Raw genomic sequence first — 72,089 nt, forward strand, 5'->3', positions numbered from 1 at the left:
CTTAAGATTCTCACTCTCTCTCCCTCTGCCCCTTCTCCCACTCCCACTCTCTCTATATATACACATATATGTATATATGTATATACATATATACATACACATATATATATGATATATACACATATATAGATATATACACATATATATCTCATATGTATAGCTCAAGCTAACTCAACATAATTTTAAGTATATCAGCATTTATGTCCTTCATTTGCCTGTGCTTAATTCAAGTTTAGCTCCCATCAGTGTTTTAAAATAATTACCCTATACTCTCCCATCCCTATATGTACGTTTACTAGCATCATCCTCTTAATCTCATCTGCAGTTGTGATGTCTCAAAACCCACTTCAGATGCCACCTCACTAAAAAATAATAAATAATTTCTTGTTATTTCCAGCGACAACACATCAGTCCCTCGCCCAAGTTGGTTCAGCGTTCTGTTTTCACAACTCTTAATGCATCCACACATGATGTGTTGCACTAGAGTTATATGTATATTTTTATTTCAACTATTGGCTGACAGACAATAAGGCAGAATCTCTGTGTTTTTTCACCCGATTTTCTTTCACATCACTTGGCAAACTTTGGGCTGTGCCTTCATAATAGGCATTCAGTAAATATGAATGAGTTAATGGAGGCAGTTATACTTCAAAGTACTTTGATTTCATATGGTCAATATCTCTGCAAATACCATTTGGATATTTGTGAATTCTTGAGCTGATAGATACTTAAAATGCAATTACTGTCAATTTGGCTCTAAGCCTCATTGCTACAAGATCAAGACTCACAAGCAACATATGCCTACCAATGATTAGCTGTCAAACTCAAGCAAAAATTACAGCAGAGAGCGAGCAAGACAAACCATTTGGAAAATGTAATTTTGGCTTTGTAGCTTTTTCTGTTTACTATGTCTTGTTGGGCCATTGTCAACTGGTGCCAAGTATGAGACAGTTCTTGCAGGAATCTACCAAGCAGAAAATCTATATATTTTAATATGTTTCTCCTAGCCCGGGGGTGTCAGTCATTTAGCTACAACAACATTGATTCACAAACCCATGGTAGTTATTTCTCTAGCTGCGTCTCAGTGCTCGATTGTGTCGCATTCCCTTTGGAAACTGGGTCGAGCTTGAAGATCAACATCACAGGCAGTTTTCAGATGCTTTGAAATGTACTAAGGATGCATGATGTTATTAATTTCTGAAGCAGGAGCCCCTCACACTTCTGAAAATAAAATCGTTAGAAACATTCTCGCCATCAACTGAACTCATGAAGAGTGGAGTATGTTTCCTGTATAGGTATGTTAGGTTTATGGTTATAGAAACATTTTTGGTCACAAAGGTGCACTAGAATCCCATCATGGGTTACGCAGATGAACTGTTCAATATACAAATTTTTTACTGTCAGTAACAGATGACCTGGACTGTCTTCAGGATATGACACTGACAAAAAAAAAAAAAAAAAAATAGAAAAAATGTTACTGATACAAAAAAGTGATCTCAACAAAACCCACAGCCTCTAACGTATACCAAATGGATGAAAGTATCTCAAATGCCCCCCTTTGGAATACTCTAGAAAAATCTCTGAAAAATGCCAACCAAAATTTAGCTGATATATTTAAGACAACATTTCAAACAAAATAAAATTACATATATATAATATATACAAGTAAAATTTTATATATATAAAAGTCATATAGATTTGCTCAAAACCACAATAAATTATATCATTTTAAGTATCCTTCTGGTAAAATTATGTTTGTTCTAAAAGCAATTAATGTAATTCAGTATATTTATAACAAAGAGAAAAAATGTGTGCGGTATGACTCTAGTGTCCTCATTTTTGTGCTTTTATGTCCATATTAATGATATTCATTTTTTAAATTTTTTAGTGTTTATTTATGTTTGAGAGAGAAAAAAAGAGAGGGGGGAGGGGCAGAGAGAAAGGGAGACACAGAATCCGAAGCAGGTGCCAGGCTCTGAGCTGTCAGCACAGAGTCCCACACGGGGCTCGTGCCCACAAATCGGGAGATCATGACCTGAGCCGAAGTCGGAGACTTGACTGGCTGAGCTACCCAGGTGCCCCAGTGATAGTCATTTTTCAATATATATTACATTTCCATTTTGGTATGTTCTCTACGCATTGTCCAACTCTCATTCATATGCAAAGGCAGAACTTGCTTAGAGTTACAGACTTTTCACATGTTAGGAATTTGAAGGATCATCCCATCCAGTCTGCTCATTGAGTGATGTGGAGATAAACCCTCAGAACTAGAGTGACCCACTCAGGATCAAACTGCACTAGTGAGTAAGGGAGCTGACCCCTCACCAAGAAGATGGCAGAAGGAGGAAGAGTGTCTCAGCAACAAAAATCAGGATGCAAATACTCTCACTAAAGACTAAAGCCCACACACTTTCCAATAGAATTTTAAACGTTTGGGTCCTTTTGTTTCTGAGCCTGAAGAAGCCTGGAAGAAGCAAGTTAGAAATTTGGAGCACCAGAGCTGTAGAAGGCAGGGAGGGCGGAGAGCAGTAACAAATGAGGTATGTGCACAGGAGACCACATAGTACAAAACATAGACAAAGACGTTGACGTACAAAACATGGACAAAGATGATGAGCCCATTACTCTGGCCTCATACAATGGCAACGCAAATCATCCCAGTCACCTTCACAGCTCCGGGCACGTGCGGCTCAGTGCAATGAGGACGGACTTTGGTGTCAGAGGTGGAGAAAAAGAGACACCGTGTTTGCGCTTAGAGAGAATGTCAGGTGTGGATGACAGGCATCAGCAGGGTCCCATCCATAATAGGTGATAGAAGGTACACGTCCTGATAGATTGCCTTCCGTTATCCAGAAAATGCGTTTAGATGGATTGTTCTTCATTCCCTGACAATGCTAGTCAAATAATGCAATCATCTATCACATGCACGCTTTTTGGAGGTTAAGGAACCAAGTACAAGAAGATGAGCAACAAGACAAAAGCAAAGCCTGATATTGCCACACCATTGAATGAGGAAGCGCTGTGTGTATATGTATGAGTGCACGTGTGTGCATGTGCTTGAGACAGAGGAGGCGGAAGGCATTTGAATTTTAATCGATGTATTTCACCCATTGGATGCCGGTACTAGTTTAATCTGATAGGGAAAGAAGACTAACTCAAGGTTGCAAACAGGACAAGAAGGGTTCAGCTGGACAGACACACGCAATATATACCCCACGACTGTATTAATTCACCTGCACCTACTTTCCTTATTTACCTTTGATCTTCCTCTAGAACCTCACTGGATCCTGCCTTTCCAAAAAGTAATCCCTGCATCTCTTTATAGCTTACATCAAGTCCACGTGTTGATACGGAATATCAATGACAGAACACTATCTCTGTTCCCCATATCCCTCAAAAAAAAAAAAAAAATCAGAAAACCATATTGCAAGGGAAGGAAGGAGGAGGAAAGAAAGGGAAATGAACAAATTCAGATATGTTTTGAGATGAGTTGGAAATCTTCAACAAAGAACAGTGCAGAATGTGGGATGGGGGTGAGGAGGGCTGAGGTGGGGGGGAGGGGAAAACAGGGAGGAGCCAAAGATAATCAGGATGTTTTGGGGACTAACAGAAGCTCATTCTAAAAATCAAGATTCAGCCAATTTACCTCAGAAACACAAACATTTCCACCTGTTTCTAAAACAGTCTTTGTATTTTATCTTATTTATTTTTATGCTTACAATGATATCCCATAAAAGTTAAGGTAATTTCTTTTAAAATTTATAAAGAGAAAATTTATACCTGTTAAAAACTTTCAAAAACTTGGCACAGTGTAAGACATAGCTAATCAACAATCCTAGAGCATACTGAAATACCTGAGCCATAAAGATAAATCATTAGGAAGACCAGAGTTCCACATGTAAATGGTATCATTGCTAATTTCATAAGCCAGTGTTTTAACTGTGTTAAACTTTACTTTTAGTGGGTAATTTAATTGTGCAAAGATTTTGCTTGTCCTTTCCTTGTTTAAAAAAATTAAATTAAAAAAGTTCAAAACTATTTAATAGTAGAGATATTCATTTATCTCTACTGACTCCATGGTGATTGTAATAATATCCGCCTTCCCCAAAATTCATCGATGGATTTGGGTGTGTCCCCAGTCTGTCTGGGGCCAGAGGAAATATATTTTTTTAATGTAACTAGATTATATGTGTTCTGTACTTTGCCAGTAGCGTCTCAGAACAAAGTCCAGAAATGGTGCCCTTGAAATTCCGAGTCTGACAGTTTGCAGACTCTAGAGACAGGCAGAGTCTTGAGGGTAACTAGTATGAATTTGCTCGACAACCTTCAGCTTCAAGTTTTTTTTTTTTTTTTTTTTTTACTTCCTTTAACAGGTTGTCTCTGTCTTAAGCTCCAGTTTTTCAAGACAGATGGGATGTTCAGTCTCAGTCATCATGTGGGTCTTTCCACCATGCTTCAGTTAGATCTTAAGGGGGGCACAGAGTGTGGGTGGTCCCAGGAGAAAGAGGGGGTGTTCCTTGGTGTTGTTTGGCTTTGGCCCCTTGGGATAAGGTCAGGTGCACAAGCTTCCCTTTCCACCAGGCTGCCTTCCAATGCGCTGGGGGATGCCTCTCACAGAGTGTCCCCCACTGGCACGGGTGCTCACAGCTGACCCCACAACGTTATCAGATTGTGGTGTGGGATGACCCATCTTTGAGGACTTACCACCCCCAGAGCCAGGCCCCCTACATGAGGGGCAACTGGACCCCTGTTGAGGGTCCCAGGCTCTTAACGCTCCTGCACTTAGAGTTAAATGCTCTGTGGTCAAAGTCCCAAAATTCTTAGTATTGTTATCTTTCGTGTTTTGTGCTTCGTAAGCGAAAGCTGATAGGAAAGTGAGCATGGGCAGGGGGTACTGTTCCCACAGAGCCTGCTTTCTGCAAGGACTCCTCACCCTCTTCTGGGTGTCGGTTCCCCGACACGGTGGCACCATCCTGTACCCGTGTAATGTGCCCTCCTCTCTGACCAATGACAGCTGCCACCATCCCCCTGGGCTGGGACAGGGCCTGGAGCCAGGAGGGAGGGTGATGTGCCCGCAGCCCCTCTGGATGAGGTGCGTGGAGGTGGCTGTCCCAGCCCCCGTGGTGGAGGGACCATCTGGGACACCCAGATCCAATGTGCACCCTGTCCCAGCACAAAACAGGGCACTCTTTTGGTGGCCACCAGTCTGCTGTAGGCTGGGACAACCGTCCTGAAGGATGGGTTCACTTACCTTCACGTACCCTTCTCTTCCCAGTCTCAGCTTCATTCTCACCCTCCCTCCGTTATCCTTCCTATGCTCTTATTTCACAAACATCATGATTTTTCTCTGCTTACACATTTAATATATTTAATATATTTAATACACCATACATCTCCACGTAATTGCCTAATGAATGAATTTAATGGAGAAAATCCAGCACGGAGTGCCTACTATGTGTCAGCGGGAGCAGGCAGTGGGGCACAGTGGTTACTAAATGTGGCCCCTACATGCAAGGGTTCACAGCCCCAGGGAGACAGCTAAGCAGTCAATAGATCACAGCAACCTGACGGGCACTTTAACAAGGCCCATGAGTGTGTTTTCTTTTATTGTTTAGAGAGAAAGAGTACATGTGAGTCAGGGAAAGGGGCAGAGAGAGACAGACAGAGAGAGACAGAGAATCTTAAGCAGGCTCTTTGCTCAGCACAGAGGCCAATGTGGGGCTCGATCCCACGACCCTGGAATCATGACCCGAGCCAAAATCAAGAGTCGGCCACTCAACCAACGGAGCCACCCAGGCGTTCCTATTCCACGAAATTTTTTACCTCCAGAACCCACACAGTATAGAGTTTGCAGAAGACTGTCCAGTCATGGAGAACCACGCGTAACGTGTAGAAACATGAAAACACGGGTCTCTTCAGAAGCAATTTTCCTTCAGCCTCAAACCATGTCATCTCTTCCGATAGTATTTAATAATGGTGCCTATTATTCCTCAATCCTTATGTACTTCAGTCTTCCCTCCCGTTGTCTATGGTTCATTGGTGTTCTTGTGTAAGATATTTATGTACTGATTGTGATTACCTGACTTTCATTGTCTCTGTCATTTACAGATAGCGGATAAAATTTTGGCAAGACGTGTTAAGTAAACTTTCAATGGCAGTGATGGCAAAGGCCCCTTTTGGAAATTTCTATTGTGTCTCTGTCCATAGTCCTTTCCCTGCTCCTGAGGTCAGGGCTATTTTCACTGTCATCACCACTGATTCCTTCTGCCTGTTCTCAGACTTCCCGTGAATGGAATCAATCAGTATTCATTTGTCTTTGCATGTTTATTCTTTTGCTCATTCTATTTTCAATTCTATTTATTTATTTGTTCAATTCTATTTAGCTGTTCCACAGAACTATAGTTTGTTCTTTTTTATTGACTTGTAGTGTTTAATTTACAAACACACCACAACTTACTCCTCTATTCTCCTGACAGAGGACTCTTCTGTGGTATTTCTATGTGGGGGGGCTATAAAGAAAAACTGTTACCAGCATTCTTAAACTTGTCTTTTGGGGACAATAAACTCATTTCTCTTAGGTATATAGGAGGATGAAATCTTGCCACAAGCAAGATCACGGGCTCTCAAAATGTTGGTCTCAGGAAACCTTTACATTCTTGTAAATTACCAAGCCCCCTCAAAATATCTTGTTTATGTGGCTTATACTTACCAATATTTAATGTATCAAAACTTAAATAGATTCCAATTTCTTTTCGTGTGTGTGTATACACTCAGAGATGGGGTTGTGGAATCATATACTTTCTAATTTTCTGAGGAACCTCCATAGTGCTTTCCATAGTGGTTCGACCATTTTGCACCACACAAGGGTTGCAATATCTCCACATTCTCACCAACACTTAGTATTTTCTGTGGTTTTTTGTTGTTGTCATTTTTTGATTTTTTGTTTTGTTTTGATAGTAGCCATCCTAAGAGAAGTGAGGTGATACCGTGGTTTTGATTTACATTTCCCTGTTGATGAGTGAGGCTGAGAACCTTTTCATATACTCGTTGGCCATTCGTATATCTTCTTTGGAGAAACATCTATTCAAGACATTTGCCTGTGTTTTAATCAGGCTATTTGTATTTTGGGCATTGAGTTGTATGTGCTCCTGATATATTTTGGATATTAACCTCTTAACAGAGATTATAAATATGCTCGCCCATTCCGTGGGTTCCCTTTTCATTGTGTTGTTTCTTTCACCATGCAGAAGCTTACTAGTTTGATGTACTCCCCCTTGAATGCCATTTTTGTTGCCTGTCCTTTTGATATTGTACACCTAAAAATGTGTTACGAGGGTAGATCTCACTGTTAAGTGCTCTTTACCACAATAAAAATCTTTTTCTTCTATTAACGTGTGAAGGATTTACTGTAGCTATTTTTAAACAAATATACATCGTCAAACAATATACACAGAAGAGGGTCAAATATTCGCTATTTTAAAATAACAAACCCATTAATGCCATATAGAATCATTATACGTTACAGTTACATTTTACACATTACATATTACATGTTACCTAGTTCCATCATAGTACCATGATATGGGTGGGGTAAGACAAGAATACTGATGTAAATATTTACACAGTTCTTTAGATGTTATTGTGCAGAAGTTAAAAAGGAAAAAGGAATACAAATGAACCAGTGGGAAAAATGGAAAGGCATGCTTTATCCTCAGAGTTTTCTAATAGGGTTGGATTCAAGTTTTGTCATAATTAAACAGTCGCAGCGTAAGCTGGTTGGAAAATATAAGCGCTTCTAAGAAATTCATTAAACCTATCTCCTATTATTTATTGGATTTCATTGCGTTTGAAATAAAGAACATGGTAAATGTATAGCAGAAGCTGAGGCGTTTTGCTATTTTCAATCAGCCTTCTTTTTTCCTTTGTGCTATAGACAAGGGTCAGAGGTGACAGTTTTAGAGAGTAGTAATTTTTTTTTTCTTTTTGATCTTCTCTTCTGCTGTGTTTGATGGCTGATTGACCTTGGTCCTAGGGGCTAAGCTCCTGTTGTGTATCTATGAGACTAAAAAAAATGAGATACACACTAACAGTAATAAGCAATATAAATCATAGTCTGCCTATGAGCAAATTACAGATTAATTAGTATCATAACACTTGTGTTTATTTTAGCAATGTAATTTCATCGAGTGGTTGGCTTGGTCCGGTTTCCTTAACCTCATTTTTTATAGTGTTCTTGTCTTCATCTTCAAAGCTCAGAGCCCTGCATGCTGAAAACCACAGAGGACATAGAGACAAGGAGCCGTTTCATATAAATTCTACATCTATCTAAATATTATTTTGTTTCATTTCTGGACTATATTGTTATTTCTTCCGTTGTATTTCCCAAACATGAGTATTAACACAAAACGGAACGAGAGTTATATTTACTAAGATGCATTAGAATAAATAGCACCTTCTCAAATTCTATGCCTTTTTAAATCCTAACTTCATTTTCATGAAAATAACATGCAAATTGCACGTTGAAAGTACATGAATAAAAGGTTTGGCATTTAAGCATTGTGCAATTGTACAAAATGCACTTTCACCATAGAACCTGTGATAAAGACAGTCTGCAACACTAAAACTTCTTAGTGAGGACAATTTAATCCATAAGAGAGGAGAGAAGAAAATTAAAATCATGGCAACTTGAAGCTAAAAGGAACCTTCAAGATTTGGCAAAATGTAACTTACCTTTTTTTTTTTTATTTTTTTTTTTTAAATTTTTTTTTTTCAACGTTTATTTATTTTTGGGACAGAGAGAGACAGAGCATGAATGGGGGAGGGGCAGAGAGAGAGGGAGACACAGAATCGGAAGCAGGCTCCAGGCTCTGAGCCATCCGCCCAGAGCCTGACGCGGGGCTCGAACTCAGACCGCGAGATCGTGACCTGGCTGAAGTCGGACGCTTAACCGACTGCGCCACCCAGGCGCCCCAAAATGTAACTTACCTTTAAAGGAAATGTTTTAGGGGCGCCTGGGTGGCTCAGTCCAGTAAGCATCTGACTTCAGCTCAGGTCATGATCTCATGATCAGTGGGTTCAAGCCCTGCACTAGGCTCTGTGCTGTCAGCTTAGAGCCTGAAGCCTGCTTTGGGTCCTGTGTCTCCCTCTTTCTCTGCTCCTCCCCACTCACGCTCTGTCTCTCTTTCTCTCTCTCTCTCAAAAATAAAATAAACATTAAAGGAAATGTTTTAAATGTGTAAATATATAGGAATGCATAACCACTACTGTGAAGTTCCCGTGTCTCCGGATGAATTTAGGGCAAGCCTCAGAACATTTCTTGTGTTAAAAAAACAAAAACAGAAACACACAACAAGAACCAAAAAAAAAAACCCCCAAAACCCAGTTTTTTGTTGACATTTATCAGTCTCTTTTTATGATAAAATAATGAAGTCATGGAGTCCAGGGCAATCAAAACTTTAAAGCAATTTCCAGTTTCTTCCTTTTGCACGCTCCGGGCTGCACCCAACAGGTCACCTGGAATCTGAGTTAGCGTGTCTTCTCTTCCTCGAGTGCTAAGCACGACCCTACCAGACTGGTGACTGTGGCTGCTGTCTCTGTAAAGTCACGGCCGGGTGAACTGGAGTGAGCTGGCGGCACATTCTTCAGAGCCAGGGGCTGCTGACGTCTGATTTTCTCTAGCGGGGGGTTTCACCAGTGTTTCAGGGAAACCCCATTCTCGTGGCCCTGGGCACCCTCGGCATCTCATGACCCCCAATCTACAGAGGAGACATGGGGGTGCTCCTTGTATCTCATCTGCCTTAGGTGGAGGGAGAAACATCCGTTGTCCCGCTCTACTTGGGTGGGAGCACCGTATTCGGCACAATGATGCTTCCCCCAAAACACGCTCCTAATCCCCACAGACCGTGAGTCTGTGAGCTGACATTGCAAAAGGGACTTTGCAGATGTGATTACTCTAAGTTCTTGACATGGCGAGAGTATCCTGGATTTTCCTATAATCATAAGGCTCCTTATGTGGGAAAGAGGGAGGTTGGAGGGTCAGAGGAGGGGATGTGATATCAGAGGCAGAGTCTGAGAAAGTAAGAGAGAGAGAGAGAGTGCGCGATTTGAGAAGGTTACATAGCGGGTTTTGAAGATGAAGAAAGGGGCAAGACCCAAGGAACACAGACCGCCTCTAACAGATGAAAAGGCAAGGAGACAAGTCCTCCCCTACAGCTTCCAAAAGCAACACATACCTAATAACTAATTTTAATCTTCCAATTTCTAGAACTGAAAGAGAATATATTTCTGCTATTTTCAGCCACTCGCGGTACAGTTGACTCTTGAACGATGCAGTGGTTAGAGGTGCGGACACCCCACACGGCTGAAAATCCACATTTAACTCTTGACCCCTGCCAAATTTAACCACTAATCACCTACTGTTGACCAGAACCCTTACCAATAATATGGTCAATGGTCACACGTTTTGTATGCTATATATATTATATGCTGTATTCGTATAATAAAGTAAGCTACAGAAAAGCAAATGTTATTAAGAAAATCTTAAGAGGGGCACCCGAGTGGTTTAGTCGGTTAAATGTCTGACTTTGGTTCAGGTCATGATCTCACAGTTCGTGAGTTCAAGCCCCACATTGGGCTGTGTGCTGACAGCTCAGAGCCTGGAGCCTGCTTCAGATTCTGTATCTCCCTCTCTCTCTGCCCCTCCCCTGCTTGTGCTCTGTCTCTCCCTCTCTCAAAAATAGATAAATATTAAAAAAAATTAAAAACAAGAAAATCTTAAGAGAAGATACATTTACAGGGCTGTACTGTAAAATATCCACGTATAAGTCAACCCATGCAGTTCAAACCTGTGTGGGTCAAGGGTCAAATGTAATTTGTTACACCAAACAAACAAATCAGTTCCCTAGTATATCGATAGGACATAATTGAGGTGCATAATCCTTCACTCTAAGCCAATGAATAGGATGCTTACAAGGTCTGTTCAGATGGCTCCATATTGGTCTAGTAGAATTTGAACAACACAGATACTGGTAATTGTGTGACATAATAATGGTCTAAAAGCAGATAGGCTGTGGCAGGGGAAGCAAAGTTAAGAATATGACTTTGGGCATGAGCTGACCATCCAAGAATATACAGATATTTTCTCTTTTTTAATGTTTATTTATTTTTGAGAGAGGCAGAGCACGAGGGTGGTGGGTCAGAGAGAGAGAGAAAGAGAGAGAGAGAGAACCCCAAATAGGCTCCTGTCAGCGCAGAGCCCAACAAGGGGTGTGAACCCACGAATTGTGAGATCATGACCTGAGCCAAAACCAACAGTCGGACACTCAACCAACTGAGCCACCCAGGTGCCCCCTACAGATATTTTCCGTAAGCCAGATGTGGAAACCTTTAGAAGGACATTAGCCACAAGATCTTTTGAAAAGTACCTACATAAAAGGGCTTCCTACCAAGAAAGAGATCTTTGGTGCAGAGGCTAGTGGTAAAGTTTGTCATTTACAGAAGGAGAAGTTGGGGGGATGTTAAGGTGCTGGTTGGATAAGGTGTCTCCTTTGCTGAAAAATTTCATTTGAGTCTCCAGAGAGCGTTCGTGAAGATGATCACAAGGGATGGTCCAGTTATCTTCTGTTAGTGACATACTGACTTCAGCTTGTTACATACACTCAACGTTACACTTAAAAAACAACAAAAAAGCACAGGTACTGAATGATGGGCACCATTCTTTTACTTCAAAGCGTGGGGATAGAATTTCAATGGTCCAGATAGGCTGGCATAATCGTGTGTTTTCCTGGACAACACTAATTTAATAAGATTATTTAGAGAAAGGTAGAGGCTAAGCGATGATAAGGCTGCCCCCTGTTGCCCAGCAGAGTCATGGATTTGGAAACCCAAGAGGCCAGTTAGACAAGACAGAGGCTGGGACAGTCACATGATGGTTTGCCAGTCCCTGAGCTGGAGGTATGCACGCCTGCCCGGTCCCCGCACAGGAAAGCACAGGTGTGGCCCTACTCAAATTTCTGCACTGCCCATTCAATGGCAATGGCCCAATTCTAATATTTCTTTGCCTTTTGTGCCAAAAGATGTAGAGATTTTTCCTCCTTTTTCTACAGTAATAAAAAGTCCCTTGATTACTTTTAATGACTGGGGAGACTAGATTTTCCTTTTGTGTTCCACAGCCCAATGCACACGCAAGGTTATTTTGCTGGGGATTTGACTGGGATTTTTATTTTGTCAAACAAGTGGCTTTTGCTTCTCAAAATTTCACATCAACCCCTTCAGTCTGAGAACATAAAAACAGATTTAAAACAAGATGCAGGATTTAAAACAACTGCAAGGATTCAGTGGCAACCACTCAGTAGCCCAGTGACCGCCCCCCCCCACCTCTTAAGCTCCCCTCTGAGTTGACAGGGAATGAACCAAGAGGTTGTACAATAGGAGACAGAAATTGAGATCAGTGGTTCTTGCTTCCAGTGCAGATTGTTTTCTAACGCGGTAAATGACTCTCAGCCCTTCATCTCTTGGACCTTACTTCTTCGCTCTGCCAAATATGAGGGTTGTACTCGATGACCTCCTTTCTAATCTAATTACATACATCTAATACTTTATGATTATCTGTGACCTGTGACTAATTTAGCAAGCCCATTTGACATAAGCGCTCCCAAAGGAAACTGTGAGTTTGACATACACACATTTTCCCGAGGACGGCTACCTCCATAAGAATGAAGGTAAATGGTGAACCATAAAAAAGAAGTTATTTCAGGTATCAAAATACAAACCAATGTACTTTTAAATCAGCATGACTGGTTTGGGTAACTCAGTAAACTAACCTTGGAAGAAAGGTAAGAGGATGAGATGGGGACCAGCGTTACAGAAGAGTAACTCACGTCCAGGCTTCGTAACAGATAAGCCCCCCCAACCCCCACCCCCACCGCGATCCAGGTTGTGTGTGAAGCATACAGCGGCTGTTTGTAAAGGGAAGACAACCGGATGTGCATTACCATTCATTTATTTTTGTCACAGTCACCTGCTTCGGAAGTCAGAGGGGTTTTATAACCCAACAAGAAGACAGTGTGAGAGCCAGAGTATAGGTGACTACTGTTTCCCCTAGGCTTCCGTCAAGTTGGCGTGAAGAGTGGTTTCCATTCTGGCCACCAGCAATTAAAAGGTGGGATGCTGACAATTATAAGATGCTCAGGTAATGGTAGCTATAGTGGTAGAGAAAATTGAAGGAGTTACCGTTATTCTGAATTTTTAGCCTGGAGATCCATATTAAAGAAGACATAGGAGCTGCCTTTGATTCGCGACTATCTGCTTTGTGTCGGATGGATTGCCTGAGTTCTGTTTCATGGTAAAGGAAGAGATTCAAACAGATCAGCTGACCTGGGGAGATAGAGAATCCGAGTAACCAAAGATGTCCAACTGGATCTTGAAGCCTATTTGTAGCAGATGCTACAGGAAGGCTTGAAATACTGGGTGTGGTATTTAGACAAGACAACATCCAGCCTTGTTTCCGTTTCACTGAGTCGGGAAAAACAATCACCTATCATCTAGGATGAAGTTCAGCTGCATACAAGAGAAAACCCACAACACATGTGGCGAAGTGTATCAATTTTCTGCTTGTCCATATAAATGCATGGAAACGGCGCTAAGTCATTTGAGAGCCACCGGCTTCCAGCTCGCCCCCACCCATCCCTATGACTCGTTCTCAGTTAAGGAGGGCTTCTTGGTTGTCAGGAGCCCCTGGCTCCCTGACTATACATATTTAGGCAGTCCAACAGAGAAGCAACAAGGAAGGAGCTACATGGGTGGGTCAGCTGTCTCTTAAAGACAATGTTTTTTTAAGTTTTTGTTAGATATTTACAGGGAGAGCTCCTTGTCTCTAAGGTACCACACTGCCATCTAACTACAAGGGGGAAAAGGAAATGTGGAGCTTAGTCTGGGCAGCCAGGCACCAGACTAAAATGGTGAGGAGGGGGCAGAAGGGGAAATTAATATTAACACAGGCAACAGTGGTTTCTGGGGCGCCATCCAAATGAGAGCAGATATGCCACATAAACCTCTCAGTATGCGCTTAAGGCAAACTTTCTCCACAAGGGAAACCAGTGAAGACAGCAATCCAGGGCTCAAATGGGCAACAAGGCCTGGAAACACCATAGGAACTCAGGAAAAACAGACATCGTGAGCCAACAATTCAGTTGAGACCATCCCTATTAGACTTCGATAGAGGACAGCACCAGAGGGTTTAAATGAAAGGTAACAAAAAATGTCAATCAGACAGAAAAAGGCAGTTTTACATAAGCAAAACAATAAACACTCCACAAAGCCAACGGACCACTTTAAAAACATATATATTAACACATACTCAAGAAGCAATTAGATACTGTCATGGAAAAGTCAGGGTGCCAAAATGGATGGGCCTTGTTGACCCAAATAGTTTGATTATATTTTTCTACCTGTGCATTAGGCATAGAACTGTTCATTACTGGTTGTTTTTTTTTTTTTTTTTTTTTTTTTTACAAAAGAAACTTCAAAATGAATAATTTACCAATTACAGGGAGAGAAATATAACTTCATTGATGACTGGGTTGAGCAAAACTATTAAACACTTCCTGACGAACAGCCACCCCCACCTGGATGCTGTCAGTAATAACCCACTTGTGATTGTGGTGTCTGTAGAGTGCACGGAGCTTCCTTTTCCAGTCAGAGGAGAGAGAGAGACGCTGGAAAATGTGTAATGGGGGGATCACCAGCCAACGGGGAGAGCCGTGATTGAGGGAAAAGTGTAACATTCAAGTTACCTGTAATTGGTCAACACTCAACACTCCCAATTCGTTCAAAATTGTGTGCTGAGTCTGGGCTTGATTTTTTAACACTGTGACCACTTCGATGTCAATTGTAAGGATCCACATTTAATAAGCTTGGACTCAAACCAACGGTTTCTCACTGCAAGTCCATTTTTCCGTGAGGACATTCTAACAAGATATACTGCAGTAACACCTTGCATAACACATTCAAGAAATACAGTAGGTGGGATAAAAAAAAAAAAAGGTACAGGGTGTCAGGTACAGACATGCTTTAGGGAATAGGTTGAGCTGGAAACTTTCAGAGAAGTTGCTGGCTCTGTTTCTGGCATATGGAAGGCTCCCTTTGGGAGCACAGAACACCACAGCTGCAGAAATCCCCCATGAGTTACATTTCACAACACACTCGGACATCAAAGCATTGTTACAGCTTTATAAATAAAAAGACTCAGAAATTGGGGATAAATGACTTGTTCCCACATATGAGGAAGCAGAGTCATAGAACAAACAATAACCAGGCAACACTCAGGCTTCCATCAGCCCAGAGAGTGGGGCCCTGTTAGAAGTGTCTCGGCTGGAGGCTGGTTCTCACATAACTAAAACGATATCTGAAAGCTCAAAGGGGACACTCTCTTGCTGGATGGTCATTGTCACGATCAAGAAGAAAATAAATTGGCTCTGGCTGAATTAAACAGAAAAGACAAATTCTGTAAGGGGATTAAGGACGTGTCAAGAAGGCTGGAGAACAGAGCTTGGGCCAGGCCAATGGAGGCAAACACAGCGGTACCTGCCTCCGGAAGGATCTCTACGAGTGACAGCGGGCAGACCAGGCATGGAAATCTGGTTCCTGAGCTCAGGGCAAGTCCCCAGCCCTGTCACAAAGTTGCTTTGCTCATGAGCCCACTCAGCAATGCTGGGTGTCTGGCAGAGCTAGAGGACTGTACCGGGCTCAGGTGTCCTGTCTTTTCTAAGAACATTCTTTTGGGGGCACCCTTTTCATGATTTCTCACACGGGACAAAATATTCTCTCCTTCTGGTAGGGTGACCAGATGTCCGAACGTGCCTGGCATTGAAAGGGTTCCCAAGTTCTAAGGAAAAGTTCTAAGAAAATTGAACAGGAAAGTTCAGGACAGGAAAGAAACAGGAAAGAAAAGAAAAGAAAGAAAAGAAACAGGAAAGAAAGAACAGGAAAGAAAAGAACAGGAAAGTTCTAAGAAAATTGCGGCAGCTTTTCAGCCTACTTTCTGGGCTCATTCCGATTGGCCATTCACATACTTCTGCTCCAGATCTGTTAACAGTTTTGTGATCTTGCCTCTTCCAAAGGCTGCCAAGGCTTCGAGTGCAGGGTCTATCTGTTGATGTAGGTAGGCTCCTCAGGGTCTTTCTTGAGGCTGTTCAATGATAAACAGAGCTCAGAGTTCCGCCAGGGAGAGCCTTTCCCTTCTACTTGAGGCTTCAAGGTTACATTTGAGCAGAATGATCACAAATGGCCCCCCACTTTGGGGACATGGCAGCAGAACATGCCACATTATTGGAAACCAGAATTATTTTTGATTTCCTCTGCATTGCATGGGGTTAAGCAACTCGGGACTCCAAATGAAGCCATCAAGGTGGGTTATAGGAGGCCAGCGAAGATGGAAAGAGGTGGGATGGGGGTGCATGAGACCTGACCCTGACATTCAACAAAACCCCTTCTGTGTGCTGTGCCCCGGCACCACGTGCATGCAATGCTCAGTTTACAGAGAACAGCAGGTCCCTACAGGGTTTTGGGACTTGGCCACTGGCTCTAATCTAGGTATTTTAGGAGCAACCAGAAGCTCCTCAGTGTTTATTGCTCCAAATTGTTTCTCTGATGTTAGACTAACTCAGTATTGTTGGTAAAATGGTGTCTGGGTAAGACTGACATAAGTTGGCAAGGGAGGGCTGACTGCAGAGAGTACAACTATCCTTTCCCTGAACTCACCCCCCAAGAGGAACAAGGAAACAAGCAAGCAAACAAACAGACCTACAGAGGCAGAGATTTCTGCTCTGTCCCGTTCTCCTTGCTAACCTGGTGCACAGGCGCACGCACACACATTAACGTGGACCCTTGTGCAGCATAGCACAGCTCGCCCATGGCATCTTTTCTCACCGGAGGAGTGAAGATTACATCTTAGGCATGGTTCATATACTGTGAAATTTTAAATCACAGACCTTTCTCTGCTCTTTCAGCCAACCTGGGAATCAAGGGACACCTCCCAGGGGAGTCCTTGTGCACATCAGGGGTCAACCTGGACTCCTGGAGGCCATTGAGCCACCTGTGGAGAACTGTTTTTTTCTTTTTACAAAATTAACAGGTGCTTCTTTTCAACTAAAAGTCAACAGTTAAATCAGATACGTGAGCAAAGTCACCTTCTCTCAAAGGAGACATATAGAAAGAAAGAAAAAGAACAAAGAAAGGTGCATCCAAATCGGCCATGATCAATTCCTTATCCCAGTATCTCCATAGATTTTATTTCTTTCAAAACTATGGTAAGGGAAATAGCAGTCTTCCCTGAAAATCATTATAAGAAAATATGAAAATATGACAATAGTATGTTGTTAGCATTTTTGTAGCAAAATATTTATTGGCATTTTAACTCAATGAAAAACTCAAGATTTATTGTCCACTTGAGAAAAGTTTTGACCCTAATAACCCTCGATCACAATGTCCCCTTTGGGTACAGTTAGATATTTATCTCCCCAAAAGCAATTTTTCTGGAGAGTGTGTCAAACAGGTTTTCTGGTCTCTAATTTCTGGATTAATTCTGTATTTTCTATTTTAAATGATATTTCTGATTCCTGAAATTTATTCATCTAAAAGCTGCTTGGATTTGCTTTCATCTGACTTGTAAAAGGTTTTCATTCTAATCACTGTTAATATGCTCAATTAATTAAATTCATTTGCGCCTTTCAAAATGAGAGACTTCATTTCTAAATATTCAGAAATAACTAATTTTCATAATAACTCATGGAAAGTTTTAAGAAATTCTCTGATAATAAATGAGTACAATTTGTGTCAAGTTGGAACACATCACAGCATCTTTAACCTAAGACAGAATTCAATCAAGGAAAATGATTTTGTGACAAATCAAAGCCTCTACACTTAGATAAGAGGGCTCTATCAATGATCTTTACTGCGTTTTTATTGTGAGCATTGCATCATATATAGAGGACAGATACTGAAGTTTAATGTTTGGACTTTTCTGATTCTACAGAAAAAGGATATATTCAAAAATATACCATTCTAGAAAGATAAGACCCAAAGTAAAACTCAATTTTTAACATTTTGGCTAAAATATAGCTTCCAGATCAGTTCAAATATCAGTTTGTTGCATTCTCCTTAAAGTCTGTCAACCCCACCATATGCTCAGATGTTCATCAATCACCCTCTAGCCTGCAACACAGGATACTGACTCTGTTATACCCTCCAGATCTCATCAGAGAAAAGTAGATGTGTACTGCTGCCTAAAACCAAGGTCAAGTCCATCTGAGAAAAGTGATATTTATGCCATCCACCCATTCCTCCAGATAACCGGAGTCCAACACCAGTAACATCAGTGAGAAAATGTTCTCTCCTGAGGGTATGATGGGGCAGTCGCTAGGCACGTGTAAGGAGCCCTTGAAACACAATGGTGTTGGAGAAGAACTATGCATTTAATTTCAGTGAATTATTAAGTAACTTACATTTAAATATCCACATGTGGCTGGAGGGCTAATCTCTGCACAGTCTAGGCTTTGACCTCATGGGCTCTGGGGACATGTTCTCAGACTACCTTGTGTTCGTCAGCTGAAACCTTTCTCATGCTCTTTTTCTCACACAGGCATATGCCCACATACATTTTACATCGTGCTATTTTCACAGAGCTGGGTGACGCTTAGAAAACCATTCATGCGGAACTAGCTGTTACATTTATTATTGGATATTGCTGAAATATCAGTTCCCTGTAACAAGAGTCATCAACATTTTTTTGTTGTTCTTATAACCTGGAAAATAATTTTGGAAAATGACCTCTCCATTCAGACTTTTTAGTCTGAATCTAAAATGCTTATAATAAGTTGAAGTAATTACAAACGATATCATCTCTGATGTTGCAAATATCAACCGTGAAAAATAAAACTGTCACATCATTTTTTAAAAATATCCAGTGACATCCAAATACCATAGCTCTATGAAACTCACCACTTTCCTTTTAAAAATAGGAATAAGCTCTTCCTTCCGAGAAAGAAACTATAGATTGCTACTCTGTCTTCAGTGAACTTGAAGCTCTCTTCCATTTACCCTACAGAATTTTGTCCTAATGTGGCATATTTCTACTCTTCAAAGCCTTCACTGATCACCCTAGTATATGCTTCTGAAAACTGCTTTTATATTTCAGGAGTTCATAAGTGTTTTTTTTAATGTTTATTTTTGAGAGAGAGAGAGAGAGAGAGCGCACAAGTAGGGGAGGGGCAGAGAGAGGGGGAGACACAGAATCCAAAGGAGGCTCCAGGTTCCAAGCTATCAGCTCAGAGCCTGAAGCAGGGTTTGAACTCACGAACCACAACATCATGACCTGAGCCGAAGTTGGGCGTTTAATCGACTAAGCCACCCAGATACCCCAGGAGTTATAAGGCTTTAAAATTCAACAGCAACAACAGTTCTGGTTTAAATTATATCTGCTCTGTCAGCCCCATTGGGCTGTACAAAGAGGACCTATGACATAGGAGTTTCACTTGAGCTTGACACGCCTTGCTTGGAGTCCTTTACAATGCATCTGCGCATCGCCAAGGGTTGTTGCATGCCAGGCTGAAGACACTACTCGGGGTCCTCTGTGAAAGGTTTCCAGGTGGGAAAGCTGTCTCAGACCCTGGTGGCAGGTGGAACCTCGTTTTCTCTGAGGAGCCCAGAGCGAGACTTTCCTACAGCAGATCCCTCTCCGGGTTTGGTTGCTAGGAGCTTGGAGCCCAATGAAGGCCGTCGTTAATCCTTTCCTTCTGCGTTTCCCTCTCACCTTCTTGCTTTCATTCTCTGACTCATCTGAAGTTTTTCCCAATTTTTATACCTAGTTATCATCAACTTCTTATTAACTGGGAAAATAGAAGGAAAATACTACAAGTCGCCCCGTCCTGCTGAGTTAGGAAAATTCTTGCTTTTTTTGTGCTGGACCAATCATGGTGAAGGCGTAGGAGAGGAGGTTGGGTTCAGCCTTTTCCTAACCTTCCCTGGGATGTCATACTAGTCCCTTAGTCCACCTGCAGGAGACATTGCCGAATGCCTGATGTTTGATCCACAAATGGTGACCCTGGTTCTTCCTGTGTCACATGGATGATTAATGTGCAAATAGAATACACTTAGATGATGTGGCATGGGCCATATTTCTTTTATTTCTTTTTTAAATTTTTGTAAACATGTATTCATTTTTGAGAGGCAGAGAGAGACAGAGCACCGGCGGGGGAGGGGCAGAGAGAGAGGGAGACACAGAATCCGAAGCAGCTCAAGGTTCTGAGCTGGCAGCGCAGAGCCTGATGTGGGGCTCGTACATAACCTCAAGTGACTGAGCCCCCCAGATGCCCCTATTCCTTTTTTTAAATATAGGTATTAATGACAATCACCTCAAAACACTTTTAAATCATTACGGATGCAAACATAAATAAACTCACCACCTCTATGTTTAGGGTTCTTATCTTAGCTGTAGCCCCAATACTTCTATACGGTAATTACAGTAAAATATTTATTACCTGTGGGCATAACAGTGAGCTGAACGACCTGACAGGCTGAAACCATCAAAACCCTCACGCTGTTGCTGTGCTATTCACTGTTAACAAAGCACTTGAAAGCAAAGAAAAAAAGAAACCAATGAAACAGGAAAATATAAGAATCTCTATCACGTTCCAATGCAAAAGTGATTTCTGATGTGGAGTCAACACTGTGATAATGAACCGAATGATACAGGTAAACTTCCCCTAAGAGGACGCGGTTAGGAGACAACTCATTACCACCAAGTGCAAGCAGCCTGTTCTGTCCATTCAGAGAAGGAGACGTGAGCTTACTGCGCGGCCAAGCCCACTTAACTGCCTCCCATTTTTTATTGATTTTTCTACTTTCAGCATTTTATACCACTTAGCTAGTACATGGCTAATTATATTCCAACGATTCAGGAACACATCATGATTTATTTTCAAAGAATGCTGATGCATGGAGTGTGTCTTCAATATAATGTCTTTAGAGTTGATAAGGGAGCATATTTATTCAAAGGTCTGGAGGTTTATAGTCACTCAGCTTCTAATTATCCATGAATGGATCTTGGGCAATACACATCTTTAATCTTTCACCACTGAGGCGAGAGCACAAAATAGTTCAAACTAGGCGGCTTTGAACTACATGTTGGTATGACTTGGAAGCTAAAAGGAAAAAAAAAAGGCACTCTCTACTAATATCAATAAAATGCAATATCTTTGCCTACACTGCCCTATCAAGGCCATCAACTTCGTGTGTCTGTGTTCACGACTTCCGTTTTCAGATGTGAACGTGCTAGAGGGCTTTCTAGCAATCCTGCCACCAGCCTATTTATAAGAATCTGGAAAAACATGGAAAGCAACATTTGCCATTAGTCATTCATCACTGACATTCTGAGCATGCTTCCTCTTCCAGACACTGACCTCAAAGATGAACATATGGAACCCAATCCATTTGATCCACCAGGCACGTGCATATGCATATATATATATATATATATATATATATACACACACAATACATATATTATATACAATACATATATTATATATACAATACATATATTCTTATATATATATTCTCCTTTTATACATACAATACATAATATCCGTATATATATATTCTCCTATTGTATATATAAGACATATATCCTTATATATATATTCTTCTATTATATATACAATACATATAATCTTATATATATGCATGTGTATATGTATGTATGTGTGTATATATATATATATACTTTTGTAGCTACTCTTTGATCTTATGCATACAGTTTTTTTCTCACATGCAAAGGCATGTTATGTACCTTAACTATCATTATTTTCATCAAGTAACATCAAGTCACACAATAGTTGATCAGACTTATTATATATATCTATAATTGGTTTTTAACAAATACCTAATGCTTCTCTGAGGAAAGACGATACTTCCCTTCCCCATTGTCAGCTTTGGCCTGTGACTTGTTTTCGCCCAATTATGTACATGGTTGTCGTCAGCATCACACCTGATCATTGATTAAAAGGTAAGAGTTTCACATAAACAATAATGGAATATTATGTGGTTCTCCGAGGACAAAACTCAAATAGCTCACATTTTTAGATATTCCTTGTCACTAATTTGAAATCTTCAAGGCCTACCTATTTGCAAGTATTCTATAATAACTTCCCTGGTCTCCTTGAAAACTGACTCTCCCTCCTTGCTATTCACAGTCCTAAGTGTCTCTAGAGCAAGAAGGTCACCTCAGCCTAACATGAGTTGTTACATGATAATTTTCTCAACCACGTGGCAAGCCATTGCAAGAAGTGATATTCATCGCTGTGGCCTCCACCACACCCAGATAGTGCTTGGCGCATAGGAGCTATGTTATAAATACGTGCTAAGTTGAATTAAAAACCAGAAACTAAATTATTTGTGACTCCATCTGACATCTTCAAATTTATAATTTTTTTTTAAACGTTTTTTATTCATTTTTGGGACAGAGAGAGACAGAGCATGAACGGGGGAGGGGCAGAGAGAGAGGGAGACACAGAATCGGAAACAGGCTCCAGGCTCTGAGCCATCAGCCCAGAGCCCGACGCGGGGCTCGAACTCACGGACCGCGAGATCGTGACCTGGCTGAAGTCGGACGCTTAACCGACTGCGCCACCCAGGCGCCCCCAAATTTATAAATTTTGACTTATTAACATTTAAGCAAATCTTGAGTATGAGCATAGAGGCTCTACAGATTATTTATCCCTTATGATGTTAACTTTGATAAATCTTTACATAAATTGTTAGGACTTGAATCAATCACCCCAAAAGAAGTATCTAAAGTAGTCGTCCTCGATGAAAGACGGAAGAAAAAATACGGATACAGATGAAAATGAAAACACAATGGTCCAAAACATCTGGGATGCAGGAAAAGCAGTCGTAATAGGGAAAGTATAAAGCAACACACGTTTACCTCAAGAAGCAAGAACAATCTCAAATAAACAACTTAACCTTACACCTAAAGGAGCTAGAAAGAGAGCAACAAATGGAGCAGCAGAAGGGCAGTAAGAAAGATAAGAGCAGAAATAAATGACATAGAAACCAATAAATAAATAAATAAATAAATAAGAACATATCTGTGAAGCAAGGAGCTGGTTTTTCGATAAAATCAATAAATTTGAAAACGCTCACGTCAGTTTTATCAAGAAAAAAAGAAAGGACTCAAATAATATCATAAAATGAGAGAGGAGAAACAACAACCAACATCACAGGAATATGAAAAATGATAAGAAAATAGTATGAAAAATGACGTGCCAACAATTGAACAACCTGGAAGAAATGGATAAATTCCTGGAAACCTATAAACTATCGAAATGTATATAGGAAAAAATTGAAAATTTGAACAGTCTGATAACCACAAAGAAATTGAATCACTAATCAAAACATTCCCAACAAACAAAAGTCCAGGGCCAGATGGCTTCACAGGTGAATTCTACCAAAAATCTAAAGAAGACTTAATTACCTGTTCTCAAACTTTAAAAAATAAAAATAAAAAAATGAAAAAAAAGAAAACTTCCAAATTCATTCTATGAGCCCTACCCAGCATTACTCTAATATCAAAACCAGATAAAGACACCACAAAAAAAAAAAAAAAGGGACCAAAGGCCAATATCTCTAATGAACATAGATGCAAAATGCAAAAATCCTCAACAGAATACTAGTAAATCCAATCCAATAATACATCATTATTCCAAAATATTCATTACAAGCAACTGGGATTTATTTCTGGTTTGCAAGGATGGATGGTTGAATGTTCACAAATCAATCAATGTGATACAACACATCAATAAGAGAAAGGATAAGAACCATATGCTCATCTCAATAGAATGCAGGAAAATCATTTGACAAAGTACAACATTCAACCATGATAAAAAAAAAAAAACCCTCAATGAAGTAGGTTTAGGGGGAACACGCCTCACACATAATTAAGGCCATATATGAAAAACCCAGAGCTAACATCATCCTCAATGGGGAAGAACTGAGAGCTTTTCCTCTACAATCAGGAACAAGACAAGGGTGTCCACTCTCATCACTTGTATTCAACATAGTATTGCCAGCCCGAGTCACAGCAATTAGACAACAAAAAGAAATAAAAAGCATCCAGATTGTTAAGGAAGAAGTAAAACTTTCACTATTTGCCAATGACAGATACTATATATGGAAAACCCAAAAGATTACACCAGAAAAATGTTAGAACTTATAACAAATTCAGTAAAGTTGCAGGATACAAAATCAATGTACAAAAATCGGTTGCATTTCTACACACCAATAGTGGAGCAGCAGAAAGAGAAATTAAGAAAACAATGAAATTTACAGTTGCACCAAAAATAATATGATAACGAGGAATAAACCTAACCAAAGATGTAAAAGACTTAGGCTCTGAAAACTACAAAACACTGATCAAAGAAATTGAAAAATGACACAAAGAAATGGAAAGCCATTCCATGAGCATGGTCTGGAAGAAAAAAATAGTGTTAAAATGTGTATACCACCCAAAGAAATCTACACATTTATTGTAATACCTATCAAAATTCTAATGCCATTTTTCACAGAATTAGAACAAACAATCCAAAAATTTGTATCAAATCACAAAAGACCCTGAATAGCCAAAGCAACCTTGGAGGGAAGGGAAAAAAAAAAGCAAACCTGGAGCCATCACCATTCTGGACTTCAAGTTCTATTACAAAGCTGTAGTAATCCAAACAGTATGGTAGTGACACTGAAACAGACACGTAGATCAATAGAACATAATAGAAAACCCAGAAATATGGCCACATTATATTGGTCTATTAATCTTCAACAAGGCAGGAAAGAATATCCAATGAGAAAAAGACAGTCTTTTCAATAAATGGTGTTTGAAAAATTAGACAGCTCTATGAAGAAAAATGAAAATAGGTCACTTTTATACAAAAATAAATTCAAAATGGAGTAAGATGTAAATGTAATATCTGAAACCATAAAAATCCTAGAAGAGAATACAGGCAGTAGTCTCTTTGACATAGACTATAGCAAATTTTTTTCTAGATGGGTCTTCTGAGGCAAGGCAAATAAAAGTAAAAATAAGCTCTTGGGATTACCTCAAAATAAAAAGCTTTCATACAGCCAAGGAAACACTCAACAAGATTAAGAGGCAAGATGTGGAATGGGAGAAGAGATTTTTCAAATGACATATCCAATAAAGGATTAGTATCCAAAATATAAAAAGAATGGATACAATTCAAAACCTAAAGAAAAAAAAAAAAAAAACCACCACAAATAATCTAATTAAAAAATGGGCAGAAGACATGAACACACATTTCTCCAAAGAAGGCATCTATATGGCTAACAGACACATGAAAAGATGTTCAACATCATTCATCATCAGGGAAACGCAAGTCAAAACTACAATGAGATATCACCTCACACCTGTCAGAATAGCTAAAATCAAAAACACAAGAAACAACAGATATTGGGAAGGATGTGGAGAAAGGGGAACCTTCTTGCACTGCTGGTGGGAATGCAAACTGGTGCAGCCACTCTGGAACACAGTATGGAGGTTCCTCAAAAATTTAAAAATAGATCTACCCTACGATCCAGCAATTACGCTTCTAGGTATTTACCCCCAAAATACATAAACATGAATTCAAACAACATGCACTCCAATGTTTATAGCAGCATTACCTACAATTGCCAAGATATGGAAGCAGCCCAAGTGATCATCAATTAATGAATGGATAAAGATGATGTGGTGTATATATACAACGGAATATTAGTCATAAAAAAGAAGGAAGTCTTGCCATTTGCAGTGACATGGATAGAGCTAGACAGTATATGAAAAAGACAAATACCATATGATTTCGCTCATATATGGAATTTAAGAAATAGACTAGCAAAGGAAAAAAATAAGAGAGACATAGAGACAGACATACAGATAAAGAAGTAGCTTCTTAACTACATAGAACAAACAGATGGTCACCAGAGGGGACGGGGAAGGGGGATGGGGGAAAAGGATGCGCTTGTGATGAGCACAGGGTAATGTATGGAAATGCCGATCAATACCTTGTGCACCTGAAACTAATGTAACACTGTATGCTAACCAACTGGAATTTAAATAAAAAGTTTAAAAAATAAAGTAGTCAGTGTCACAGAGACAGAATGTAGGATGATGGTTGCCAAGGCCTGGGGGTAGGGGGAACGGGGAGTTTTTTTCAGTTTTACTAGACAAAAACCTTCTAGAAATCTGTTGCAAACAATATAAACGTATTTAAGACTACTGAACTGTACGCTTAAAAATGTGTGAGACGGGGCGCCTGGGTGGTGCAGTCGGTTAAGCGTCCGACTTCAGCCAGGTCACGATCTCACGGTCCGTGAGTTCGAGCCCCGCATCGGGCTCTGGGCTGATGGCTCAGAGCCTGGAGCCTGTTTCCGATTCTGTGTCTCCCTCTCTCTCTGCCCCTCCCCCGTTCATGCTCTGTCTCTCTCTGTCCCCAAAATAAATAAACGTTGAAAAAAAAATTAAAAAAAAATGTGTGAGATGGTAAATTTTGTGTGTTTCTTATCAAATTTAAAAAAAAAAAAAACGTATTTGGGGAGGCTGGGTGGCTCAGCTGGCTAAGGGTCTCTTGATTTCGGCTCAGGTCATGATCTCACAGCTCGTGAGTTTGAGCCCCCACGTCGGGCTCTGCACTGACAACATGGAGCCTATTAGGTATTCTCTCTCTCCGCCCCTCCCCTGCTTATGCTCTAAGTCTCTCTCTCAAAGTAAATAAATAAAACATTAAAAAAAAATACCCCACATATATACTGTAGTTGTAAAGTGCCACTGCTGAAAGGTAGGTGGAGAAATTCTGACTCTCCTTTTGGCCCTGCTTACGTACATTTTCATGGGTTATTTCAAGTCACCAGGACGTTACCTATATAAGTTGTTTAGAGTTTCATATGCATAATTCTAGCACCTGGGGCAAGAATGCTGAACCAGCTTTCAGCATCTGCTTAGAAAAGTGTCACGTGGGGGCACCTGGCTGGCCCAGTTGGTAGAGCATCCGACTTTTGATCTCCAGGTCATGAGTTCAAGCCCCATGTTGGGCCTGGAGCCTCCTTAAAAAACAAAACAAAACAAACCACTTTGAGGCACCTGGATGTCTCAGTCCATTAAGCCTCTGACTCTTGATTTCAGCTTAGGTCATGATCTCATGTTTCAGGAGCTTGAGCCCTACGTGGGACTCAGTGCTGACAGTGTGGAACCTGCTTGGGATTCTCTCTCCCCGTTCCTCCCTTTCTATCCCTCTCCCACTCAAGTGCTCATGCATTCTCTCTCTCTCTCTCTCTCTCTCTCTCTCTCTCTCTCTCTCTCAAAATAAACTTAAAAAATTTTTTAAAGACAAGTGCTATGTTGACAGTGAGTTTTCGTGCCCTGGCCTCCGCCAGGCACGTTAACATGCATTTACCTTTGCTCTGTCCCTCTGTGTGATTTGGCCTTGCTCGGAAGGGCCCCAGGTGTCTACAGAGGGCACATTCTCACTGTTACTTCATCATCTCACACAAAGAGACAAACAAACAAAATCCCTGAGATTGTCATGTTTTAAGAGACACAAAGTCCATTCCTTAGTAGTTCCTAAAAATATATCTCAACAAGGACTTCAATTTCTCCACAGTGAGGTGACTTAACTGTAACTTGACTACTTTATTACAAGAGGCCCAAAGATTCACTATGAGCGAAAAGCATACAGATGGTTACTACCAGCTGATTATGTCATCTATATTAGTTAAGATTCTATAAAATAAAATTATGACTTCTTTAGACTAAAGCAAATAATAAATAAACTCATTTTATATGTTCAGGTTTATTTATTACATCTGTCACTGACTCAGGTTACTGTCTAAAGTTACAGCAACATGGGGGGGAGGCGGGAATCCCAAACAAACAAACAAAACAAGACAGAAAGACAGAAATACATTATACACACAAGGCAAATCTTTAGATTAAGCTTAAAGCTTAAAACGCAACAGCACAAGCCAAATTCCAGATTCCCACACAATATGACGCAGAACTTTTTTTTTTTTTTTAATGTTTATTTATTTTTGAGAGACAGAGAGAGAGTGAGTGAGCACGAGCAGGGGAGAGGCAGAGAGAGGGAGACACAGAATCCAAAGTAGGCTCCAGGATCTGAGACGTCAGGACAGAGCCCGACGCGGGGCTCGAACTCACAAACCATGAGATCATGACCTGAGCCGGAGTCAGGCGCTTAACCGAATGAGTTATCCAGGAGCCCCTGATGCAGGACTTTTGACGCTGAAAAGAAAAGATATCCTATTTTCTGATGAATATTCAATAAGAAGCTAATCTATTTACATATGTCAGAAATTACTGCCGGACACATAAAAAATTAAACTATTAAGAGTAAAGATTATAATAAAGAATAATCAGAGCTTATAATATGATGTTGATTTTAGTAGCGATACAAAATGGAAAAGCAAAAAGCAGGTATTCAACCCAAGTACTCATTTATTCACTCCAGAATATTTTCCTTTGAATGCAAGTATAGGATATTTAAGGTAAGAAACAGATCCATCAAATGGAGTTAAATAAAATTTAAAAAAATAATAAATAAATAAAATATAAAATATGATCCATCATACAAGAACACATATGCATGGCATAAATAAAAACATTCACTATGTTCAAATGCTTCATTTAAAAGTGTGAAATCTGGGGGCGCCTGGGTGGCGCAGTCGGTTAAGCGTCCGACTTCAGCCAGGTCACGATCTCGCGGTCCGTGAGTTCGAGCCCCACGTCGGGCTCTGGGCTGATGGCTCATAGCCTGGAGCCTGTTTCCGATTCTGTGTCTCCCTCTCTCTCTGCCCCTCCCCCGTTCATGCTCTGTCTCTCTCTGTCCCAAAAATAAAAATAAAAAAAAAAAAACGTTGAAAAAAAAAAAAAAAAAGTGTGAAATCTGGGGCGCCTGGGTGGCTCAGTTGGTTAAGTGTCCGACGTCAGCTCAGGTCATGATCTCGTGGTTTGTGGGTTCGAGCCCCGCGTCGGGCTCTGTGCTGACAGCTCAGAGCCTGGAGCCTGCTTCAGATTCTGTGTCTCCCTCTCTCTCTCTCTGCCCTCCCCAGCTCGCACTCTGTCTCTGTCTCAAAAATAAACATTAGAAAACATTAAGAAATATAAATAAAGTGTAAAATCCAAAGATTATAGAGCCGTGAAACTGCCAACACAGTCAAGACGCAGAATTGCTGTCCTCCCCTCCCAAGTTTCCTAGTGATACACTGCAATCCATCCCTCCGACCCCAGTAACAGGTAACCAGTGATCTGCTTTGTGGTATAGTAAATTAGATTTCATTTTCAAGAGCTGTATATAAAAACAGAATCATCGAGTAGGTATGATTTGGTTTCTTTCACTCAGCACAATGAATCTGAAACTTATCCAAGTTACTGCACATGAAAGCAATTTATTCATTTTACTGCTAAGTAGTATTCCATGGGAATATATGCTGTTTTGATAAACAAAACAGTTTATCCATTTGCCAATTGAGGCAAATTTAAAGTTTTGTTCCTGCTTCTAGTTGTGTGTGTGCGTGTGTGTGTGTGAATAAAATCACTACAACCATTTGGGTGCAGTCTTTTTGGTAAAAATATGATTCCATTTCTCTTGGCTAAATATCTATGAATGGAATGGCTGAGCCATAGAGTAGGTGTAAGCTTCACATTTTAAGAAACCTTCAATCAACTGATTGAGATCATTGATTATACCATTTCACATTCTCACCCAAACATAATCATAGGTTTAAACCCTCACCCACATTCAAAATTGTCAGGATTTTTAATTTTAGCCATTTCTTCCTATATCCCAAGACTGTGTTGTGACAACACAGGGACTATCTAAAAAGTAGGTAGTAACTGGTGTTGGCCTATTTTTTTTTAATTTTTTAACGTTTATTTATTTTTGAGAGAGACAGAGCATGAATGGGGGAGGAGCAGAGAGAGAGACAGACAGAATCCGAAGCAGGCTCCAGGCTCCAGGCTCCGAGCTGTCAGCACAGAGCCCGACACGGGGCTCAAACTCATGAGCCATGAGATAGTGACGTGAGCCGAAGTCGGATGGATGCCCAACCGACTGAGCCATCCAGGTACCCCTTGGCCAGTCTACTTTTTTTTTTTTTTTAATTTTTTTTCAACGTTTTATTTATTTTTGGGACAGAGAGAGACAGAGCGTGAACGGGGGAGGGGCAGAGAGAGAGGGAGACACAGAATCGGAAACGGGCTCCAGGCTCCAAGCCACCAGCCCAGAGCCCGACGTGGGGCTCGAACTCACGGACCGCGAGATCGTGACCCGGCTGAAGTCAGACGCTTAACCGACTGCGCCACCCAGGCGCCCCTTGGCCAGTCTACTTTAATGATTGGCCTGGCTTTTGTTTAGCCATCTACTAATCTCCTCAAATAGTTATCTGGCCACGTACCCCTGTTCTCTCCTGGACATATTTTCTTATTTTTTTCAAAATGAAGAGGCTAAGAATTTTCCAAATTTTACGTTTCTGCTTCTCTTCTGTGAACCATTGTGTCTTTAAGCTGTTTCTCTCTTCTTACATTTTATTGTAGGCATTCAAGAGGAGTCAGGCTGCTCTTTTAACACTTTCCTTAGAAATTTCCTCAGCCAAATAGCCAACATCACTGTTCACAAGTTCTACAAAATGCTGGGGTGTGAACACAGTTCAGCCAAGTCGTCTGGCACTTTGTGACAAAAATCGCCTTCCTGCCAGTTCTCAGTAACATGCTCTTTGTTTCCATCTCAGACCTCAACTGCATGGTGTTTACTCTCCATATTTTTCCTAACATTCTGTTCCTGACCACTCAGGTGTTCTCTAGAAAGACAGAGGCTTTCTCTACAGTGCCCCTTCTCTCCTTCTGAGCCACCACGAGCATCGCTGATATCTGCCCATTGACGGCAATGCAGGCTTTTCCCAGCATGCACCTCCAAACCAGCCTCTCCTACCATCCACTTCCCAAGCCACTTCCACACCTCCAGGCGTATTACACCAGCACCCTCCCTTCTCAGTACCAATGTTCTCTCTTGGGCCATGTAAGCTGCTAAATAAGACACCAAAGTCCTGGTAGTTTATAAGCAACAGAAATTTACTGCTCACAGCCTAGAGGCTGGAAGCCCGAGAGGAAGATGCCAGCATGGTTATGGTTTCGTGAGGGCTCTCTTCCTGGCTGGCTCCTGCTCACTGGGTCCTCACATGGTAGAAACAGCTAGGGAGCTCCCCGGGGTCCTTTTGATAAGGGCTCTAATCCCATTCATGAATGGTTCTGCCTTCATGACGTGAGCACTTTTATACAAAGGCCCCACCTGCTAATAACATTATCTTTGAGAATTAGGATTTCAACATATGAATTTCGGGGGGCGGGCACAAACATTTGGCATTTAAGAAACAAATTGTACAGATGGCCAACAGACACATGGAAAGATGCTCAACATCAGTCATCATCAGGGGAATGCACATCAAAACTACAATGATATGGCACCGGGCAGAATGGCTAAAATCAAAAATAGAAGAAACAACAGGTGTTGGTGAGGATGTGGAGAACCCTCGTGCACTGTTGGTGGGGGTGTGAACTGGTGCAGCCATTGTGGAAAACAGTGAGGAGTTTCCTCAAAAAAATAATAATAGAACTACCCTATGACCCAACAATTCACTACCAGGTATTTACCAAAAAAAAAAAAAAAAAAAATCAAAGGGATATGTGCACCCCTATGTTTACAGCAGCATTATTTACAATAGCCAAGATACGGAAGCAACCTAAGTGTCCTTTGATTGATGAATGGATAAAGAGATGTGGTGTGTATGTATATGTGTGTGTGCATACACATTATAAACACACACACACATATTATATGTATACATATATATTCTTTCCCTCTCTCCCTCTCTCTCAATAAGTAAATAAACTTAAAAAAAAGAAACAAAACAAGCAAAAGAGCAGAGGAAGACAGGGAGAGGGAGCAGGAGGGGGAGGGGGAGGAAGGGAGAGAGAGAGACAGACAGACAGACCAAGAAACAGAGAACAAATTGATGGCTACTGGAGGCAGGAGTGGGTGGGGGATGGGAGAAACAGGTGATGGGGATGCACACCAGGTGATGCACGGAAGTGTTGAATCACCACATTGTACACCTGAAACTAATATTACACTGCATGTTAACTATACCAGAACTAAAATTAAAAAATTAAAAAAAAAGAAAAAATCTAGCTAGCTGTATTTGGGGCATTCTGAGATGACTCATGCCTTGTATACTGATCAGAAAAGGCAGAAAAGTACTTTCCAAGGCACCACACACCCTTATAATAGGAATGCTGTGCTATACCATTATGATATACCTTTCACAATTAGCAAGCATATGGCAATGGCTTCACGGGAAATTTGAAATGTTCATCTCGGCCAATTACCTTTGACGAGGGCTATGTGCTCAGTGTTTTGTAAGTACTGTTTTAAGTACACACTTACCGTGTGACATGATTTTTAAAAATATTTTTAGATATGATACACTTCTAAGATTTCACTGAGATCTAAAATCATGAAATCACCTAATCTCATCAAGTATGAACCAGATTATTGTGATACGTTCTGAGCTGTGATGGGTTTCAATCTGGCTGGTAACACGTTGCGGGATTTTTTCTCTTACAGCACCTGTTCTCCCTTTCGGGTTTCCGCATGCACGGTGTGCCTAAGCTGTCCTGAAGATATTCTAGAGTTTACTTTCCTGTTATGCTGACTCTCCGAGCTGCTGCTCATCACTGCACCTGCATGCTGTGGCCAGCATTTTTATTTGAAGTGGCTCATTTCATTCCTCTGACATGAAACAATGCAGTCTGACTGGCTAGAAGCTTTTTTTAGAGAATTTTAAACATCTAATGTAGCTCACGCAAGGTATAGTTTAGTAGGGCCTGCATTATAAATAGGACAAGTGGTTGTATAGCAAAGCCATCAACCCCACCCCATTCCCCCATCACAGAGGGCACTGGGTAGAACAGAGTTGCCAGAAACACAAACAGTTATTAAGAAGTCATTCAGTCCACATGGAGGAAAAAAAATGCAGTTCCGTGGAATTGCTGTGAAAACTAAGTACACATTATCCGTTAACTGTAAAATGTCTTGTTTTTATTAGTTTTAATACAACACTAACAAGCAACTATAAAAGACTTTTGCTTCGCTTTTAAGTTTTTTATTTAAATTCCAATTAGTTAACATAGAGTATATGTCAGCTCATGGACTGGAAGAACAAATATTGTTAAAATGTCTATGCTCCCCAAAGCAATCCACACATTTAATGCAATCTTCGTCAATACCATCAGCGTTTTTCTCAGAGCTGGAACAAAAATTTGTATGGAACCACCAAAGGCCCCGAATAGCCAAAGCAACCTTGAAAAAGCAAAGCAAAGCTGGAAGCATCCTATTTCCAGACTTCCAGCTATATTGCAAAACTGTGATCATCAAGCCAATATGGTACTGGCACAAAAAGAGGCACACAGATCAATGGAACATTGAAAACCCAGAAATGAACCCACAGTACATGGTCAATTAATTTTTCACAAAGCAGGAAAGAATACCCAATGGGAAAAAGATAATCTCTTCATCAAATGCGGTTGGGAAAACTGGACAGCAACCTGCAGAAGGAAGAAACTGGACCATTTACTTAGACCATACACAAAAATAAAGTCAAATGGATTAAAGACCTAAACGTGAGACATGAAACCATAAAAATCCCAGAAGAGAATGCAGGAAGTAATTTCTCTGACATTGGCCATAGCAACTTCTTTCTAGATATGCCTCCAGAGGCAAGGGAAACAAAAGCAAAAATGAACTACTGGGACCTCATCAAAATGAAAAGCTTCTGCACAGCAAAGGAAACCATCAACAAAACGAAAAGGCAACCCAGGGAGTGGGAGAAGATATTTGCTTTGCTTTAAATATCTGGTTTTATTTCCATAGGAAGTTAAATTTACTACAAGATACTCTGTTGTGTTTTAAAGCAAGAAATAAACCAGTCTTCTACAATTACATTTTGTAGCGGAAAACTATTTTGTTAGACTGACATTCGCATTCCACACCTGTTCCGCACTCAGCATGCCCAGAACTCGGAAATTGAGAATATGCCACCCCCAAATAAGACTGTAGGACATACCACCCCCAAATATACCACTTTGGTACACTGGGTATTTTGAGCTGTAGGCACTTGAAAAACGCCAATGCAGGGAGAAGCTCTCTCTGTGCTCCGTTATCTGTCTGAAGACAGATCCTCCATAAAGAGGATTGTCCTAAACCAACTGTCATAAATCCCCTCCCATGAGTGTCACCAAACCAAGGAGAAGTGATTCTTGTCACAGGAGAGGAGACTAAAAATTAAACGTCAATATCACACTCATACATACTTTTCCACAAGCCATCACACCTCCCAACTATTCTCACAAGGGCCCCTTCAAGTTTCCAGAAAACTATTTCAGGAAAACCATTCTCCCCTAAAAGGCCAACCTTTCTTCCCCTTTCTCTATGAAGCTGGGATTTATGCCTGAATTCTAAGCCACCTTAGGGGGTAACTCATTTCCCCCTGAGCATCTCTCATACACACATGAAGTATACATGTTAACAAACTTCTGTCCCTCTCTTGTGAACCTACCTTTAATTACAGGACTCTCACCCAAGAATTCCAAAGAGGACAGGGAAAACATTTCCCCCTCCCCTATAAAATAAAGAAAATTAAAAGAAAAAGAAAAATTGTTCATTGGAATTTAAACTTTAGAAAGGGAAACAGTTATCCTTCCAGCCTGACCTGCCCTCGTTTAATCAACACACCCACAAATGCAATGCTCTACACAAACACCAATATTCTCACAACACACAGGTCTCCTGCCTGCAATTCTGATAGATGGGAGTTCAGAAAAAGTAAATAAGAGGTGTTGAAAGGTAATACTAAAATACATTAATAAAAAAAAAAAGAGTTGCAAAATTATACCATATTTTAGCATTTGATATACAAGAGACAGTGATAGCCAACATTTGTAAGCAAAGCCTCTGAAAGCAATTACCCAGGGGGAAAAAAAACGCAAAGGAAATCATATTCTCTGATGCTAATTGATTTCTTCTCATTCTGTTTCCTAATGTGTCAAATTCAAGGTGATAATAGAGAACAAAAGCTTCTTGATCACAAAGTCATTGATCAGTGAGAGAGAGGAGGTCCAGTACAACCAACCCATCTGAATGGGTTTTAAGTAAATCTTAATTTACAACCAGAACTCGGAAATGCCCGTCTACAGAAACATGGTGGAAAAACCTATGTTAAGTAAATATCGGACTTAAAGTTTAACTAAAAAACCAAACAAACAATGTTACAAACTTCGAGAGCAAAAATTAACTGTAGGTTTCCTGATATACATTGTTCAACTTCCATTAACAAGTCTGTTTAGATACACACAAAAATCTGAACACGGATATAGAACTATAAACTCACTTGGCAACTCTGTATCATCTGGCTTCTGGTGCCATCACCCTGTGAGTTTCTTAAAGTCCCCAAAATGTCATCAGGAGCTGTCTTTGGGTGAAGGGTTGGGTGACAGCTGTATTGTTCTGATTTGTGTTTGTCTCTAGTCATTACAATGGGCTTCTAATCAGAACACATATGTAAAAACAATGCTGCCATTGTTTTAAAGGCTGCATTAAACATTTAATGCCACTAGGTCAATTAAATGACTAATATAGATAAAACTGGGATTCTAGACTTCATAAAACTGGGTATCTAGACTCAGAGGATATTGTCAAAGAGATAACTCAGAGATTAACATCAATCATCCAACGAAGCATATCAGTAAATAAAGACTCAACCATGGGGATTCATTACAAGAATTTAAATTAGAACAAACAAAACAGGATGAAGAAAACAAGATTAAAATACAAATAAATGAGGGGCTCCTGGGTGACTCTTGATTTCGGCTCAAGTTATGATCTCAAGGTTCGTGGGTTTAAGGAGGGAACATGAGGCAAGCCAAGGGGCAAAGAACAATCTAGCATCCCCACCCCCACCCCAGGTGGGATCTGTGTGATATTCCTCAGACACTTCCGGCTACCCAAGAACAAAAGAAAGGGGTTTATGTGTTTGCCATGGTAATGAGGGAAACTAAGGCAAATGAAAAATTAAATTCCCATACTGCCTACAGCCCGTAGACAAGTCCTTGGAACCGGCAGAGTGACCTCCTCCCTCTAGGGGCTCAGCTGCCTTGATGATGACACTTTGCTGGGGGAAAAAGAGAACCTTAGCTTAACATTATGCCAACCTCGAGGATCCTATAAAGTCTACTTCCTTTATCTCAACTGCCCCAAGATAATATGGTGGCAAACATACTCCCAAGTTTATGGCCCCCCGATAGGTATCTAAGGCCCTTGTGACTGAGGTTTTATTAAATGGTAATAAATGGTGTTTCCCTAGCAACAGCTAGCCCCTTGAGGTCCTGGAAACCTTGCTTCCAAATTTCCTTAGAGACTTTCTCCCTGATCCCATCCTAACCTGAGGGTACCTCACAAGTTACCAGTCAGGACCCCAACGCAGCTCTTCCTGCCCATGGATCCTGTCCCATGCTTCAATAAAATCACCTTTTTGCACCAAATACCTCTTCAAGAATTCTTTCTTGATCGTCAGCTCCGGACCACCCCACCATCACCCCAAAACTTCATCAGGTTCAAGCCCTGGATTGGGCTCTGCACTGACAGTGTGAACCCTGGCTGGGATTCTCTCTCTTCCTCTCTCTGTCTGTCCCCTGCAAGGGCATTCGTGCTCTCTCTCTCCCTCCCTCTCAGAATAAATAAATAAACTTAAAAAAATACAAATAAATGAATTGAAACAACTTAGACCTTGAACTAAGAAAAGGTAGATAAAATGAAAATACGCAGAAATAAGAATAAATGAATTTTATAATGAAGGCAATAGGGATTTGAAGCAACACTAGAGCCAGTTGGATGAAAACTTTAAAATATCACTGAAGTTGTTACTACATAAAATGCACACATGTAAGTCTCCCTACTTTATTGAGGTAAGTATTTATTTCAGGGGTGTGTGTGTGTGTGTGTGTGTGTGTGTGTGTGTGAACAGTGGCTCAGGAATACAAACCATTACTCGCACAGTTTTGATGCAGCCAGGCCATGATCTCAGCATTCAGTAAGCATCATCTCATTTAATTTCCAAAGCAGCCCCAGGAGGTGTACTTACTGCCACTGTTTTACAGTCTAGCCCCTGAACCCACTTCCTGATCATGCACTTGCCTGGATTCCAGGAGCAGATCACCGCCAGGGAGGATGGACCCAGAAAGCAGACTGTTTCCCTTAGAAATTCTGGATCATCAACCACAGGACCCTCGACACCGCCACCAGTGCAATTCCGCTCGATCTCTCAGGTCACATCACTCCTCTGTTCCTCAAGGGACCTCTTCCAAATGATCCTCCCCCCCTCACACCTCTGACCACCTGATTGATCTCCACTCACTCTCAGATGCTGACGCCCACATCTCACTTGAAAGAGAATAATCCATTGGAAAGAAACAGCCTCTCCTTCCTAATAGCACATCTGTTTCCCACGTCTCTCTGCCTCCTGCACCAGACGGGCCAATTCTTCTTTTGGGACCGAGGGATTTTCACCCATGCGTGAGAGTCTAACTACTCTCATTTTATCAGTAATAATATGATTTTCTTTGCCCTTTTCCACCAGTATGTTTAATGTTTGTCTCTCGCCTGGACACTTTCCAGTGTATTATTCACCATGCAAGACACTTCCATTCAGACAATCAAATCCTTCCTCAATTTGCATGTGTCTCTGGTCACTGCTCTGTCTCCCCGCGTCATGGACAGAATCCCAGCACAGCCGTACGTGTTTACCGCTTTCTGTTCCACACGGGACCCTCACTCCTAGGCTGCCTGCCCCCTGCCTGTGGGCACCCTCACTCCACGGCGACAGCTTGCGCTAGAGTCCCCAGAGTGGCCAGATCCACAGGACGCTTCTTTAAAGAACTCTTACTGCGTTTTCCTGTGATACAAGTTAAACATGATCAGTGTACAATTTTTAAATAGGCAAATCTGCAAATAAAATAAAGTATAAAATAAAGTAACAGGCAGATAAGCAAAATATACACATACATGCCCTCACTCTCCTGATTACATCCTGTTAGGTGATTTCCTCTTGTTCGGCTAAAATTTTAGTGTGAACTTCTTTTCCTCTTACTAAATATTTTGCTGCAACATCACTTTCCATATCAGCGCAGTAGAGGAATCGTCGCACTTCCATTATAAAGAACGGCACTGCCGGTGAGTACTCATGTCCCCGGGTTACTTTCCCATTCTTGGACCACACTTACATCTCGCCGCAATGCGCCTCTCATCAGAGTCCCTGCTGAGCCTTCCCCCAGGAACACTGTTCCCTTCATGGTCCCAGCCCGGTATACTTAAGTCTGTTCTTTTTCAGTGACTGTTCTTTTCTTTTCTGTAGGCCTAGGGTTCTCCATTCCTGAATGACGTGTCTGTTGCTTCTCCTCTTTCTACTTTAAATTTTTTTTTCCAAGCCTTCCATCCACACCCATGTGGTTTCACAGACAAATTTTCTGGCATGTTAAATGAACAGATAATTCCCGTAACGTATAATCTGCTTCCAGTCAGAGGGAAACATTAAAGGTAACTAATTTTAAAAAGCCATGAAATCATCATCTAAAATATTTAGATAACATTGCCTAAATGGGAGAAACAAGTTTAGATTAAACATGTAGCTACTATTTTAATTTGAGCATCTGTAGCTAAGTCCACAACTCGTATTCATCTCATGAGGCAGGTTTTATTTCCAGAATGGTTTCACTTAGGAAACTGCTATTGTAATACTTGGAAAAACATGCTAAATAACAAAGAAACTGCTGCTGTAGTTTCTGTAAAGGCATTCCATAAGTTCTGATGTTATTCTTAATTTTTAAGAGCATATATATGTTAGGTACAGGAAGATACTTCCTTAGCCTGTAAATTTTCCTCTTCATTGGAGCTAAATTCAATGGAAAAGAAAGAGCAATTCAAATTAAAGAATAAAATAATTATGACTCTGACCATTATAGTTTATGGTGTTTTGAAAATTTAGCTAGGGTATGAGCTTAAACACCAGATAAGAAATTAGAGACACATTTATCATAATTTAGACATGATACTTAGTAACTTAGAAAACAGAAGAGAATTGACTAAAATTTTAAAACTAATTAAATAATATGCTATTTAAACTATTAAATTAAATATGTTAAACTAATTAAATCATCTAATAATATGACCCAATAAAAAATAAAGAGGCAAAAATCAACACCAGCAACGGTTTGTTTTAATTGGTATCTATTTTTCTATTCTTTTTTATAATAAGAGATAAAAATGTAAAAACCCTAATAATAACATTAAGAATAAATATTGAAGGGTGACTGAGTGGCTCATTCAGTTGAGCATCTGATTTCTTGACCTTGGCTCAGGTCATGATCACAGGTTCCTGAGATCAAGCCCCGAGTCAGGGTCTGTGCTGACAGCACGGAGCCTGCCTGGGATTCTCCACCTCCCTCTCTCCCTGCCCCTACCTGACTTGTATGTGCTCTCTTTCAAACTAAACAAAGAAACTTAAGAAAATCATTGATATTAAAAAAAAAAAAAAGAAAAATACCGAAACTATGTATGTTGACATTTTAAATAAAGAAAAATACCGAAACTATGTATGTGGACATTTTAAATATTTTACCGAGATACACTAAATAATGTTTTAATAAAGTGAGTAAGGATTAGTTCTTTATATGGCAACACTGTAGTATAAATGTGAAGATTCTTAATAGTCTGCATCAATAGCTACTTATTTCTAAAAACATGACAGAATAATTTTTTCTTGAGCTAGGATGAAACTTCCTTAAGCGTGAACACAATGAAGAAAAAAATAACTATCCCAAAGAAGAACTAAATCAATATTTTTGAATATATAGTGATACAAACACAAACATAGCTGTGAGAATAGTCCTCCTAATCCTTCCAATAGAGGAAAATCAGAAAGATCTGAATGATCAATGAGACTTTACTGATGGTGTAAGCTCATGTACATCCAGGTCATAAGATGCATTTTTACAAATGGAAATCATATTTTCGAAGCTCTGATTCAGTGCTGTACTCATGATACAAATTTTAGGAACAAAATTATCATGTTATTCGATCACCACTCAGCAACACTTTTCCATTTGTTGTTGCATGTTCAAACAGGACATGCCTATTGTTTTGTGGAATGAGGGAAAAAAATATATTTTTGTTGATTTCAACTGCATTTGGGGACGTCTGAGGACATAATGATAATAATACCCATATTCTGTTGGCTTTTTTTTTTTTTTTTGCCTCCCTCTGTATGCCCTTAGCTCTTGTCCCTGGTTAATGCTGATATTGCAGAATTAATGACCACTTTGGGGGAAAGTATGGGGCAAGAGCAAGTAGAAACATTGCAAACATCTCCTATCATCTTCAAGTCACATTTTCCCTGACTCAGTGTTTACTTTGTCTGCTCTAAACCTTTGATTGTTTTCCAGAGTTCTGACAAATTTGATCCTGACAATTTTCTGCTTATTTTTCAATATTTTCAGTCTTTCTCTAAGGAAATGAGAGCTTGGAGCTGTCTACCCTGCCACGTTGCTGATGTTGCTCTTTGGATAATTTTTGAAACACCATCATTGCTGGTTGGGGTCCCTGGGAAGCAGATTCAGACTCAGAGAACAGCACGCGGGAAGCGTATTAATGCGTGTTCCGGTGTCAACACCAGTGCGGGAAGAAGAGGTCACAGGACTGGGTAGAAAGGGCTTGTACTAAACTTTAATAAAACAACTTTAATAAAGCACTCAGGGGTGACACAGGGAACTGTTGGGCTGACGTGGCCCAGCGAAGCTACCTGGACATCAGATGAGAGGAGAGAGCCTGTGTACTCCTGTGTGGGGCAATCAGTATCTGCCAGCTGCCAAAATAACTCTCTTCACAAGAGACCAAAACTTAGAATGAGCTAATGTCTGACCTGCCAGGCTGAAGGGCTCCCTACCGTTCAGTGAATAAGTGCTTAATTCCTGAAGCAGGATCTGGACACGTATTATGGTGCCAACTCTCACCCATCCCTTGAGCTTCTCACATTTCCTTTTCCTTACGATCTCCAGGAGTGGCAAGACCATTGTGCCTCTCTTCCCAAGGGCAACTCAGAAAAGCCAGTAGAATGAAATGTAGCTCCCACTCCCGCATCTTGTCCCCAAACCACAGCTGATGTCACCCCCTTCTCTGCCAGCTTTTCTAAAGTGCCCTCACTCTCAGCTTCTATCCGTGGGGTCTGAGTAAACTCATGCTTTGTTCCAGATCGTCATCGTGAGCATTCTAATCCCCTCGTAACAATGCTCTTCATAGGATATGATAGAAGCACCCTGTCTCCTCCTGGTCACCAGTGACAATTATCCCTGCCAGGAGAGGGACTCCTTTTGTCTGCTTATTCTTGGTGTAAAATTCCAACGTGCCTGAGAAGTCATGTGAAGTCCAGGGGCTCTCACTGAGTTCCCCGGTTCTCTTTAGGAACAAGAGAACCTACAGACCCCACAGTTGGAGAGGGAAAAAGAACACTTACCCCAAATGACTCACTGGAAGTGATATAAGCAGACCCACACCTACTTTCATTATTGATTCCCAGACCTATTCATGTAACCTATTGGGGGTCCCACACCACATGGTGGTCACTGATTTTAAATATATATTGCATCTCAGAGGATAAGGTCCTATTCTCACAGGATGTCACCTCTGAGCTGTGAATTTCAGCTATGCCATCTGTAAGATAGTGCATCCCTTTTCAGGCTGGCTGCCTCTGGGTGGCCCAGTCTGTGACGACAATGGTGAATTCAGTTGTCCGGTGCCCACAGAAGCATTTACTTTCCTATAAGGTAGATCCCTTGACCTGACTCAGTGTGAAATGCGTTCCATATTGGTGGCTGAATCACACTGAACTCTTGGGTCATTTTGGTCACTGAGGTCCCAAATAAAGTAGAGAAAAGCAAAGCAATATCCAGAATATGTTTCTTCTCCAGTCAAAAATAAGTGACAGTCTTTTTACAGGTGGAAGTGATTCAACGTAGTCAACTTTTACTCAAGAGCTGGATGTCTTCTCAAAAAACAGTGCCAAACTGGGGCTCAGGGTTGAACTGTTTTTCTTTCAATTTGGACATTAGGAACATCAGTAGTAAATTCGCCTCAATGAGCAGAAGACCACAGTAGTGTGTTTGTGTATGTTGAGCCTCGAAACTATAGCTCTGGAAATTCTGCTCGTGTACCCATTGTGGCAGTACTGGGTCTGCTGCACGACAGAGAAATGCATTACTTTTCCTTCTTTGTACAACACCTCGCAATACAACTGGTCACCAGAAGAAATCACTTAAAATTATCTTGGTATATATAGTTTCTCAATTCTGTTTCTTCTTCTTCTTCTTCTTCTTCTTCTTCTTCTTCTTCTTCTTCTTCTTCTTCTTCTTCTTCTCTCTCCTGCTCTCCCTCCGTCTCAAGTGATGCTGAGTATTCATTTCAAGGTCTTGGGATGGTGTCAGATCAAAGATACACACCCAAACACAAGACTTCTGTGATGGTAAGTAGCAAAAATAAGGAAAAAAGTCACCCACAAAATGTCAGATAGTGTTTCAAGCTATTGCTAACATATAGGCTTATAAAGTCTTGACTCTTCCCTTGGTAACTTTATTAGGGAGCAGTTAGGTTTGCTCTACCAGCTCTTTTTACGTATTAATAAAACCACGTATGACAAACACATAGTAACAGTAACATGAAAAATAAAGCAGAAGCTATTTAGACAACAAACAGGTAAAATTAGTGAGGCTAATATAGTAGCAAAGTGAGTTTCTGGAGATGATTTGAATATAAGTGAAGCAAGTACCTGAAAACATTCAAAACCCAGGATCCAGACATGAGATAGGTTATTCCTGTTGATTCCATGAACATTACATATTATCTACAACTCTATGTCTACAGACTTAAAAACCTAGATGAAATGGACAAATTCCTTTAAGGATTTAATATGCTAAAATTAACACAAAGGAAAATAGACCATCTGAATGACCCACATCTATTAAAGAAACATAGTCAATAATTAATAACCTTTTAAATGAGAAAGTACCAGACCCAAGTGGTTTCACTGGTGAATTCTACTAAAAAACTGAAGGAAGAAATCATACCAATTCTTTACAATTGTTTCCAAAAAATAGAAAGAAAGGGAATACATCTTAACTCATTCTGAGTTCAGCATTAACATAATACCAAGAACAGAAAAAGACACCAGAAAAAAAGGAAAACTAAAGGCCAATATCTCCAAAGATCATAGATGAAAAAATCCAAGATGAAATATGAGCTAAATTGAATCCAACAATGTAGAGAAGACATTATACACCATGACCAGGTGAGATTTATTCCATGTATGCAATGCAGGTTCAACATTCAAAAACTAATGTAGTCTATCGCATCATTAGACTAAAAATGAAAAATTACGTGATCGTACGAGACAGAGAAAATCATTTCACAAAACCCAACCCCCATTCATAATAAAAACTCTTAGTCCACTAGATAGAGAGGAGAAATTCCACAACTTGATAAAGAACATGTACAAAAAAACTACAATTAGCATCACACATAACATTGAAGAATCAGATGCCCTCCCACTAGGATCAGGAACAAGGCAAGGATGTCCCTTCTGACCACCTCTATTCAACATAGTAGTGGGAGTCCTAGCTAACTTGATAAGAAAAGGGAAAGAAATAAAATGTAGACATATTGGCAGGAAGAAATAAACAGTGTATATGTAGATGACATGATTGCTTATGTAGAGAATCCCAAAGAGTCAACAACAACCAAAGTCCTGGAACTAATAAGTGATGATGCTGAGGATGCAGAATACAAAGTAATATAAACAAGTCCATTGTTGGGGCGCCTGGGTGGCTCATTCGGTTGAGCGTCCGACTTCGGCTCAGGTCATGATCTCACCGTCTGTGAATTCGAGCCCCTGTCAGGCTCTGACAGCTCAGAGCCTGGAGCCTGCTTTGGATTCTCTCTCTCTGTCTCTCTTGGCCCCTCCCCACCTTATGCACACACATTCTCTCTCTCTCTTTCTCAAAAATAAACAAACATTTAAAAATAAGTATAATAGGAACAGTCAGAAAGCAAAGCATAGAATGAGTATACAGGTTTACACAGAAATTTGTTACATGAATGTGACTAGACCGTACGGTTGGTCCTTATCATGGCACACAAAACAAGATCCTTGAAGTTCCCTTAAAAAACAAAAACAAGGTGGGGATGCCTGGGTGGCTCCTTGGTGGCTCAGTTGGTTAGGTGTCCGGCTCACTGATTTTGGCTCAGGTTATGATTTCAAGGTTCATGAGTTCCAGCCCTGCAGTGCGGAGCCTGCTTGAGATTCCCTCTCCCTCCCTTTCCCTCTGCCCCTCCCTCACTTGCACACGCATGTGCACATTCTCTCATTCTTTCTCTCTCAAAATATATAAACTTAAAGAAAGAAAAAAAAAAAAGAACTCCCTGACCTGTCAAAAGCTCCGAAGTTGTCACTTGCATCCTTAAGACAAAACTGGACACACTGAGCATCAATGACTTTTCTAGGACCCGTTAGAGAAAGGGGGCTTCAGGGAGAGCCACTACCCTGAAACTTAGAGAGACAGGGGAATCAGAAGGTCATGGTTGAGGGGCACCTTGGTGGCTCAGTCAGTTCAGTGTCAGACTTGGGCTCAGGTCATGATCTTGCCATTTGTGGGTTCCAGTTTTGCATCAGGCTCTGTGCTGACAGGTGCAGAGTCTGCTGGGGATTCTCTCTCTCTCTCTCTCTCTCTCTCTCTCTCTCTCTCTCTCCCTCTCCCTGACTTGCATGCACCCTCTCAACATAAATAAATAAACTAAAAAAAAGGGTCACAGTTGAGATCTGCTTCCCTGGAACCAGCTGGGGTCATCAACCAGTAGAAACGCTGAAATGGTAAATCTGATCAATTGCTGGAGGTGGAGTGTGGAGGGTGGACTAGCGGGAGAGGGGGTTTTCGGGGAGGCTGCAGTCTTTGGAGTGGCTCCCTTTTGTGATTTTTACCTCTGGGAACCCTATGAGGTTCTCTTGGTGCAGAGTCAAGAAAGATCTGCTCTTGACTCTGGCAGAGGAAGCAGAAGGGTGGTGCTTACAGAATGCACTTTGCACAACAAAAATAAACTCTCTAGGGGCAAAGACTTTTCCAGCAACTTCTCCGTCTCCTGCATCCTCTAGGTTTCCAACTCACCTAAGAAAGGAAAGAAGTTGGGAAACACAAACACGTGTGCGGGTCACAGCCCCGAGACCCAAGCGTTTTTAGTTATAAAATGAGAGGCTGTTTCCCTCCTCCACACCTTATCACCACGCCGGCGGGACTTCAGTCCAACAGCATGGATTCCAGGTGAAAGAATGGCAAGACGAAGACTTTTCCTGACGAGAAGGTCTTAGCTAAGCCCAAAGACAACATGGGAGCCAAAAACACCCACTCTAGGGAAGCGGAAGCCTCTGGCACCAACAGTTACAGTAAACATTAAACAACCAAACTCCTAGTCAAATAAACATGGAATCTTGCAAGAAAGACCTGTTTACCTCAGTTCCTACCCTTTATTACATCATAACCAGCTCTCAACAAAACATTGTAAGGAATGCCAAAACTCAAGGAAAAACTACAGTCTGGAGAAACAAAGCAAGTTGCAGATCCGTATTTAGATATAACACTGATTTTTTTTAACATCAGACATGGCATTTAAAAGAAAAATGATTAATATGTTAAGGGCTCCAATGACAAAAGGGACAATGTGCCACGTGGATAGGTGATACAAGTACAAAGATGAAAACACTGAGAAAGAAACACAAAGAAATGCTTGAAATCGAAACCCTAACAGAAATGAAAAACGTCTTCAATGGGGTCATCAATAGGTTGGATTTGACGTTAGAAATGTTGCAAACGAGACGAGAGGGAAGTAAAATATCTCACCTGGAAAAAAAAAATGCGCCATTAACCTAGAATTCTACTGAAAGCATCATTCAAAAGTGAAGAAAAAAGCAAATATTTTCCCCAACAAACAAAAATGAGGGAATTCGGAACCACCAGACCTGCCCTCAGAGAAAATCTATAAAAACTTCAGAGAGAAGAAAACTTCTGATATAGGTCAGAAATTTACATTTACACTAGGAAACACTGGCGGATGAACAAATGTAAAATGTAAAATAAAAACTCTTTAAAATATTTTCTTAGTTGGTCAAAAAGACAAGAGTCCCTTTAATGTAGTGACCATAACAACGCATTAGGTGATAATAGCAGCTGAATTCGTGAAATGAATGACAGTGATGTCACAAGGCATGAGAGGGAGGAATCAGGAATCGTTGTTCAAAGGGACCTGAACTACCTATGAAGCAGTAATGTTACTTGAAAATGGACTTATGAGGCTACCTAGGTGGCCACTCGGTTGAGCATCTGACTTCGGCTCAGGTCACGACCTCACGGTTTGCAGGTTTGAGCCCCACATGGGGCTCTGTGCTGACAATGCAGAGCCTGCTTGGGATTCTCTCTCTCTACCCGTCCCACACACTTGTGCACACTCCCTCTCTTTATCCAAATAAATAAATAAACTTAAAATACAAGAAAAAGAAAATTGACTTATTAGTTAAAAATATATATGGCACACTCTAAGGCAAGATCCAAAAAAAAAAAAAAAAAAAAACCCAAAACAAAAACAAAAACCAAAAACAACAACAAAAAACTGACAAAGAAGTATATGTGATATGCTAAAAGAGGACCTAATGTGCAATATTATAAGATGCTTAATTAAAACCTAAGGGAAAAAAAGGAAAAGAAAGAAAATGAAAAGAAATAAAGAAAAATATGCAATATAAATAATAAAAAGTTACAAATATAATAGATATTAATTCAATGATATCAATAATCACTTTATTTTTTACATATTTTAAATACACTTCATTTTTCAGAATAATTTTAAATGTAAAGAAAATAATATAAAGATATTAGAGTTTCCAAATACTTAGAAAAATTGTTTTAATGTTTATTTATAATTTTTTGAAAGAGAGACAGAGTGTGAGTGGGGGAGGGGCTGAGAGAGGGAGACACAGAAGCTGAAGCAGGCTCCAGGCTCTGAGCTGTCAGCACAGAGCCCGATGCGGGGCTCGAACCCACGAACCGTGAGATCATGACCTGAGCCGAAGTAGGACGCTTAACTGACTGAGCCACCCAGGTGCCCTAGAGTTCCCCAATATTTTGAACTCAATTCCCCTATATTAAATGCTATATTACCACTCTACATTTGTTATAAATAATATACCAATACTGATATATTTTTATTAGTTAAAATCCTTAAGTTTTTAATGTTTATTTATTTTTACAGAGAGGGAGAGAGAGGGAGAGAGAGAGAGTGAGAGAGAGAGAGAGAGAGAGAGAGAGAACAGGGAGGGGCAGAGAGAAAGAGGAAGAGAATTCCAAGCAGGCTCAGAGCCAAACATAAGGCTTGATCTCACAAACTGTAAGATCATAACCTGAGCTGAAATCAATAGTCAGACACTTAACTGACTGAGTATACCCCATAATCCATAGTTTAATCAGATATTCTTTATTTTTTTTATTTTTTAAAAATTTTTTAATGTTTATTTATTATTGAGAGACAGAGAAAGACAGAGCATGAGCATGGGAGGGGCAGGGAGAGGGAGACACAGAATCAGAAGCAGGCTCCAGGCTCCGAGCTGTCAGCACAGAGCCTGACACGGGGCTCGAACTAAAAAACCGCGAGATCATGACCCGAGCTGAAGTCAGATGCTCAGCCGACTGAGCCACCCAGGCGCCCCTTAATCAGATTTTCTATTCCAGGATCCCATTCCATTTGTCACATCACAGTTAGTTGTCATGTGTTCTTTTTTTTTTCCTTTCTGAATTAATGTTATTTCAATTACAGTATAGTTAGCCTGCAGTGTTATATCAGTTTCAGATGTACAATATAGTGACTCGGCAATTCTACATATTACTCAGTGCTCGTAAAGATAAGTGTACTCTTTAAAAAAAAATCACTTTTGGGGCGCCTGGGTGGCGCAGTCGGTTAAGCGTCCGACTTCAGCCAGGTCATGATCTTGCGGTCCGTGAGTTCGAGCCCCGCGTCGGGCTCTGGGCTGATGGCTCAGAGCCCGGAGCCTGTTTCCGATTCTGTGTCTCCCTCTCTCTCTGCCCCTCCCCCGTTCGTGCTCTGTCTCTCTCTGTCCCAAAAATAAATAAACGTTGAAAAAAAAAATTTAAAAAAAAAATCACTTTAAATGGGAATGGTCTAAGTAAAGCAATTAATAGAGGTTTTCCAAAGTGAATGAAAACACAAGACCCAACTATACTTCACCTAAAATCAACCCATTTTAACATAAAGACATCAATATATTAAAAGTAAAAGGATAAAGAAAGATCGACCATGCTAACACTGATCAGGAGCAATACTATATTCACACAAGAAAAAACAAACACTAACTTGAAAACAAGGAAAATTATCAGGGGTGTGGAAGGGCATTTCATAGCAATAAAGGGATCAACTTTCCAAGGAGACACAAGAATCTTAACTATATATGAACCTAACAAAAGAACATCAAAATATGTGAGGCGAAACTAAAAAACAAATTGAAAGAGGAAATAAACCAGTCCACTACTATGGTTGGAGAGTTGAACATAGCTCTTTCAGTAACTGAGAGATCAAACAGGTAGAAAACAGGTCTATAATCTCCCCCAACAACACTATCAACTTGACCTCATTAAAATTTAGAGAATATACCACCCAAAAACAGCAGAATACATGTGCTTCTCAAGCTCACAAGGAACATTTACCAATATAGTACATATTCTGGGTCATAATAGCATCATAGTAAATTTATTTTTAGAAAAATAACACAAAGTGTTTCCTCAGATCACAATAGGATTAAACCAGAAAACACAAACAGAAAAAAAGCTGGATAATACCAAGATATTTGGAGGCAAAGCAACACATTTCTAGCTAACACACGGGTCAAGGAAGTCTTAAAAGATATTTTTTAAGATTTTGAACTAAATAAAATTGAAAAGACAAATTATCAGAATTTGTGAACTTCAGAAAAAGCATGGGAATTTATATTATTGAATAAACATATTAGAAAAGAAGATCTCAAACTTGTAATCTCAGCTTCCACCTTGGGAAAGCAAAAAAAAAAAAAAAAAAAAAAAAAGAAAAGAAAGAAAGAAATTGAAGCCTCAAGCAAACACACGAAATAATAAAAAAGAGAGCATAAATCAATATAACTGAAAACACAAAAATAATAGAGAAAAATCAACAAAACCAAAAGCTGTTTATTTACAAATGTCAATAACACTGATACGTCTCTAGTCTGGCTAACCAAGAAAAGCACAGACAAGATTCGAGTTACTAGCACTAGAAGTGAAAGACTGTATTACCATTACTAATCCCATGGGTAATGACAGAGAAACAAGGGAACGCTGTAAACAACTCTGTGCCCACAAATCTGACAACACAGAAGTAATGGGCCAATTCCTTGAAAGACACAGACTGCTAAAATTCACACAAGAAGTAGATCATCTGAATCAGCCTATCTCTATTGAGGAATTTAATCAATAATTAATAACCCTCCAAAAAAGAAAGCACCATACCCACATGACTTAACTGATGAATTATACCAAAACATTTAAAGAAAAAGCAAAACGTGACGCTCCTTCTTGATGATCTCTTTCACCAGTCTTACAGAAACAGCACACGCAACCGGGGAACAAAATAGAGAGCTCATACATCAACCCACACAAACATATATGGTCAGGTGACTTAATTTCTCTTTGACAAAGAACAAAAAAGTAAATACACTTAAAAAGAGTTACGTTTACACTCAACGGTGGTGGAATAAGTAGCCATCAATAAGCCAACAGATGAACGCGGACACGGATTGTACAGCTTTCCCACAAATTAACTAAAAATGACTCTACGTGGCCTAAACGGAAAACACAAAACTACGAAACTTCCGTAAGAAAATATAAGAGAAAATGTGGAGGATCTTAGGTTCGCAGGTGGTTTCTTTCAGAGAGAACACCAAAAGCACAATCCACAAAAGAAAACCGTGATAGTTGAACTTCATTAAAATTAAAATCTTCTGCTCTGTGGAATGCTGTGTTTATGGAGTGAAAAGACAAGCTACAGAGTGCAAAAGTATATTTATAAAATATACGTTTAATGTAGGATTTATCCTGAAAACACAGAAAGGAATCTTAAAGCTTTTTTTAAGTTTATTTATTTATTTTGAGAGAGAGAGAAAGACAAAGAGAGCATGCAAGTGTGGGAAGGGCACAGAGAGAAGGAGAGAGAGAATCCCAAGCAGGCTCTATGCTGTCAGGGCAGAGCCCGACGTGGGGCTCGAACCTTGACATTATAACTTGACCTGAAACCAAGAGTCAGACCTAAGTGACTGAACCCCCCAGGTACCCTGAAATCTTAAAGCTTAATACAAAAAAAACAGCTATTAAAGAATGGGTAGAATATCTGGAGAGACACTTCACCAAAGAAAATATGCAGATGGCAGAGAGCCATGGGAAAAGAGAGTCAGCATCCTCTTACTACAGAACTGCAAACTAACAGTGACATACCACAGCATACCTATTAGCACGTCTAAAACCCAACAAGTCCACAATATCCTCTGATGGTCCAGTTGCAGAACAGCAGCAGCTCTCATCCATTCCTGCGGGGAATGCACAGTAGTACCTCCACCTCGTAAGACAGTCTGGCAGTATCTTATCAAGCTAAAAAAAAAAAACCCATACTTGACCATTTGATCCCATAATCAGTCTCCTAGGCACTTACTCAACAGGTGTGAAAACATAAAACCTGTATGCAGAGGTTTACAGCAATTTTATCCAGAATTATTAAAAACTAGACACAATCAAGGGTCCTTCAACAAGTGACTAGAAAAAGAGACTGCTGTACAATCATACAATGAAAAATTATTCTGTAATAAAAAATGAGCTACCAAACCACGGAAAGACATGTATGACATCTTAAATCAAACTGCTAATTAAGAGAAGTCAATCTGAAAAGGTTACATTAGTGTATGATTCCCATTATATGACATTATGGCTACAGAAAGTTGAGATCACCAGTGGTTTCTATGAGATTAGGAGAAGCAGGAAGGGCTGCGTTGGGGCACAGCAGGGGGTTTTGGGGAGGAGTGAAATTATTCTGTATGGCAACTGTCACGGGGAAGATATGGCACTGTGCATTTGTCAAAGTTAGTATATATGTCCCCAAAGTCATCTTGATGCATGCAAATTTTTAAGTCACTAGGATGTAAGAATGTCCTAAGAAGGAATGGAAAATGTGGCCACACAATCCAACTGTGTCACCCATGTGTGACACAAGTCCACTGAAGGCGGCAGAGAGAGGCCGTTCACCTATGTTAACTCTGGAAATGAGCGGAGTCTAAGACCAAAAGCAAAAGGCAACGTACGTAAGCACTGGACGTTAGTTGGTAAAGCTGCTTCCGCGTGATTACGCTACGACCCAGCAATAGCACTGCTAGGAATTTACCCAAGGGATACAGAAGTGCTGATGCATAGGGGCACTTGTACCCCAATGTTTATAGCAGCACTTTCAACAATAGCCAAATTATGCAAAGAGCCTAAATGTCCATCAACTGATGAATGAATAAAGAAATTGTGGTTTATATACACAATGGAATACTATGTGGCAATGAGAAAGAATGAAATACGGACTTTTGTAGCAACATGGATGGAACTGGAGAGTGTTATGCTGAGTGAAATAAGTCATACAGAGAAAGACAGATACCATATGTTTTCATTCTTATGTGGATCCTGAGAAACTTAACAGAAGTCCATGGAGGAAGGGAAGAAAAAAAAAAAAAAGAGGTTAGAGAGGGACAGAGCCAAAGCATAAGAAACTTAAAAACTGAGAACAAACTGAGGGTTGATGGGGGGTGGGAGGGGAGGGTGGGTAATGGGTATTGAAGAGGGCACCTTTTGGGAAGAGCACTGGGTGTTGTATGGAAACCAATTTGACAATAAATTTCATATTAAAAAAAAAAGAATGGATTGATTCTAGGACTGGGGGAGGAAACACACAAGGTGAGCCTTGAACATCTTGCAAGAACAGAAATTAAGAAGCACTAAACACACACACACACACACACAAAATGATGGAGGTATGTTACAGAGACACAAGATCAAACCCCAAGAATTCTCAATACCCAAAGCCGAAACAATTTGAGAAACAAAATAAAGAAAGACAATAAAGCGATAGGAACATAACCCAAAGTGTACAATGTACATCCATGAATCCATGGTGTAAATAAATAATCTAATTAACTAACAGAGGAGAAGAGATAAATCTGTCATGCACTAAGATGCCAAATAATTTATATCTGGGATATAATTTATACTCCGCCCTTAAGGATATGGAGCATAACTCCTCATCCCTTACATTTGGGCTTTGCACAGTAACTTCCTTCCAGAATAGACTAAAGAAGTGGTCAGTGGAAGAGGAAATTTATAGCAGAGAAACTCGACAAGCACCACTTCAATCAAGTGATCAACTCAACATCTCTATTGATCATTCATACTGATAATGGGTTCTCTTGATACAAGGAGAAGAAATGGTGCTTTACCTCTGTGATCTTCTTCCCATATACACATAACCCATGTCTGCTTATGAAGAAAACATCAGAGAAATCTCAAATAACGCAAGTACTCCAAATATCTGATTGGTACTCTTCAAAGAGTCAAGGACATTAAAACAGAAAGTGTGAAAAACTGCCAGAGAAAAAAGGAGCCTGAAGAGGCATGGCAAATGCAATGTGGTATTCAGATAGGATCCTGAAACTTAAGAAATACACTAATGGAAAAACCAAGGGCATCTGAATAAAAAAATGGATATTTTGTTAATAATAATGTATTATTTATTACTGGTTCATTAATTGTAATCAATGGACCAGACCAATGAAAGGTACGTATAACAGAGAAAACAGGATGGGGGTATATAAGCATTCTTTGTACTGTCTTCGTAATTTTTCTATAAATCTAAAACTGCTCTAAAATAAAAGCTTTATTTAGAGACATAACCCCAAGAAACTTTTTTTTCTCTCAAAAACAATACCAGACAGTAAACAATAAACACTAATTTTTTTAAAACCCTTACCCAGACTTCTACATTCAGGGATCCTAATGGGCTGTGGCAAGCATGTTACACACACACACACACACACACACACACACACACACACACACACACAATTATCTCAGTAACTGGTGTAATGTGCAATTAACTAGGGCACAAATCTGTAAACTATAATGGCAGCTGACCCTCCCAGAAGCCCTTCCAACTCCAGTCTTCCAAAGTGCACACAGTCAGAAGCATCCCCCCCAATTCTCTGTTAGCCTTTCCTACAATGGATTTCATGAGACCCTGTAGAGTCACTAGGATCAAAGCTGTGGTAAACCACTCCAATAGTTACTCTTCTTAATGAGATCAAATAGCTTAGAATATTTAACAACCTTAATTCTCTGGGGTGGATTAAATTTATCTTGGAGAGGTATTCCAGAAAAGGCAAAGCCAATAGAGAGAGAAAATAACCATCAGCCATCCTAGGCTCATGTGGGTAAGTCCCAGAGAACTATGGGAGAGATATACCTTGACACCCGTGCTTCTAAGCCAGTGCCAGCCACTCCCACTCCTGAACTATCACATGCAAAAATAAACCCTTTTTTGGGCAAGCCGCTGAGTGACTGAGTGAAACGCTTAACTGATTTATACTTGCCTGCGTTGTGTTTTCTAACCAGGAGGATGTTTACACAACTCTCGGGCATGCCATCCACATGGCCTTTGCTCGTGGTATTTCTTCCTACAAGAATACGTTTACTCAGCTTATTCACCTGATAAATACCTAATGCCTTGTTAAGATTCATTTTACAAATGACTCCCTTGGTTGTACACTTTCCCCAACCTCCTCACTCCCCACGAAAAAATGTTCATTCCCCCCACAAACTCTGTACAAACCATTATCCTAACCCTCAGCCCAATTAATTTCAGGAATATGTTTGAAAATCTCCCCTCCTTGACTGTATGTCTACCAAGATCAAGGAATAACATACTTAACTTTTATATCTCAGTTGTTGATGTAGGACACACTAGGACTACTACAATACGTATTGGCTAAATTAATGAAGGCTAAATTAATAAATTAATGAATCTTCTCATTCATCACAAGAAATAAAATGAGCTGATTTCTACTTGTGCCTTTACCTAAGTTTGTTTAGCATTTACCCTTGTTCACCACAGACACACACACATATACACCAACCTACCAATGAACAAATGGACTCAGTCACCCTCACTTGCCCCTGAACAAGTCTCCTATCTGGGGGAACGTGGTGTGCAGGAACACCTGTCTTCTTGGGTCCCAAACAATTCTATTTACTTGCTAATCCATCCATTATAGAAAGGAAGAGTTTCTGTCATATTTAATCTGCAGATCCTCTCAATACAGACATGTGATTGGTGAGTAATGCATCTATTTCAATAAACTGCCCTTAGAACCAGTAATTGGAAGTCTCACAGTTTATTAAATGTGACGCTGTGCATACTTCAAATCCCTTTCTCGCAAAGCTTTGACGACAAAAATTCCTAAACCCGGTAAAAAGGAAGCTCTGTCCCACAAGCAGCTCATTCATTTCCAGTAATGCTTCATTTTTTTTTTAAGTTCCGACACAACGGAATTTGGACAGTTAGATTTTCTTACATTGTCGTATGATCGTTCAACATGTTATTAAATACTGTCTGGTATTTTAAAATAAATATTTTATACAGTACATGATACAGTATTTTTCATCTATTTTACCTGAAATTAAAAACAAATTCACATTAGACCGTAATTAGTTTCCCTTGAAAATTTTAACTATGTTATTGTAAATATATCAATTATCCAAAAATGTCAGTAAATTCTAATACTAATTCTTAGCTTGAACACATTCTAAAATCTGAAAGACATGCTTGCTGTGTGAAGTGAAAATAGAATAAGGATGAGATTTAATTAACCTTGACATCCCTTTCACTATGTCTTAAAAGGATGTCTTTCATGAAATTTTAGATATTATTAAGCTATCTTCTTATCAGTCTCTGCAATGATTAACTCTGAATGATATACACCTTTGGTTCAGATAAATAATCAAAATCTAATGAGTTGTGACAGACATTTTAAAATGGCGGCGATATTAATGTGTAGTTCATCACATCTGACAACATGGTTAGGCAGATGATATACCTTCCTATTATGATGTGTTGTTATCGATAATTTTGAAGTATTTTTGTCATATATATTATAATCTGTAATACTGAAATAATAATTACACCCAAAGAGTTAATGAGTTATGTGAAACCATTAGGAATTAGCTGCAGAAGGCAAAGACAGACCAAGGGAAGGCACCCCTTGAACTAAGAAGATTTGACAAAGCTACCATGACTTTGCAGAAACAGAAGGGGATCGGGAGCCAGGAGAGGCTCTGAGAGCATAATTCACAATTCACAAATGCCTCAGATAGGATGCCAAGCTGGCACCACGTATGGATGGATCATCTTTCTGTTTTAAGAACGAAAGGAAGTTACAAGTTACAAAAAAAAAATTGCTCTCCTAGCAATGAAGCACGAATTATATCACAAGCAACTTATTTCAGAAACAATTGTGTCTATAGTTTCGAACGTGAGGTTTGGGTCTTAAGGCACAAGCCATGCTTCTTCCTGTGCACCAATTAAGAATAATTCCACATGCACACTCTGCCTACAGAATTGCTTCCAAGTAACAATATCCAAGCACTTTGAGTTCAATGAAGAAAAAATATGCCTTATAATTTGTAAACAAACAAATGAAGGAATCTTGCGAGACTGTCGATTGTCTTAAAAGTGTTAAGGATAGAACCATTAAAAAACAACAAAACACATCTACATGGATAATATACTAATTAGAGCGAAAGGGCAGTCACCAAGAGTTAAGTAGAGTTTTCCCTTTCAGGTCCCCTAAGTACAGAAATCCCTTAAAAAATGTTACTCTGTGTGTGTGTGTGTGTGTGTGTGTGTGTGTGTGTGTGCGCGCGCGCGTGCGCGCGCGCGCGTGTGTATGTGTGCTCGTGCGTGCATTCTGAAGTAATTCTGGAACGATGCACATCACCTGCATTAATAGTTATTCTTGCTGGTTGGTGGAATTAACATTGAATTTCTTGCTTATCTGCATCTTTATTTTTCTACTTATAAAGTATTATATAATTATGTTTTAAATAATTAAAAAATAGAAAACACTATAAAACATTTAGAAGTAAATAAGAACTCTTTTTACATTACTCAAAGGATTCACTAAATATACTATATTTAGTATCTTCACTAATATACTGAAGATATTAAAATGACTTTTTGATGCCTAAAGTTTGAATTATATAAGATTTCTCTAGGGAGGATGGATTGGGGATCATTTTTTTTAAGTGAATATGTCTTTTTCTTAATAACAGAAGATTCACAATTTAAAGCTAAAGTTTTTAGATTCCTAATTTGGACAGAAATCTGTGTTAATGAAATAACATCTGTTCCTTAACAACCTAAATTATAAAATTGTGGACTTTATCCTCTTTATAGATATTATTCTTCTGTATGATATCCCTAAAGGCAAGTATGGAGAATATACGTGGTTCTTGTAATGCTAGCATAATCTAGATGACTTCTAAATAAAACAGACACCGCTGTCTGGCCAGTGACAGGGCACAAAATCAATGCCCTTTCCAAACTTAGTGAGCCACCTCCCCATATCTTAGACGTCCTTAGGGTGTCTGGGTCCTAGAGATATGTGCACTGGCTGCTGGAAAGCATGAGTGGCCAAAGATTTTAGAGTAATTTATGCTGAAATGATATCACACAACTGTCAAAGAAGCGGCCAGAAATGATGCACACACAGAGATATCTGACTCACACAGACACAGGAAAGAAAACCATCCCCTTTCTCTCCGTGTGTCTAAAAAAGAACTAATTTTCATATTCAATCTTCAGAAGAAAGCATCCAGTTATCCCCTTTCTCAAAGAGAGACTGAGCTCCTCCAACTTCTAAGGATATCTATTGCAATGTTCTCTAGGCCACCACAATTCGGGGATGCAAATGATCTCGTGGCTCTCAATTTCTAGAGAGAAGGGAGACCCCTTGCCTTGACTTAAAGGTGACTTACCAACCAAGAAAGCAAGGGTGACCGCTTGCATGTGCACATAGCACCAACACCGCCAAACGCATTCCGTGTCTTGTTTCCTGAAAATATCTGATCAGCGCACACATAGCTCTGACCTCTAGCATCAAACAACATGAAATCGACACCCAATGCTTGCACATAGCTTCGTAGTAGTGACAGTCAATTAGCAGTGTTTTTGTAACTCCCCACAGTAAGGAAAGAAATAATCCAAAGGATAAAATCAAATTTATAGGACTCTTACTACCAGGGTTGGCCAAATACTCAGTCATATTTTCACGAAGTCATCAGGTGGACAAATTCGAGTGGTCGAGATCAGTGTCCCTTCCTTCCTGTGCAGACGTCATCATGGCTGACAAAAGATAAAAAGGCATGTACAAGGGGCAGAAACGTGGGGAATTCTATGGTAGTCATCACACCTTTGAAAAATTTAGGACTGGGAACATTTCAAAGAATGATTTTGAACATCACTTGTAACCACACACACACACACACACACACACACACACACCATAAAACCTTTTAAAACTGCATTACGTTTTTGTTCAGTGCCTGACTGGATGTGTAGTAGCAGGGCTGACTTTAGGTAAAGCATTTGCTAAATTCGGGGGTGAAGAAGGGAAGGATGCTGTTTCATCCGTTAGCTACATACCATATTATCTTGCTATACTATTCTTTCCATAATCAACACGTCTATTCCGTGAAGCCTGTAATTCACCCTGAAACAGATTCGAAAGAAATGTCTTCAACATGCTTAGTGTAAGCCTCTTAAATCATTCTTAATTAACACCTAATTTCTATCATGAGCCAAAACATTATTTAATGACTTTCGAGAAAATAAAAGATGATAAGGCTTTTTCAGGATTAAAACCCTTCTTTTTATTATTGCGCTTGTCCTGGGCCTTCACCACCATCAATTTATGACTCTGTCTTCACAGCAAATGTTATGTTCACAAGTAGCGGGTGAATGCATGACCCAATTGGTCACAGACCATCCCAGTTTCTCTCTGTGGTTTTGATGTTGGATTTATCTAGTACTCCTCTTTCCCTCTCAAAAGTGCCCCGGTTTGGCCGATAAATCACACTGTCACTTTGTATACAGGGTAAAATTCCTAGATCAACTTTGGTGAGCATCTAAATACAAATGTTCAAGTGTAACAAGCCTTGGAAACTATCTGCCTAGAGATCAAGGCTCTTCCAGTTTAGGGGGAAATGGTAAGACAGCACAACCATGGGCTTTAGGTACAGGGCAAGGCACAATTTCAAATCTTCTGCGACAAGCTGAACCACATTAATAAGTGACCTCTAACTCCCAGTTTTCTTATAGAGCAGATGATTTGGCTGAGCCAAAACAAAGCAAAACAACAAAACAAAACAAAACACCTCAAAAGGAGCTTGCTCATTGAATATGTCATGTTTCGAGGGATCCTTGTGAGATAAAATTAGCCTAAGAAAATCTGGGACAAAATGTCAAGGAGATTGAGCTCTTTCCTCTTCCAGAATAAACTTTTGGGAGCATTTCAGAAATATTACTAATTTATTCTCTTCAAATGTTGCTCCAAAGAAAGGGATACTTCTTGTGTTAGAGGCCACCTAATGATATCAGCATTCTTTGCAGATAAGGGGAAGCATCAGGGAGTAAACATCACTCAGAACGATGAATGATTTCAAACTGGGACTGACTCTATCTCTCTAGATCTCAAATTTCTAATTTGGTAAGAAATTCTCTCTCAAAACTATTTAACACAATTCCACTATATGAAATTTCTATTCATTTAATATTTTCTCTTACAATTTTCAAAATCTCAAGCTAATCAAAATCCATTTTCCCTCAACCTTTTACATTTATCTTCTATAAAGGCCACGCTGTGTGTAGATATGGCATAGGTGATAAAAACCAAATGAGTCGCAACTTTCCTACCTTAAGGGGCGTCAGGGATCTGAAGTGATAATATTGGAGGTCTGACAAAACTTTGACACAATAAAAATTGTGTTTTCTTTGAAAGTCTTTATAGCACTACTAAAATGTCCAATACTGTTAAAAAGTACTGGAAATGTATATGTGTTTGATTAAAACAGTAAAATAGTTATTAAAGAAAACACTGTATTGTATGGGCAAACACTTTGCAAAACAGGTTCCATGCACAGAAAGCCAGGTTAAAAAAAAAAAAAAAAAAAAAACATCCCTATTGCTTTATGCAAAGCTAGCATTATTTCTGTCTACTCAGTAACATCCCGTAATAGGATCCTATTGTTCTTATCCCAGCTCTATGATGAAGGACCGCATGGCCCTCAGCTCTTTGTTCCTATACGTATGTTCCGTAAGTTAGGTTTGAGCTTGTCCTGTGTAGCCACCATGGGAGAGATTTTCTGCTGTGTGTTCCCCTTTCAATGAGATCTTCACGGTACCATGGCAAGTACATAACAGAGTACTGTTGGGTTACTCTCCACCAATTTAAGTAAAATTAGTTGTATTTTATTGGTGCATGAAATAAGTGTATTTGGTTACATAGTACCAAAACTTGGTGGCTTCGACAACAGAAATTTCTTGGGAGATCAAGGTGTTAGCAGCACAGTGCTCTAGGGAACCCTCTCTGGCCCCGTCCCAGCATCTGGTGTTGGCCACCATTCTTGGTGTTTCTCGGCTTATGGACCCATTGCTCCGGGCACGTGGCCACCTCGTGCCAGTCTGCCATCACCTCATCTTGTCTCCATGCGTGTCTGTTTCTGAGGCCAAATTTCTCTTTGGTATAAAGACAGCAGTCGCACTGGAATAAGACCAACCTAAAGGATCTATTTTAAGTTGAGAACAATTAGCAATGCAGCAACTATCTCTTCCCAGACCTCCACACTGGCACTGCCATTTTTCTGAATTTTCTTTTTTTAATCTTGTGGGTAACACTTATGTCTCCTTACTCCTTCTGTTTCAGCCCTCTGATGACTACCGAAGTCGGGTGTCTCTCCAATTATATCCTAGACATCCAAACTTCTTCCTATCGAGTTTTACTTTACAGAATCTCCTTGTGCATTCGAGATACTCATTTTTTGTTAGTATTAGATAACTCCAATTCTTCTCCCGGTATTACCTCTCTTTTGACTTTGTAAAGATGACCGCTGTTGACCAGAAATCGTTAATTTTGCTGTATTCGTATCCACTGGAGTATTTGCCTGTGAGTTAAAATTGTGTTTTTTTTTAAAGCTAATAAATTCATCTCCCCAAAGTGTTATAAAAACATTAATTTTTTTCCATTAGTTTAAGAGTTTTATATATTTCAGTCACTAATTCATTGGGATTTATTTTGAATATGTATGATATGGGGATTCTATCTGAAAATTCACCTTAATTAGCTAGTTTGCCCAATATGATCTACGATTCATCTTTTTCTCAATAATTCGAGGTTTCACTTGAGACATGGTATACCAAGTTCTTCAATTCTTGGTCTCTTCCTTAGAATTTCTAGACCTTTCATTAATTTATTTGTCTGTTTCTGTAATTTACTACATACTGTGTTTTTACTCCAGTATTTTATGTATTAGTATTTAATAGTGATTTTATCTCCTTTGATCTTATTTTTCAAACTGTCCTAGATATTTATGTGTTCTAGGTTACAGACTTTAGGAAAATATAAATTGAAGAGTCAAAAAGATAATAAGATCCACTTTTCAACTTCCTTAGCAAAACCAAGTTGTAGAAACTTTCATTGAAATCGCATTGAATTTAAAAATTAATACAAATATAACTGTTCTTATTTTAGCTAACTTTTAAGATCCTTTAACAGAATTTAAATTTCACCCCACAAATATCTAGCGCATACTTTGTGATGTCAATTTCTATTTATTCTTTGAGGATTTTGTGGGTTTTTTTCATAATATCTTTTCTAGACTTTTAGTGCCATAGACACTTTTTGTAAATGGATTACATATCCAGATATTTTACCTAATTCTTAATTTTTTTCTAATATTTGGCTAGTTACATATTTAATTGCAAAATCACATAACCATGTCTTCTGCAAGTTATTTTTTATTCCAATTTTTCTACTGCCTAATTCATACTCATTTTTATTGCCTTGCCTAGAACTTCTAGTTCTATGTTGAAGAACATTCTTTCCTTGATCATAGAAACATTTCTGCCTTGTTCTTAGACATTTCTTAGAAATACTGAGTCAAAAATTTCCGTCTTGCATATGCTCTTTGTTGCAGGATATCTTAGTGGTGTATATAAAAGGAGCTCTCTTCTATTTAAAAAAATTTTTTTAACGTTTTTATTTATTTTTGAAGGAGAGAGAGACAGAGCATGAGCGGGGGAGGAGCAGAGAGAGAGGGAGACATAGAATCCGAAGCAGGCTGCAGGCTCTAAGCTGTCAGCACAGAGCCCGACGCCGGGCTCGAACTCACAAACTGAGATCATGACCCGAGCCGAAGCCAGATGCTTAACCAATTGAGCCACCCAGGTGCCCCTGTCTTCTATTTTTAATTTCTGGCTAGCGCATCCTGTCAGATACTTCTTCAGCATGCATCAAGAAGGTTATGCTATTCCTCGATTCCATTATTAGGTAAATTATATTGTAATATTTTCTGGTGTATAATTTCTGAAATTCCTTCTGAAGCCATTTTTCTTTTCAGTGAGCAGCTATTGTAGTTTCTCAAATTATGAATTTTGGTTACTCGAAAGAGAGCGCCAGGGTAGCATACTGAGTATTTAGGGAAAGAAGGCCGATCGTCACTTTTTAAGTCCTCACTTACAGTGTGAATATTTCTCTTCCCTCCAATCCTGAGGACAGCTCAGAGGAATAATGGCTTGCCAAAAAGCACTTGGAAAATGGTGACTTCTAAATTGGCTCTTTCTTTGCAAAGTGTTTTGGACTTTTTAGGAGGTGCTGTATTAAGACTTTCTAATGAACTTTAATTTGCAAATCATAGTTGACTCTAATTTGCAAATTCCATGTATTAATGTGAGTCAAGAATAGTTAATATTAAGTGTTGCTTCATCAGGTTACAAAAATAACAGGAGAGTCATCAGCGTGGTGTTTATTAATACAAAGAACACTTGGAACACGGTGTGGTCTCAGCAAAACAATGAACACACTCATGCATATCAGACAGCAAACAGAAAATCCCAAATGCGAACTGAGTAAATCCTTTTCAGGAAACCATTTGCCTTCAGCCTGATGAAAGTCCTATCCGCGAGGTGGACTTTCAGCGAAAATGACACCCAGTGACCACGTGTGCAATATTTTCTGCTTAAGTCTTTCCTAAGAGGCTGTGGCCCTTCCTTTTCTGTTAACAAAATGTCCAGGGGCTTCTCCCCCACCCTCACCGAGTGCATTTTATAATATTTAAATAGCAAGATTGTCTAGAGTAATGGGATTAGCCATCACTCATTTATTGAGTGATTAATATCTGAGGCTTACTGGGCTGGGAATCCGAAGGCGGACAGTACTTATTAAACCGTGCGCTCATTTTGTGATGTATTTACCACCTCTACTGGATTGCAAAACCTGTGAATGCAGAGACTCTGTTTCATTCTCGATTTTACTTTCTTGATCTAGCCACGGTCTGCTGCAGTTCTGGAACAGGGCAAGTGCACCATAAATGTACGGTGAAAAAACAGTGAAAGGATGAAGGAAGTGTGAGCAGAAAGTTCGACAAGAATCCAGGGAACACGGTAATGGGGAATTAGTGGATGCAAGGCATTCAGAGTAATTAATAAGGCCAGAGGTCATAGATATAGAAAAGGGTGGGGGGGGGGGGAAGAAAAGAAAACATACTTGCAATCAGATTTCATTTTTTTCCTAAATACATTCTAATTCATTAATCTTAAGTCCCCATTAAGCTACCCAATTCTGTCAAATAGTGGTCTAAACAGAATTCCTGAGTTATAGCAATATTAGCTTTATAACAGAGTCTAGTGTATTTATGTTGAATTTTTAGAAGCCACTGAATTCTCAACATTGAATATCCATGAGGGTTTAAATTGCTTTGAAGGCTGGTCAGTATGTCAAGAACACTTCGTTGCAGACTAAGGATTTTGCACTTTTATTAAAATCATAGATGAGGAAAAAAACTATTTTTGTTCTCTTTCTTGGAGACAGAGCATGCAAGCAGTGGAGGGGAAAAGAGGGGGAAGAAGGGAAAAGGTGGAGAGGGGGAGAGGGAGAGAAGGAGACAGGGAGAGAGAGGAGAGAGAGAATCTTAAGCAGACTGCACGCTCAGCATAGAGCCCAATGTGGGCTCAATCCCATGACCCTGGGATCCTGACCTAAGCCGAAATCAAGAGTCAGACGCTTAACCGAATGAGCTCAGCCACCCAGGTGCCCCAGGAGCCAAACTATTCTTAACAAAACAGCAAGCACAAGTCATATCCATTCACAAACAAGCAATCTTTGGAAGACAAGAAAAGGACCCCAGAAACCTTCCTCAGAATGACAACAAGGCACTCAACTGTGCTTTTAGCTTCAACAGCACCATCTATGGGAGACGAGAGTTAATGTCACCTGTCGGTGCGAGGTGGGTGCATTTATTTTGCTCACCATTTGCTAATTGAAAAACGAGAGGGTAAAATGCTCTAGGAGCCCAAGTGCATCATCTCATTTGGAGTTGCAGCAAACCGCCCTACAATTCTAACCAGTGGTGAGATGGGAAAAAAAATATCAGGAGAAGAGACAGTGAATTGAAGGATGTATATCGATTATAAATGCAGTGGTGCCTTCCAGACTTATCTCCTTGTCCCTGGAGACCGTCAGCCCTCCCAGGTACCACATCAGCATTCCTACGGTCTCTGACGGCTGCCTACCCTGGATTTGCAATATCAGAGACGGCACCTGAAAGAAATACAGGGACCTCAGATCTCCAAGTACTGCGTTAAAGCCTTCTTTACTCACCTACTATCTCACCTTACCAAATTTACTTTCTTGGTCAACTATCTCCGAGCTTAACCCTTCTTGTGCATGTCCTCATTTCATGAGGCACTAAGGATTCGATGATGCTTTGAATTCTCTGCATATTACATTTATGCCGATCGTCTCCATGGTTGCAATGAGTTTTGACAGCTATATCAAAAGCTTCTGCTCTTTTTTCCATTAGGTTTCATAGCCAAGAAGACCTTTTTGGAGAATTAGAAGGTTAATCTTAAAAAAAAAACTTAAATAAATGATTTTATATTTATTTTTGTTTTCTTAACTTCAGTTGGCATACAAACTACGTGTTATCAATACTATATCAGTTAAGTATGCATCTTTCTATGCCATTAATAGCACTAATAAGGAGGACAAAGGGTTGAGTGTGCCAGGAGAGAGCCCCCTCTCCGATGATACCACCAATTAATCACCTGGCTTTTAAAACTAGAGTTGTTCAAATCTGCTCAAAGTCGACTTAAATATACGACACTCAGCCTAAATAGGGAAAGAGAAGAAAATCCTTTATCGTTACATTACTTAATATTTTTCTGAAGATTTTCATCGTGTAATCTAGACCTAAAAAATTTGGAAGAATACAAGTTAAAGATGGAGAAGCAATTGTAATTCTTTTCAGATTGTGTGACTTCATCCCTTGTTACAGGGTGAACTGTGTGCCATCCACCCCCCCCCCAAAAAAAAGACATGTTGAAGTCCTAACCCACCCCTAAATCAGAACGTGACCTTATCTGGAAGGAAGGTTTTGCATATGTAATTCGTTAGGATGACGGGTTAAGAGGAGGGGTAGGGTGGGTTTCTAGACCAACGTGCCCGCTACTCGTAAGAAGATGGCCCTGTGAAGACAGAGGCACATGGGGAGAGCACTGTACAATGATGAAGGCAGAGTGGAGGAATGTAGCCACAAGCCAAGGAGTCTTAAAGATGCCGGTGGGACACCAGAAGCACAGAATTCCAATCCAGGCTTCAGAGGTAGTGTAGTCCTGCCAGAGCCTTGATCTCCCACTTGATTTCCTACAGTTCAGCGCACGGTGTAACAGACTGTCCAATGCCCTCTTCCTCCTTCTGCACCAAATGGAACCCAGGGACTCAACCTAAGTCTTTTGCACCGAAACTTCAAGAACAGCACGCTCTTCAGTGGGCTTTCCTCAGACCTAGTGCTCTGCCTCACGTGTTTTATGACTTATTCATTGTCACGTCCTGCATTCTAGTTCCATCTCCTGTGTATTATTTATCTCTCTCAACTGAAATAAGAGCTCTTTGAAGATGGAGACAAGGCCATGTGTTTATTCTATATCTCTTGAGAATACTAAGGAAACAAAAAGTAACCTGAGTGATATTCTTGAAAAGAAAGCTATAAAGCAAGATTAATCACCAATTCAGTGACCATGCAAAGCCAGAACACTCCATGTCATGGTAGTCTTTTCTGGTCTTAATAAATAAACACAGAGACAAGAAAACTGAATACTTCATTGGCTTCTGACCAGAGCAAGGCTGTCATCTGATTGTGTCTTCAGTGCACCTGCTGCTAAGCACAGGGAAGACGCCCGGCTTCAGCCGCTAAGAGCAGAGCACCGTGGACGCTCTGATGATGGCTTTGTCGCCCAATCCACTCATCTCACAGCACAGTAGGAAATGAGCGAATCTTAAATAAGTAATTTAGAAGCTATTTCAATCCTAGCAGTTTCCACGGCCAAAAAAGCAATGCAAGAAAGTGATGCTAATGGACAGATATGGCATGGGTTGAGTCCCATGGGTAAAGGGACTGAGCATTCTGGGAAGAGCATGGATGGATCTCCGGTCTCGCTTGCTCTGTTGTAATTAAGACAAGTAGGCAGAAAAGAAAAGCAGAAAGAACAGGATGACTTGGAGAAAATTCTAAGTGCCTCACGGAGGCAGTCTGAAAATCTGAAGATTGCAGTGATTGTCAGAAACGGACTACTTTCCAGTCACCTGTAATAAAAAAAAGGACTCACTGGGACACTGACACCAAAAGCAAGAATTGGGGAGGGGGGAGAAAGGAACACAGCAATAGAGAAGTGAATGTTGAGCAGCTGCTGCGGATCCCATTTTTTCCTTTGCTTGTCATTTTCTCTCTGGTTTTTATTTCTAATCTGATACTCGCCCTTGACCAGCCACAGTAGATGAATGGCACTGAGACCCAGCATCCCCTCACCGATGCAGGCCACTCTGTGTCCATGCCTATGTCTCCCCTTTTACATACATCCACGTGGATACCCTCCTCCAAAGTGTCTTAGGATTCCCACCAGGGAAGAGTGAATACCCCCTCATGTCAAACATGTTTCACAACCCTCTGTTCCTCCCGCTAGTTACCTTAAAGCTCCATGAAATGAAAAGGATCTCCTCTTAATCAAACGATGGAGAACTCCTGCCCGAGGCTGCTGACCCCTTAGATAGAAGAAAGAACTTCCTGGCAGGGAACGTTGTTAAACGTCAAAATGATTTAGCAATAAAGGTTGTGGAATCCTCTCCCCTGCAAATCTTCCAATCTAGGATGAATCACGCCCCTGAAAACCTGTTGACACCACATGACTTTTGAAAAGGCAGGGTAGACTGGTTCCGATGCCAAAAATTAACTAGTATGGAAAACTGTCAAAGGCACAAAGGCGAACATCTGATTCCTTCCAGCCCCAGTAATGGATCCTCCACACCCAACTTAAAGGGCTAAATGGAGTTAAGCTTCTGCCTGACTTAAGCACGTTATAAATGATCTTTCCGGACCAGCCAACCTCTTTCACTCAAAGAGATTATTTTGTCCCTCATGGAAGATGCCCAAATCCTTAGTATGTGGGCTCCGGGAGACTCTAACAGGGATGCAAACTCATTCACCTCTACAGGAGATCTTCAAAGTTTCCAGAGCTAGCAGGCTCCATGGTGGGGGGGGGGGGTGGCGGGGAGAAAGGACATTTCTAATTTCTCTAAGCAATTGCTTCTTTATAGAGTTTCTAAAAACAGAAACCCTTACTCATTAACTCAGCATATGATTAATAAAGAGCAAAATGAGGACCCTTGCTTCTTATTACTTTGAAGAATCAAAGCTAAATACATCAGGCTCTGGGACCGTCCCCAGAAGGCTGAGCAGACCCACAATACAGGAATTTTAGTGTAACTAAGAGCCAGCAAACAGGTGAGTTTCGGTTCCAAATGACAATCTGAAACCTAGTGGTGACGAAATACAGGGCATGTGGAAAGACCCTGGCATTAAGTCTGCGTTGGAGCTCAGTCATATTTTACCTCTTGCCACAACTTTTTTCTTATTTTCTCAAGAATGTGCTCTCTGGTGACACTTCAGGAAAATCTGCTCTCTTTGCAGATGCCAAGGCTTCATCAGGCTCCCATCTTTTTCTGCTCTCTTGACTGGGGAGGCCAACCAGGCTGTGCGGCCCTTACCTTGTAATGAAGTCACATCTAAATGATCTCATATCTTCTTACTTTCTACCAGACCTCACCCTTGTCCTCGGTGTCCAATCCAACCTGCAGGCACTGGCGATGGGAAGAATAAGGGGAGGTATCCCGAAGTCTTCCGTATAGAGAAGAGGTAGGTAATTTTCTATCCCAGGACCACAAAGATCGTAAGGGATCTTCATCCCCAGGCTATAAATCTCCCCGTTGTCCTTCAATCAAGTCCGGGTATATCCCAAAGTGCTAGATGGGCTTGTTGTTTTTGGTTATGCTCGCATCTTATGTGTCTAAAGCTGTGGTCTCTTAAACATATTTTCTTCAAGTGTTTATCAAATGCTTATTAAGAAGAGAGAAATATTCAGGAAAACAAGATGAAAACCCAGTGTCAAATACCCACGATCCTGTCTAACTTCTGCCATGATTCTCCCTGTCATACACAAACATATTTAAAAATATTTAATGCTTTTCATCTATTTTTCACAGAGACAGAGCGCAAGAAGGGGAGAGGCAGAGAGAGAGAGAGGGAGACATGGAATCCAAAGCAGGCTCCAGGCTCTGAGCTGTGAGCACAGAGCCTGACATGGGGCTTGAACTGATGGACCCCGAGACCATGACCTGAGCCAAAGTCGGATGCCTAACTGACTGAGCCACCCAGGTGCTCCATCTGCAAATATATTTACAAGATTTATCAACAGTAATTATCACACTGGGAGTGACCTTGCCTCCTGAATAGAAGAATCTCTCCGGTACTGTTGTAATAACTGCCATCTGATCACCTACTTTTACAGTCTTTCCTTTCCTCTAACGTCTTCCATCTTCCAATAAAATCGTCCCCAAAACTACACTTGATTATGCCATCCTTCTGTTAAAGCCCAATGCCTCGTCAGTGACTACAGCATGAAATCTACATCCCCTCTCATGAGGTGCAAGACCCATTCCTACCCAGTCCTAACCTCCTTTCCCATCCTCACCCTTGACCATCTACTTCTTGCAAAGAACTACACCAAATGCTTCACACATCTGTGAGCTCACTGTTCCATTTGAAACCCAGATTTTCACCACCTGGAATAATTCTCTTTTTCTCCGTGGTCCAACTTAAATGCTACCTATTTTGTGATGCTTTTTCTAATTTCCATAAGCATCGCTGGTTTTTCATGGCTTTATTGACTTCTTTGTGGTATATAATATTCTCTCTTAACAGATTTCGCTTAGTAAATTACGGACTTAAAAGAGTGAGGGGGTTGGGGGCGGGGGGATGAACAGGTGGGGCACAGAGGGTTTTTAGGACAGTGAAAGTATTCTGCGTGACACTTTAATGGTGGATATATGTCATTATACATTTGTCCAAACCCATAGGATGTCCATGTCCAAGAGGGACCTTAATGTAAACTGGACTGTGGGTGATAAGGACCTACGTTCACTGTGACAAATGCACCCTCTGGTGGGCGATGTTGATAATGCGGGACGCTGCGCCTGCCGTGGGGCAAGGGCCATATGGGAAAGCTCTGTACCTTCCTCTTAATTTTGCTGAGAATCTAAAACTGCTCTAAAAAGTTGTCTTAGTACAAAATGGCTGAATGTTGTGTATCTGTGTACGCATGTGTGCACACGCACTTACATCCTAGACATCCAGCCACATTGTAGGCATCAGTAAAAGTGTGCTGAACAAAACTGTTAAAACGTGCCACATTATATAGAATCCTACCCTACGTTCCCTCAGAATTCACATCTCCAGGCAAACATGTCCTGTTACAGCAGCATCTTTATCAAGAGCTGTCACTTTACATGCAATGTACTTGTCTTTGCCTAAAGGTTCTATACTTTTTAAAATATTCTTTAAGTTTATTTATTCATTTAGAGAGAGTGCACATGCATGAGCAGGAAAGGGGCACAGAGAGAGGGAGAGAGAGAATCCCAAGCAGGCTCCATGCTGTCAGGGCAGAGCCCGACATGGGGCTCAATTTCACCAACCGTGAGATCATGACCTGAGCTGGAATCAAGAGTCTGATGCTTAACCGGCTGAGCCACCCAGGCGTCCCCACCACCATGATTTTTTTTAAAAGAAATACAATTACTGGGGCACCTGGGTGCCTTAGTTGTTGGGATCTGCACTGACAGCACAGAGGCTGCTTGGGATTCTCTCTCTTCCACTCTCTCTCTCTGCCCCTCCCTCATTCGTGCACGCATTCATATTGTCTGTCTGTCTGCCTGTGTGTCTCTCTCTCAAAATACACTTAAAAAAAAGAAAATGCGATTTCTATATTTAAATATAAGAAAAGAGTTACTCTTATACTTGATTTCTGTTGGCTCATCACTGTTCAAAGAGCAAGATAAACAAACCCAAAATGCCATCGTGATGTTTAGGGAAGAAAGAGAGAGAGAGAGAGACAGAGAGAGGTAGGTCCTTAACAAAATTTCCCTTCAGATCAACCTCATTGGGAAAGCTGTGAAGAAGTAGCTCCCTAAAGGCAGGATGACAAGGGGGTCACAGGGGAGCGAGAAGACATGGACAGACTCCAAGCTGGCTAATCAGGCCCACGTGAGGTCTCACGTGTCCGTCATCATTCCAGTTTCTGTTTCTGGAAAAAGAGCGGGGCATTGGGAGTCGTGGTAGGGCCTTCCCTAAGTTTGAGAAGAACGGGCAAAGAGAATGAATTTTCCAAAAATAAAGGCAAAGCCTCCTTAGGTAAGAAGGGTGAAGGGTCTCCAGTTTCAAAGGCTTCCACAGATGAATGCAGTGTAACTTTCTTCAACAATGAGCACAGAAGGTGCAAAGATGAATGAGATCCAGCGTCAAGCCTCTAGAGTACTTAATGTGCCAGTGGGAAAGTCGATTTTATAAAAGGACAGATTTATAGAATGTGGCAAAAGGCTTTAAGAAAGGCCTGCATTTGGGGGCCCCTGAGTAGCTAAGTCGGTTGAGCATCTGACTTCGGCTCAGGTCATGATCTCAAGGCTTGTGAGTTCAAGCCCCGCATCGGGCTCTGGGCTGACGGCTCAGGGCCTGGAGCCTGCTTCAGATTCTGGGTCTCCTTCTCTCTCTCTGCCCCTCCCCCGCTCATGCTCTGTCTCTCAATATTGAATAAATATTTAAAAAAAATTTTTTTAATAAAACAGCCTGCATTTTAACTCAAAACTAATTTACAGACTCCTTCCAGTTGGGACAATGATGTAGCAGGTGCTGAGTTAGGGCACCCTCCACCCCAACTGGACATTTTCCTTCTCACAATCATATGGAGAAAGGATTTCTTCATAAAGCAGGCGTAGCGTAAATATGCCTTAGAAATCCTAACAGCTAACCCTTTATTCAAATGTGTACCCTTAAATAAACATAATACCAATTAAGATTTTTGTGTGTGAGATACTACAAAATAATGCAAAAATCAATCCAAATTGTGGGTTTTCCAAAAATTGAGCAAGTATCTCAAATAGCCACCATGCTATTTAGGGGTGTCAGAACCTTTAGCCAATAAGATGCTTCTTTTGTTTGCGTCAATGGTTTGCAGGGATTTAAAACTTCAAAATACCAACATAATTTCTGTGGATGACCACAATTTGTTCATTGTACTGATAGATTCAGAACATCTCTGTTAAGTGATAGTCTACAATGGTCTCGTTTTATTATTTTCATCCTTACCCATCTACATACATAAAAATGGAATATGCATCTATGAGACACATTAGAATAATTTGGGGACACATCTGTGCCTTGTGAAAAGGTACAATAAGTAGTGACATTATCACCTAGTTCTTTTATTGTTCTTTGTAGCTTGTAAAACACTTTTGCATATGCGTTAACTATTTTTTTTTTCATTGGGGAGTTGCAATAAAATCTACAAAATTCTGAAAATAAACTGTAAAATCAACACATTCCCGATTATCTTGAGGGTTATCTTGGTGACAAAAAGTTTTCAGGCAGGAGCAGAAGTAGTGATAATTTGAGAGTTACCAGATAGATAGCATACTATTTTACGAGTCCTCTTGAAACTGTGGTAAACAGTAATGAATCCCATACACCTGACATACACAAACTTTATAATACTCTCATGGGCAAGAGCTAGTCAAAGATGAAGTCAGGGATTAAGAGCAGAACAAAAGAAGTCATCCATAAGGCAGAGAAAAAGTGAATATTTTTGTAAAAAGAAAACAAAATTTTGAGAAAAGGAAGTCATGACATTCCTATTCCTTTAAGACAATAAAAAGCGTAACTGTGATTTCCTTTTAGGAAGAAAGGAGCTTTGTCTTGAAATATAAAGGGCGGGGAGCCTGGGTGTTGAAGTCGGTTAATCAACTGACTTTGG

This window comes from Puma concolor, chromosome B1, assembly GCF_028749965.1.
Source record: "Puma concolor isolate L17-30 chromosome B1, mPumCon1.1.hap2, whole genome shotgun sequence".
NCBI lineage: Eukaryota > Metazoa > Chordata > Mammalia > Carnivora > Felidae > Puma > Puma concolor.